Source organism: Lycium barbarum, chromosome 4, assembly GCF_019175385.1.
Source record: "Lycium barbarum isolate Lr01 chromosome 4, ASM1917538v2, whole genome shotgun sequence".
Lineage (NCBI taxonomy): Eukaryota > Viridiplantae > Streptophyta > Magnoliopsida > Solanales > Solanaceae > Lycium > Lycium barbarum.
Genome location: NC_083340.1, coordinates 113,539,229 through 113,611,317, shown reverse-complemented (window position 1 = coordinate 113,611,317; position 72,089 = coordinate 113,539,229). Strand labels below are relative to the sequence as shown.

At 37.0% G+C, this 72,089-nt stretch overlaps 4 protein-coding genes across 5 annotated transcripts; 2 read left to right on the top strand and 2 right to left on the bottom strand.

The window, feature by feature from the left end:
• The first annotated feature begins 33,426 nt into the window (after positions 1 to 33,426).
• Positions 33,427 to 48,781, top strand: LOC132636242 (cytochrome b561 and DOMON domain-containing protein At3g25290-like). Its single transcript, XM_060352992.1, has 4 exons — positions 33,427 to 33,761; positions 34,194 to 34,552; positions 46,324 to 46,578; positions 47,679 to 48,781. The coding sequence occupies exons 1-4, from the start codon at positions 33,440 to 33,442 to the stop codon at positions 47,955 to 47,957; spliced, it is 1,215 nt and encodes a 404-aa protein (XP_060208975.1). The 5' UTR covers positions 33,427 to 33,439; the 3' UTR covers positions 47,958 to 48,781.
• Positions 35,273 to 45,148, bottom strand: LOC132636245 (uncharacterized). Of its 2 annotated transcripts, XM_060352993.1 has the most exons (8): positions 44,954 to 45,148; positions 44,750 to 44,809; positions 38,851 to 39,353; positions 38,513 to 38,754; positions 38,193 to 38,405; positions 37,844 to 38,108; positions 37,033 to 37,386; positions 35,273 to 35,440 (listed from the first exon to the last, which is right to left on the bottom strand). In XM_060352993.1, the coding sequence occupies exons 3-5, from the start codon at positions 39,329 to 39,331 to the stop codon at positions 38,232 to 38,234; spliced, it is 897 nt and encodes a 298-aa protein (XP_060208976.1). In that variant the 5' UTR covers positions 39,332 to 39,353; positions 44,750 to 44,809; positions 44,954 to 45,148; the 3' UTR covers positions 35,273 to 35,440; positions 37,033 to 37,386; positions 37,844 to 38,108; positions 38,193 to 38,231. The 2 variants fall into 2 exon arrangements, with proteins under 2 accessions (XP_060208976.1, XP_060208977.1); XM_060352994.1 differs by lacking the exons at positions 44,750 to 44,809; positions 44,954 to 45,148 and having other exon boundaries at positions 38,851 to 39,562.
• Positions 48,782 to 53,812: 5,031 nt separating the features above from the next.
• LOC132637681 (uncharacterized) lies at positions 53,813 to 54,883 on the top strand. The gene has a single exon (XM_060354735.1). It carries the CDS (start codon positions 53,813 to 53,815, stop codon positions 54,881 to 54,883), a length of 1,071 nt encoding a protein of 356 aa, XP_060210718.1.
• Positions 54,884 to 66,853: 11,970 nt separating this feature from the next.
• LOC132637680 (uncharacterized) lies at positions 66,854 to 68,505 on the bottom strand. The gene is made up of 2 exons (XM_060354734.1): positions 68,107 to 68,505; positions 66,854 to 67,180 (listed from the first exon to the last, which is right to left on the bottom strand). Exons 1-2 carry the CDS (start codon positions 68,503 to 68,505, stop codon positions 66,854 to 66,856), a joined length of 726 nt encoding a protein of 241 aa, XP_060210717.1.
• Between the last annotated feature and the right edge of the window lie 3,584 nt (positions 68,506 to 72,089).

The following is a 72,089-nucleotide window of genomic DNA, read 5'->3' as shown; positions in this document are numbered from 1 at the left end:
ATATAAGCATAGTCCGAACCGGAATCACAGAAATATAACGGACAGAACCATAAATCAGACTGACGGACAGAGTCATGATCCAGACAGACATACAGAATAGTGTTCCATACAAATAAATAGAATTATGGTTCGGACAGACAGACGGAATCATAATACGGACAGACGAGCAGAATCAGAATCCATACGGACATACAGAATCAGAAGCCATACGGACATACAGACATAGTCGTAATTCAGACGGACAGACAGAAGTATGTCGGACAGAATTATGCATGCAGAGTAGTACAGAGTCATACAGAATCATACAGAGACATGTGCTTATATAAATACAGATGGCACACACATACATTCATACAGATCCCGACCCTGTCTGGGGGCGCGGTAACAGAACCCGGCCCTCTTAGTACGGAACGCGGTGGACAGACAGAATCAGATCAGATCATATGCCATCCTGGCCGCCATCCCCATACACAGATCATAATATCATATAGACATACAAATCCCGGCCCGCACGCCGAGGGACGCGGTGAACAATGCAGAGAAATATGCACGATAACAGAACCTGGCCCGGGTCGCAGTGAAAGAATGCATTGAGACAGACACGAACCGATAAATGAGAAACTACTTACATACAGACTCAACATACAGACTCAATCAAACTGAAGGGTGCCAAACGGCGAGCCAAAATCAGAATATCCAGATAGTATGCATAGTACGCGCCTATATCCTAGTTGGGAAGGCACGACAGATTATTATCAGAATTGGATTCTCAGATGTTCAGAAATCATGTTGTATAAATTACACAAAAATAGCCATATCATACACAAAATAATAGTCCAGAAGTTTTTAGAGAAAATCGGACCAAAACGGAAGTATTTAAAATTTTACAGAAGATATCGGGCCTTGTGGGCCCGCCTCGGACCAACTCGAGGCTACATAGGTAAATTATTGCTAATAGACCTTATGAGGTCATCCATAGTCGTTTGGAAGTGTTCCGACTCCGTTTAAGGAAGTTTTGTACAAAAATTCACTTTAAAGACAATTTGTAAGAAAATAGCTTCAATTGAATTGAAGGAATTGGAGCGGTTTTCCGTCTCGAATTCCGGGGAACGGAGTCGTACTTAAGGCTCGCGGCCGAGCCTACCACATCCAGAACATGCCTAGGAACATAGGGGAATGCTTCACATACCTCGATAGCGCCTTACGCTCGCTTGGCGTCAATCCCAATTTCGTCAAAAATCTAGAAATGGTCAAGTTTACCATTTGTTAGTTTCAAACTTTTCAATAATCCAACTTAACACATACTTGCCTACCGAAATTTCGGCATCATTTCCTCTGTATATAAGACATCCCCGAGACTTAGCTTGGCTCATTCATCAACACAACAACCCAGAATGACATCAAAACAACAATAGACATTAAAACATACACTATGGCATCACTAGCCATCTTTCGACATAACGAAACATCTTTCGTTTCAAACTTACATTTCCAAACCAAACTTATCATTTTCATATTCATCAACCATCAAAATCATCACAACATACGTCGGAGGCATATCATACCATTTCCACACAATATACACAGGATATGCAAAACATACCAACTATCCATTAAGCCACTACTTATCCAATTTTTCCTAACTTTCAACATACAAGTTAATTATACATTTCCATCTTCCAAATTCATCAACAATAATCATAATTTGCCTCTTGATACTTTCATTTCCATTTTTACATAAACCATAACAAAGTTGCATACTTTCCTACAACAACTTGATAACCATTTTTCCAAGACAACAAGGATTGTTATCGTTCCATTCACTTCACCATAACACACTTAACATACAAACAAGATCAAATTCATACTCCATCAACACATAACCATACCACACGGCCACCTCCTACATTCTTCAATTTTCACAAATTCATTCCACTTTCATTTCTAATACAATTTCCACCACACTACAACTAAATTACAACATGAATTCAAATCATCCAAGACATGTAATACATGTACATGTATTCGACCAACAAGCATACTTTTAAACACACAAAATTTCCATGTTTTTCATTCATTCACACATACTACAACATACATATACCTTCCATAACATAACAAAAGCATAAAATCCTTACCTTTCTTCAAGTTCTTCACTTTGCACTAAACTTGTCCTCTTGCCAAACTAATTGTACCAAGTTGTAGAGGACTTTGCACTTAGTAGTATTCCCACAAGAATTGAATTTTAAACTCAAGGATTAGGCTCCAAGAATTTTCTTTCTTTTCTTTCTTTTTCTCCTCTCAAACCCGAAATGGTCTTGTTCTCTATTTCTTGATTTTTCTTGCTTTCTTGAACCTTCTATGGATATGTATAACCATATATAATATTACCTAATTAAAATCATGGACTTGGGCCCCTTTTTTTTACATAGCATGGCTGGTTGGGCCTTCCCTTTTGGGCCTTGTTTTATTAATTTTGTTGAGCCCAAATTGGTGGTTACATCTTGTAATTCATAAGGCAAGTTTCCAAAATTCCAATTTTGCCCTTGGCCACCTTTCGTAATTCCACACCATTGAATTCATGACCTACACATTCATACCAAGTAAGGTCCAATTGTGGCCTTATTCATCACAAGTCAATTTATCTTGAATTTTTCGAATAAGCGAAAAATGTCGGATGTAACATCCTCCCCCCCTTTAAAAACATTCGTCCTCGAATGTTAAATCGACCTTATGGGGCGTCATACTACTTCGGGAGGATTCTCTTTATAGTTGTCCTTTGTTGACCTTCCGACATGGCTTCTTCACCAACATTATGGGGTAATTTTTCACATCACTGATTCAAATGCCTTCATAATATATTTTCTCATACCCCACATAATCATCGAACTATAAGCTATATTCTTGTAATAGACGAACGCTTTCCAGACATCATAGTCAATATCATTTCTTGTTACACTGCTGAGTTCCCTACCACATTATCGTAATCCCTCTTCATACCAGACACTTCATACCAGTAGATTCAGAACTAGGACCGGACGCGTAGAAGAATATCAGACAGATTCGTAATCGGAGGCAGACGTACTAAACCATGGCGGACAGATTCGTAGTCGAAGTCAGATGTATAGAAGTATGTCAGACAAATCTGAGATCGGAGTTAGACGTACAGAGAGGTATCAGACAGATTCGAAATCAGAATCAGACGTACAGAAATGTATCATACAGAGTCGTAATTAAAATCAGACAAATGGAGATGTATCAGACAAACGCGTGATCAACATCAGACCTACAGAGGCATATTAGACGGATTCATATCCAGAGTCAGACATACAGAGGTGTGTTAGGCAGATTCGCAATCAGAGTTAATCATACAGAGGTATGTCAACCAGAAACAGATTCAGAATCGGATGTGCAAAGATTTATCAGATGGGAACATAATCGAGTTCAGAAGTACAGAAGCGTAATAGGCGGAGCCTTGTCAGAATCGGAAGTGTAGAAGTATAACAGATAGAATCTGAATTAGAGTCAGATCACTCCTATTAAGGCTCCAGTGATTTATAAAAATTTTCCTTCACTGGAAACTTGTTTGCCAAGTTGTCGTACAAATCGTCTTACGTGTCGCTTATCGACTCTTTCAGAGATTCCGCTTATTCACACTTCTTATCTTTCATCTTTCCTACCATCCATACTCATTTTCTTGTTCAGACATCGTCATACCAGACTAAATTGTAATGTAATCGGGGCTTTTCTACCCCTTGACAACATTCAGGTCGTCGTCCCTGCTTCGCTTCATGTATTCGGCTTAGTAAAACCTTTCGTCTATCACAATTTTAGTTGCCGGGACTCGGCTCGTGATCCATATGGGTACCAGACAAAAATCATACACACACACATACACACATACATATATCTTTACTAATATCTTACTGGCGAACGACTCTGACGGTTACTCGAATCCGCTCAATTTCCCGAGCGGTATTGCACCTTTTCATTTCCGCCCATTTAGTCCGCATCAGTCTGCGCGACTTCTGTAAGGGCACTAATTACTCCACACATTCTCTTTTCCTTTAGATTACCCCAAATTTCCATTTATACTTATCATACTTACACTTGTGAAAAATTTTGTGTCACTTCCCAGGGGGTCACCCATTCCAGAATTGCTCTGGCTTGAGCACGCTTAACTCTGAAACTTTCATGCATTTTGACGCGTTAGGGCTAATATAATTTCGTCAATTGCCCCGCAGGACCTTTGTCACTTAATTTTAGGGCAAATTGGGGTCTTAGCAAATTTTCAGAAAATTCTCGTAGCGGGTCCCACCCCCGGCTAAGTCGTACCATTACCCTGTTGCCTTTCTGAATCTTCAATATTCACTTTCATACACATATACATATGATTACAGACAGCCCACAGATTTAAGTCTTCATCCCACAAATTCCGTCTCCAAATAGTCGGCGAAATTTGATAAAATATTACCGTAAGATGCTCTCCAACCACCAACAGAAGAAAACTAAATTCCGACGAGTATCGCGGAACCTTTTTGTACTCAATCTACATATTTACCTCCATATTCCTGGAAAAATTTGGGCAGAGTTTCCTCTGTATTCCTTACTATCCGAAACCTGTACACCAGAAATACCAACCATGCCGCACAGGGCCAACACATATATACACATACATATCATATCATATCGTATCGCAGCCACACGGGGCTGATAACTTCAAATAAGAATTATTACGTCGTCGACACTTACCACACATGCCCAACTCAAACGGCGTCGGAGGCACTTTCCTGTTCACTTTTCTGTTCGATCTTTACCTTTATATTTCTGCCACACTTCAAACAACTTCTCCGACACACAGCTTTCATATTATTGCTTAGCTGAGTACTGTGCGGCCTCCAATATCATCAGCCATAGTCTTCTGTCGATGCCATCCTTTGGCTGAAATTAAAAGTTAGTCGATAGGAGTTCATTTCCTACAGTTGGCTCTATCGCATGATCTAAGATTCAAAGAAGGGTAACATCCTAAATTCCCTGTAGCCTCCTGTTTATAGATGTGGTGCACAACACATCGATAAACAAGACTCTACTAGACACGGCCTGTAGACATTCCGAGGACTAACCGCTCTGATACCACTTTTGTCACGACCCAACCCCGTGGGCCGCGACTGGCACCCTAGCTGGGTACCCGTACATACCTACCTGATCGAATTTCGTATCGTACAGATTTTTTTTTTTCAAAAGGGTATTACAGAAGTAGGCCGGTACAAATACGGCACGCGCGCGACCATATATATATATACCTGAACATACAGACATTTACAGATAAGCCGATAAGGCTAACATACAGACGAAACCCGTAACCCACACATCTATCTACAGGCCTCTACAGACATACAGAATCATATGACGGGACAGGGCCCCGCCGTACCCAGAATATCCATACATACAGAGTGTACAGAAAACAGAAGATATATACCAAAAATATACGCTCCGGATCAAAGGAGCTCCTCAAAACAGCTGGATCAGAAACCTATACTGGCGGCGTATCACCTGGCGCGTCTATACCTGCGGGCATGTAACGCAGCCCCCGAAGAACGGGGGTCAGTACGAAAAATGTACCGAGTATGTAAAGCAGAAATATAACAGATATAAGCATAGTCCGAATCGGAATCACAGAAATATAACGGACAGAACCATAAATCAGACTGACGGACAGAGTCATGATCCAGACAGACATACAGAATAGTGTTCCATACAAATAAATAGAATTATGGTTCGGACAGACAGACGGAATCATAATACGGACAGACGAGCAGAATCAGAATCCATACGGACATACAGAATCAGAAGCCATACGGACATACAGACATAGTCGTAATTCAGACGGACAGACAGAAGTATGTCGGACAGAATTATGCATGCAGAGTAGTACAGAGTCATACAGAATCATACAGAGGCATGTGCTTATATAAATACAGATGGCACACGCATACATTCATACAGATCCCGACCCTGTCTGGGGCGCGGTAACAGAACCCGGCCCTCTTAGTACGGGACGCGGTGGACAGACAGAATCAGATCAGATCATATGCCATCCTGGCCGCCATCCCCATACACAGATCATAATATCATATAGACATACAGATCCCGGCCCGCACGCCGAGGGACGCGGTGAACAATGCAGAGAAATATGCACGATAACAGAACCTGGCCCGGGTCGCAGTGAAAGAATGCATTGAGACAGACACGAACCGATAAATGAGAAACTACTTACATACAGACTCAACATACAGACTCAATCAAACTGAAGGGTGCCAAACGGCGAGCCAGCCAAAATCAGAATATCCAGATAGTATGCATAGTACGCGCCTATATCCTAGTTGGGAAGGCACGACAGATTATTATCAGAATTGGATTCTCAGATGTTCAGAAATCATGTTGTATAAATTACACAAAAATAGCCATATCATACACAAAATAATAGTCCAGAAGTTTTTAGAGAAAATCGGACCAAAACGGAAGTATTTAAAATTTTACAGAAGATATCGGGCCTTGTGGGCCCGCCTCGGACCAACTCGAGGCTACATAGGTAAATTATTGCTAATAGACCTTATGAGGTCATCCATAGTCGTTTGGAAGTGTTCCGACTCCGTTTAAGGAAGTTTTGTACAAAAATTCACTTTAAAGACAATTTGTAAGAAAATAGCTTCAATTGAATTGAAGGAATTGGAGCGGTTTTCCGTCTCGAATTCCGGGGAACGGAGTCGTACTTAAGGCTCGCGGCCGAGCCTACCACATCCAGAACATGCCTAGGAACATAGGGGAATGCTTCACATACCTCGATAGCGCCTTACGCTCGCTTGGCGTCAATCCCAATTTCGTCAAAAATCTAGAAATGGTCAAGTTTACCATTTGTTAGTTTCAAACTTTTCAATAATCCAACTTAACACATACTTGCCTACCGAAATTTCGGCATCATTTCCTCTGTATATAAGACATCCCCGAGACTTAGCTTGGCTCATTCATCAACACAACAACCCAGAATGACATCAAAACAACAATAGACATTAAAACATACACTATGGCATCACTAGCCATCTTTCGACATAACGAAACATCTTTCGTTTCAAACTTACATTTCCAAACCAAACTTATCATTTTCATATTCATCAACCATCAAAATCATCACAACATACGTCGGAGGCATATCATACCATTTCCACACAATATACACAGGATATGCAAAACATACCAACTATCCATTAAGCCACTACTTATCCAATTTTTCCTAACTTTCAACATACAAGTTAATTATACATTTCCATCTTCCAAATTCATCAACAATAATCATAATTTGCCTCTTGATACTTTCATTTCCATTTTTACATAAACCATAACAAAGTTGCATACTTTCCTACAACAACTTGATAACCATTTTTCCAAGACAACAAGGATTGTTATCGTTCCATTCACTTCACCATAACACACTTAACATACAAACAAGATCAAATTCATACTCCATCAACACATAACCATACCACACGGCCACCTCCTACATTCTTCAATTTTCACAAATTCATTCCACTTTCATTTCTAATACAATTTCCACCACACTACAACTAAATTACAACATGAATTCAAATCATCCAAGACATGTAATACATGTACATGTATTCGACCAACAAGCATACTTTTAAACACACAAAATTTCCATGTTTTTCATTCATTCACACATACTACAACATACATATACCTTCCATAACATAACAAAAGCATAAAATCCTTACCTTTCTTCAAGTTCTTCACTTTGCACTAAACTTGTCCTCTTGCCAAACTAATTGTACCAAGTTGTAGAGGACTTTGCACTTAGTAGTATTCCCACAAGAATTGAATTTTAAACTCAAGGATTAGGCTCCAAGAATTTTCTTTCTTTTCTTTCTTTTTCTCCTCTCAAACCCGAAATGGTCTTGTTCTCTATTTCTTGATTTTTCTTGCTTTCTTGAACCTTCTATGGATATGTATAACCATATATAATATTACCTAATTAAAATCATGGACTTGGGCCCCTTTTTTTTACATAGCATGGCTGGTTGGGCCTTCCCTTTTGGGCCTTGTTTTATTAATTTTGTTGAGCCCAAATTGGTGGTTACATCTTGTAATTCATAAGGCAAGTTTCCAAAATTCCAATTTTGCCCTTGGCCACCTTTCGTAATTCCACACCATTGAATTCATGACCTACACATTCATACCAAGTAAGGTCCAATTGTGGCCTTATTCATCACAAGTCAATTTATCTTGAATTTTTCGAATAAGCGAAAAATGTCGGATGTAACAAATTTATGCCTCAAAATTGTTCCCGAAGAACAATATTGTTAAGAGGGATTATGATGTTAATTTCATAGCCCTTAAAGGCTAAATGAGAGTTTGCAAGAAATATGTGGTCACTAGAAGTGACAATATTTCCTATGCCTTGTTGTGGCTAATATGCCAATAATTACCTGGAGTGGTAATATTTACATAGGCTTGTTGTGATTACAACTGATGATCTATTAGAGGAAAATTCTCTACATCATAGGTATGCCTCGATTTGCTGTTGAAGTAGCAATATCTCAAAAAGAGTTTCTAAGCTATCACGATTTGATATGCTTAAGGCAAGTTTAGATGATTGTGTTCCATACCTGAAGAATGTGAACTTTTGATAAAAGCTTATCAATACAGACGTGCACTTGGTTGTGAAGATATCACGACTTACCTCCCACAGCGGTTGAATATTTGAGAAGAAATATTCTGAATATTTTATGCTTTGCTTCTGAAGCAGTAAGGTTATGAAATTTACTCCTGAAGCAGTAAGGTTGTGAAATTTATTCCTGAAGTACTAAATACTCTGCATTTTACTCCAGAAGTAGTAAAACGATGCAACTTATTCTCTAAGTAAGAAGACTCTGAATTCTACTCCGAAGTAGTAGAACTCTTGAAATCTACTCCTGAAGTAGTAGATACCTAAAATTGAAGTCTTTCGAAGAGGTTACATATGATAACACCGTTCATCCTATATCGTAATTGTTAAGATCGTAATATAAATTGTAGTAAACCTGGAGTTTACTAGTAATACAATGGTTTTCATATTGAGACTACAAATATTGGAAGATTGAATATCTCCAAGTTATTACGGGTAGGAAACACGTGTGTGAAACGTTACCCGAGCATGATAGGATCACATGTTATAATAGTAAACCAGAAGTTTACTAAAACAAATAGTACTCGTCATGGTGAACTTGAAGTTTCATGACCGTTTTGGTCATCTTGATTCAAATCTGATGTGCTAATTGAGTATTAGGAATATATTGAAGAGCTGGAAGATTTTTCAAGATCTCTTTTGTGTTGCTTGTACTCATGATATGTGATTACACCAGCTAATGTTGGGACTGAATTTCCAAAATTCTGGAAAATATAAAAGGTGAATATGGGCCCGTTCACTTGCAATGTGATGTCTTAAATAGATGTATCTATGAGACGGTCACATGTACATTTATTGTCAGCTGACAGTTTGACATTTACGAAGTTGCTTGCTCGAAATAATTGAGTTGGAAGCACAATTTCCTGATTATGTAATCAAGACAATTCATCTTGATAATGCTAGTTTATATCTAAGCTGGTTTGGTATTGGATGCCTCCATAATATAGCTAAACCATTACTTATGAGAACAGAACTTCAGATAATTATGATAAATTCTCCCCTCATAATTGGTTTAGGATCAGGAACTAGAGATTTCCATCTTAAAACTTTTGATGTGCGATGTATGATTAATGGATACACCATGATGCACACAGATGGATTTCCCTAAAGAAGATGGGGATATGTGTTAGTTTTTCTAGCATAACGGGGAGAAAATATGCATATAAGAAATAAATTGTCAATTATCATTAGTATGATCCTCAGATAATTCAAGTCAAATCCTGCGAGCATTTGCTGACCTAACTATTTCATATTTCATCTGCAAAATGCTCCTAATGTCCCTGAAGGACATAGTCTACAACATGCATGGCGCATGGTAGACCAATCGGTGCAAAATGTAATAATCCTTGAAAAGGAGGAGGAGCAAATTATCAAAATGATCATAATAAGGAGGCAATGTTCTCTTGAAGAGCCTACGACATAACACTTCATGAAACTTTATGGGAGGTTCAGGTACCTGAAAATAATAAAGTGATGAGATCTCAGTAAGTTACGTCAAATTGCAAAACGATACAAAATGATATCTTGTCGACGATATGCTTGATCCAATCTGACACGCAATATTGTATAAGATTGTGAGGATTCGAGTTCTAAGTATCTTAAAGGATGCCGACGTAGAAATAATTACCAAGTGATATGATACATCTTGGTAAGCGTAAAGCTTATTGGACATGCAGTCCAGACATCAGAAGACGTCACGCCATTTAACTACTAAATGGATGTTGTCACAGTCTATATGTCTTACTTGATAAAATTCAAAAATTTCTGAATGATTCAAAATGCCTAAAGCACATACAAGTTCTTGGGAGAACTTGTTCATAATTCTTATATGGATTAAATTAGATAAGGTGAATGTGTTTTAATCACCTTATTGAATATTCCTTGACGAAGGGTATAAAGATGACAATGTTTACCCTTGTCTTTTTATGATAATCAGAACCTTTCATATTATTGTGCAAGTTGATGACTTGAATATTTTTGGAGCTCTTGAAGAGTTTTCAAAAGTAGTAGATTATCTGCTAAAAGAAGTTGAAATGAGAAAATTATATTGGTCCTGACGTACTATATATTTGTACAATTGATGCACTTATTTATCTTTCAATGACTATGAGCAAGATATAATTTCTCTCCTTCATAGAGATATTGAAATAAGATCAATTGCATATTGCAAATGAAAGCCCTAACATGAATGTGTTTATCCTAACAAATGTTGTCAAGTGTTTTGGACATACAGGGCATTCATCTGATCGACATAAGAGTTCGATCCAGGTATGTTATCTATTTGCATGAAGGATTACTGCCGTACCATGCTGTTTTACATAACAGTCAAATCATAAAAGGATAACAATAGTTTATGAAGCAATTCAAGAATGTACTTGGCGTGATTGCAATAATATTATATGGTGATGATGTAACTCTATCTAAGGAATGAAGATGCAAATGATCAACCAGTTCGTTAAATGATCATTTGATAGATCTGATCACAAAGGCTCTGCCAACCTCAAGATATGGTAAGTTAGCATACAAGATCGGAGTGTACTGTCTTCAAGAGCTATGTAATGCTCTAATCAGAGGGAGTAAAATACATGCTGTACTCTTTTTCCCTTAGCCAATGTTTTGTCCTGTTTGGGTTTTCCGGGTAAGGTTTTTAATGAGGTAGCTAGAAATGCGTATTACTATATACGTGTACTCTTTTTCCTTCACTAGGATTTTCCCACTGGGTTTTTCCTAGTAAGGTTTTAACGAGGCACAAGTCTATTCATGAACATCCAAGGGAGAGTGTTATAAATACACCATATTATGGATGTCCATTCAAATACACAGTCAACTGGATAAGCTTACAATCAAGCAAGCAACTTGCAAGTAGCTGAAGCAGATAGCTTGCGAGTAGCTCAAGCAGGTTGCTTGCCAGCAACTTCCTGAAAAGCCTTGCAGCAGCGTCCGCGGGCTTGCAATCAAGCAGGCAGCTTGCCAGCAGCTTTTGAAAAGCCTCGCAGTAGCTTCCTGAAAAGCCTCGCAACAGCTTTCTATCACGACCCAATTCGTGAATCGTGATGGCACCTACACTCTCCCTCAGGTAGGCGAACTTTTCACAAATTATTTTAAACATATATAAGAATTATGCGGATATAAACAATGATTTAACTAACAGATTCAAATTATATAAGTGATAAGTGCGGAAGTAAGTATAACCCCAAAATTTGGTCTGGACCAGTACAAGAGAGCCACTATTACATATATACAAGTCTGATAGGAAGTACAAATCTCAAATGTCAATATTGTCTCAAGAGTACAAAGTAGACAGTTAAATACGAGAAGAGTTTCCGAATGCGGATCTAGCTCAAAAGCTCACCCTGGAATCTCTGTCGAGTAGACTCAGATCACCTTCGAGGATGGGAATTGGAACTAGTAACAAATTCTGCATTCAAAGAAGAGTACATCAAGAGTAGCATCAGTACAAACAACAAGTACTGAGTAAGCATCATAGGCGACTAAGATTAGTTCATGCATATAAGCATAAAATCAACAAGATAAGTAGATAGGCACATAATACCCAAACCAAGGTCACAAAATATCCCATAACCGAATCACAACCTAAGATGAAACTTCTAAACCACAATTCTGTCGATTCTCAATAATCTCAAACGATAATCACAAAACCAAGTTCTGAACCTAGGCAGAGTCATTACTCCGCAATCTGACCTAGTTTATAATCCAATCTATGTCACCACAATGATATGAACAGATCATACCAAATCAGACGTGAAGAGCCATATGATGATGCAGAATAAAGTGCAATATTGTGCAATGCAATGCACTGGCCAAATACCTCAAACTTGTACACATATTCTAAAGGCATTGCTTGCTCAATAGTCATGAACCATGGGGGATCCGCGAAGTCCATGTACCCCTCGCTCTGGAATATACCTCGGATCATGAGTCCACTCGCTCCGGAATAGACCTCAGTTCACGAGTTCACAAATAGGCTACATCCTCACCCCCTGTCAAATGTGTCTTATATATATATATATATATCACAAGATAGGCCACATCCTCACCCCCTGTCAGATGTGCCTTATATACATATATTGTATGCAAGACGAGTGTTCAAATATGGTTCAAGTCTAGAACCCCAATATGAAGCACCAACTCAAAAGTAAGCATGATAAATCAATGAAATCAAATGCCAATAAAAGTATGAGTCACAATGACACAAGACATATTAGGACTTAGATAAACCAACTCAACTATGGAATGAATCATACAAACTATCTCAATCAACATAAAGAGTCTATGACACCCTTTACTTCCAAATCTAACAAGTACACCTCACAACTAAGTCTTGTGTCACCAAAGTGCTCCATTTACTCATGTATCATCATCAGTACCAAGTCATCATTCGATATCAATGTACATGTGACATGAGAATGTATTTCATGCATGATATCATCATAATTATACAACACGATTCAGGCCTAATCTCATTATCCTTACTTTCTCCGATGATAAATGACACACCAAGAGAGAAATGAGTGCAACACGTTTTCACAACACAATAATTAAGGCAATAAGCATAATCACAATAACAGGGAAACAAGACACAATCAACCAACCTAATAAAATACCATCCCAAATCACCACAGTACGAATAGAAAGACACCATCACAATGCGTAAATAATGGCGACAAGCCCACATGATCAGAAGTCATACCAATCTACGTAATATCCAACCAGACATCATGTCCGAAGACCTAATCATGATTTCTCCCATCAATTCTACACAATATATACGTTTCGCTAATTAAAGTCTAACTAAGGTAAACTGTAACCTACCTCGAATACAGAACAAGAGCCATGAACTACTCCACATGAGCCTTGTGTTTTCGAAGCTTCTCAGAATGATGGTAGGCTAGCAAATAACATTGCAAGTAAGTAAATGACCACGACAGCCAACTAATCGAATGAGAAATCAATTCGAGAAAGTTTACTTAAAATACTCAAAATACCCCTAATGAATCATGAGGAAAAAGGGAAAGTAAGGATGAAATTACCTTACACATAGTCCCAACAATCATAATCCTTAAATTCATGGGTTTCTAACCACATTAGACCCTTCAATTTCATCAATCAGTCAAAAACCCCAAATTTAGGTGAAACCCTAAGTCTCATTTTTAGATTCTTGGACTATCAAGCAATTCAACCTTTGAATGTGTTAATATACACTTCTAGATGAAATAAACAGTGAATTAAACAATAATAAGCAATTCAAGCTGAGGTTTCATGATTTAGAATTCTAGGTCATCAACCCACTATTTTTAGAACTTGAACTAACATGGAAACTTAAAGGGAAAATGAAAATGAACAAGATAATGGTTTAGAACTTACCTTCAAGGATGATTCCCCTAAGTTCTTCAATAATCACCTCTTTAAGCTCTTATGCTAGGTTTTAGGAGTGTTTTTACTAATGAAGTCGTACTTAGAAGAATAAATGGGATTTTGGTCCCGTCATTCCGCTAAGGAGGTCGCAAGAATCACCATGGCGGTCCCGGCGGGGCAACTAGACCATCCGCCATGGCGGATAATCATTAAGTGCTAGTTTCTCTCCATGGAGGTCCCGCTATGGCGGCACAAAGCCCGCCATGGCGGTCACACCAGAACCAGCAAAAATCTGGTTTCACAAGTCTTTCCCGAAATTTCGACATCAATCCGAGGCCCCTCAAACACAAACCAAATATGCACACACACATAAAAACGCGTTATGAATTCACCTGTCGCTTCGGAAGTTACAATAGATGCCTAATTTACCAAGTCAACTGCAAATGGATTAAAATAAGTTTCCAACCAAGTTCCCAAAACGCAACGAAATGCCTCAACGATTCCACCCCACCAAGTCATAATCGATCCTCCGGACCTCACAGAATTGATGGAATTCCAAAAAAAGTCCTTTTGTCCAAAAGTCAACTATTGGTCAAATTCTTTCACTTAAGGATTCTAAATCCTTCAGTTTTCACTAGACTCGCTTAAAGTCTCGAGAATGTATCAACGGGGGTAAAATGGTCAAAACTCACATATCAACCTAACGGGTCGTTACAGTTTCTTTCGTCTATAAATAAGAAGTCAATTCAGTTCATTTCCAAACATCAATTGAAAGATCAATAAAATCTCTCTCTCTCCCCAAGTTTCTTTGGCTATATTTTTTGTTATCGTATACTTTTAATATTATTTCATAACAAGGATCACCTTTTTCATCTTCCATAAATTATCGAATAACCAATAAGAATAAATCCAAGTACATAGAAAAAAAATGAAATACAATTTAAATTTCATTAAAATGGTCTAAAATATTTGTCCAATTTTTTCTTTTCCATGAGCAAAATTTGTTTTTTCTTCCCTTTTGAAAAGGTGAAATCCAAAAAAATGTGACTTTAACATCTCATAGACACTATATTAAAATGCTCAACACATTGTTAGCCCCTTATGCTTGCCAGGATATACCATTTAGACACTCGAACTAAGCCTTATTCCAATTGAACACCTCAACTCTTAATAAAGTGTTTCTATTAGACACTTTTGGTACAAATTTCATTTTTTTTATGTATGATTTCGTTCGTCTATTAGGTGATTAAGTTAATCACTTAAAATATGTCATCTCCTTTAATCATTCTGAGTGATATTTTGCACAAATATCATGTTTCGTGTCATTTTAATTCCTATTCTTATGACTGTTATCGCTTAATCTATGATGAAATCGTCGTATTTGGGCTTATGTTGTTATATTTCATATGTATAGGCACGATGAAGACAAATGATGGAAAATCGGGCTAAAAGTGGTTGGTTTTGGAGCATATGATGATTACACGACGTCACGAGTCGATGACCACAAGTGATAAACTAAAAGGAAAAAAATTGAACTGAAGGAAACATATGTGCCAGTCCCGTAGCACGGGACCAGCACGTGAAGATCGAGTTGCGGGAAATTGAAGTCCCACACTGCAATGGCTTGGCGGAATTGGCACATTCATCATCTAAAATTCACTGAAGGTTCTGTACTGAGCCCGCGACGCGCGGCCAGCGCCGAATGGGCTCAACCTGTTCGAATTTAATTAGGATCTTGTCTATTCTTGAGTCATTAAATTCCTAGGCTATAAATACTTATTTTAAGGGTTGAGAACGGTATTCTTGGACTGAGATACTTTGAGACACTTGTAAGTCGTCATTAACCCTTTTCTTCCCCTTTTTTACTTTTATCTTCATAAACCCTAAGCTAATCATGAATTCTTTTGTCTATGATCGAATCATTAGTAGTTGATCTATTAATTCTAGGGTTATGGCGTAAGAATTGAAAGTTTGTTTGACGAAAATTTCTATCAATTAAATTTCCGTATTTTGGGTTGCTTATTTATTCTTGTGCTTAATTATTTGATTATCTGGCCAATAGTTAGACACTATATATGGTGTGTGAATTCGACTTGAGAAAGAGAATTCACGTATATAATAAGAATAAATAGAGTTTGTTCGATATTATTGTTTCGCTACTGAGGATAGAGATATACCCTTTAGCCCTACTTAATTGAATACAGAGAATTAAATGCGTTATTGTTATCTCTAACGACCATAGAGATATAGGCGTTATAGTAATATTTACAGGCTTGTGAGTAGTTCGAGAGAATACCATAAAGTTACAATTAACCCATGAACTAGTAACCCAGGAAATAAGATAGGTAGAATTGTCGGAAGATCAATTGGATTGTCGAAAGTCATAACTCTGGAACTCTCCATTATCTGATAAATCTTACAGTTTTGTCAAAATACTCTCAGTCACAAAAACACCTCTCACAAATTATTTATTTTCAGTTTTAGTTAGTTTACACAAAATCATCATTCTTGTTACTGAATAGTTTCGTTCGAATTTGGATTAGCTTAACAGTAAACCCTAAGTCCTTGTGGGATCGATATCTGGACTTAAAAGGTCTATATTACTTATAAGACCATATATACTTGCGTCTGCGTTGGGAGCAACATTGAGTTTTTCAATGGTCAATACCATCAGTAATACGTAAACAGACCCATCAGATATGTTCAGATCAGTACATGGTCATAATTGTTTTGTATTTGATATTCATGCTCTCTTACGATCGTTTATACATATTCATTGATTAGCCCGATATGGTCTGGTTGGACTTAGTTTAGGGTGGAACGATGGTTATTTCAGTCTTAAATGATTAGTTGCCCGATGTGATCTGGTTGGACCTGGTTCTGGGTGGGCATATGGACCTCACGAGTCCCCAACCGGTCACTAATCCCAGACCCCTCCCCCCGTGGTAGCTTGTGTGTATACCGATTGCATATTGCATTGCATTCTTCCTATTTGGCTTTATCTGATTATCTGGTCCTACTTGGTACTTGATTTACCTTCTACTCTGTTAATGGAGCAATAATGGTGTTAAGGTAGTTAATGCTAAAATAAGATTTTTCCTCAATAAGCCTCGTCACTACTTCAGCGTTGTTAGTTTATGATATTTATTGAGTACACGAGCTTTCCATACTCATATTACTCTGGCTGCACTATTTTTGGTGCAGATTTAGATCCGAGTACGAGTAGGGCATGTAGAGCCATCTGAGACCGAGACTATCTTTAGGGAGATCTGAGGGTGAGTTGCCTGGCTGATCTGTAGTGCCAGTTTCCTATCTTTTATACATTTCTGTCTTTCCTTGCTGTTCCAGACAAAATATTTGTTCATTTCTGACCTGTATTAGTACTCTTAGTGGATTTTATACACATGATACCAGTCTTGATTTGGTATTTTGTTTCTTTTTCGCATTTTAGTGAGTAAAAAACCTAGCTTTAGATATTGTTTTGTTATCACTTTACTTTATTGTTTAATTGATTAAATGAATTGGTTCATAATCATTTTTGGCTTACCTATCGGGTTGAGAGTAGGTGCGATCACGACTAGTATTTTTAGATCGTGACAAAATGCATTTGAGGAGCTCAAACAAGCAATGGTTCAAGCTCATGTATTGGCTTTACCAAATTTTACAATGTCTTTTGTTATGGAAATTGATGCGAGTAAGGGGATTGGTGCAGTTCTGGCCTAAGGTGGTAGGCTGATTGCATAAGTTAGCCAATCCTCGAGCCCAAACATTTGGGATTATAAACTTACTAGAAAAACTTGATAACACTACTTTATCCAGTTGAAAAATGATGCCATTATTTACAACTTAGCCATTTTGTGATCAAAACTGATCATTGTAGTCTCAAAGTTATAAAGGATCAATGCATTACTACATCATTACAACCCCAAAGTTATAAAGGATCAATGCATTACTACATCATTCCAATATAAGGAGTGACACAATTGCTGGCCTTAGTTATGAGATCCAATTTCAGAAAGGTGTGGAAAACATAGTAGCTAATGCCTTATCAAGGAAATTTGATAAGGTAGATTGCAATGGTATTACATTTGTGCGACCCAGCTGGGGTTTGGAAGTAAATGAAAGCTATGAGTGACCAGTAGGCCTAAGGCCTCATTATCTAGCTCAACCTAAATCCAACCTTAATACCTGATGTCCAATTACAACAAGTGATATTTAGATATCAGGGACATATTTGGGTAGGAAGTAATGGCCAGGTGAGACAGAAGTTAATCTCAGAACTTTATTCCGCCCTATGGGAGGTCATTTAGGAGTGCTAGCCACTCAACAAAGAACTAGAAACATATTTTATTGTCCTAGCATGTTACAAGATATGAATAAGCAAATCAGAGGATGCGATATATGCCAAAGAAATAAAGACGAAAATATTTCTTACCCAGGCTTATTGCAGTCATTAGCAATCCCAAACAGGAAATAGGAACATCTAGCTACGGATTTTATCAGCGGTCTTCCCAAATCACAAGGTAAAGATTCAATCTTGTTGGTAATTTATGGATTCACCAAGTTTTCTCATTTCTTAGCCTTAACTCACCCTTATACTACTTCACAAATTTCCCAATTATTCCTTGACAAATGTGAAAATTACATGGTTTACCCAGCTCGATAATTATAGATTGTGACCTAGTTTTGTTAGTACATTTTGTAGGGAATAGGTCAAGGGACTATAGGGTCAATTTAAGCCTAGTTCTTTCTACCATCTCCAAACCGATGGCCTATATGAGAGATTGAATCATTGTTTAGAAACTTACCTTTTAAATGTATAACTGGTCATAGCCATCTGATTGGAGCAAATGCTTGGCACAAGCTGAGTTCGGGTACAACTCAAACTTCCACAGGTCATTGGGTATGGCCCCGTTCAAAGATCTTTATGGATATGATCTTCCTTAGCCTACTTTTGAGCTGATTGCTCAGACCAAGTTGGACACGAAAGATCAAGTGCTTCAGGGCTGTCAATTGTTGGATAAAGTGCTTCGGGGCCGACAATTGTTGGATAAAGTGTTGAAAAATAATTTGATCAAAGCACAAAATAGGATGAAACATTTTGATTATAACAGAAGTAGCGAGCGAAAATTCGAAGTGGAGGAGTGGGTATTCTAAAATTACAACCTTACCGTCAAAGTTTTGTAGCTATTTGCTAAAATTTGAAGTTGTCGGCAAGGATTTTTGGTCCCTATGAGGTGGTACAAAGGTCGGGCTTAGTTTCTTAGGAGCTAAAATTACTAGTAGGATTCAAAGTTTACCTAATTTTCCATGTATCGGGACTTAAGAAGAAGATTGAGGATCATATTTTGGCGTCTCAAGACCCATCCTACTGTGCTAATGATGGTCGAATCATAATAGAGCCAACTGTGATGATAGATAAAAGGACAAACAAAAAGAGAAATGTCACGCCCTGAACCTGGGCTTGGACATAACAGGACACTCGGTGCCTGACTGCATGTGACCGAGCGAACCACATGGCTGGCTGAATCGACATAGGACATGTACTGATATATAATGTAATTTATAAACATGTTGAGCTACTGAAAGTCTGACTGAACGTATAAATAAGAAATATTAACATAAATATGAGAATATAAAGGTATAGTCAATATGGCTAACACAATATCAGAAAATAATGACTGACTGCTATTCTAGTCTATGAAGCCTCTGAAGAGTACTGAAATACTGACTGTTTACTGGGACAAGGCCCTAGGCATACCTGATTATCTAACTTAACTGAATAATGAAAGTAAAAGCAACGCCTCAAAAGAGACTAGGGCTCACCAAGCAGCTAATACGTAAGAGGTCCTAATGAACAGATCTGTCGTCTTGTAAATCAGTACCTGTATCGTGAAATGCAGGCCTCGGATAAAATGGACGTAAGTACATTTGAATTGTACTTGTATGTAAAACCAAGTAAAGAAATAAATAGATGCAGGGTGCTCGGGGAAAGGGCATCCCAGATTAATAAATATGAAACATACTGATACTGAATATTAAACATAAGGATAACTAAACTGAACATGAGAATCATAGTCATAAGTACTCTTTCTGAATATGGGAAATCATCTGTTTATATGAATTCATAAACTGTGCCCTCTGGCCCAATTATAAGCGCACAATTCTATAGCCTTGGGCCCAAGTATATTTATACATAAATGGTGGCATCTGGTCCAAATACATGTGTTCATCATTTAACAATTTATATCATGGATCTGAGAGACATATTGTGATTCATAACATGGAATACTAGCATCACTATTCTGAGACATGGAATTATGAGTTGTTCATAGAATTTAGAGTATTAATTGTTCATAAGCATTCTGGGTTTTCTAGACTTAGACTCATGGGATGTCAAACATGAGTATACACTGATTACGTACTGAGTTCATGTTGGTTGAAATAACATACATGAATGCACTACGAAACTATATCGTTTAAAGAATAGAAGTTCCGAAGGTGTTAATGAGACTATAGCATGACTCTATATCTAAAGCAATTCGTAGTAATCATGAATGACCGTGGCGTAGGGAAGATCAATAACATTCCCGCACGTAGAGAGTTAGTCTTACATACCTCGACTATGTCCTTTAAGCTTGGGTCACCCCTTTCGACTTTAATTTATAACAGCATACGTCAAAGCGAACTGCTACGATCCGACTTGGGAACCTATAAAAACAAATAACAAATTTGTGAAATTAAAGATAGGGGAGAAATCAAGAGATGAGAATTGAATAAATGAGGATGAGAATAGAGAATAGAAGCAAAACCCAATTTGAATTGGATTTATGAGCAAACTTGGATATATGAAATCCAAATCCTCCCAATTAAATCAACCTAAGAGAACCCATACTAATTGAAATTCAATCAAGAGTTAATAATGAATCTAGATCTCCGCAAGTGAGCAACTCTATTATGAATATCAAGGGAAAAGGGGTTCAATAGCCAATAATGGAATCCATCAATTGATGAACTATCATTAACACTAATCTCTAGATTAGCACTACACTAGACTACCAAACCAACTATCACTCTATATGAGTATTTCTTTAATCATCCAAAAACTAAGTAGTGAAATGAATAAGGCAAGTATATATAGTATTTTCTTTAAATGCCTAGCCACATTATTTAACTAATAGCCACATTTGGCATCTAACTACCCAAGCTTGCAAATGTAGCCACATATGACACGTTCGGCTTCTTTTAAGAGACAAGCATTGGGACTTGGGCTATTGTACTCTTCTTCCATTCTATATTCCATAGTTTGAAGGCCCTCCAATGTATGTCTTTAAGAGCTTCCATAGCTCCATTCTCCATGAACATGGCTTGTGAAGCTTGAAAGTCCTTGGCTTGACTTCTAGTATAAGTCCTTGAGGAAATATTGAGCACTGGAGTCATTCCGTATCGTATCAGGAACCATTATTAGTTAGGATATTCATGCTTTGGTCATCAAAGAATTTTATCAAATACCTAGTGGGCATGAAACTCCACAACCTTCATCAATGGTATTTCTTCATCTAACAACCTATCTTCTTTCCATTAGATGATATTACAATCTCATATAGTTATAAATACCATCATCCTTCATCACCAGGGAGATCAACAATAACCCTTAACCATCTAATCATATAATCATTCATAATTCTCTATCATATCCCCCAACTATAATTAAAGAATCTATAGTCTCCAAACAACAAATACAAAAGTATATTCGAGTGTAGGATGAAGGTCTTACCTTTTGATGTTCAAATCTTGAATTTTGGATTCTAGGGTTTCTTGTCCAAGATGAAGACCCAAACGATAATCTATGAGTTTTCTAGGTTTAATCTTATTAATAAGAGTATTGGGGAGTTGGAATCAACTTGAAATCATCATTAAAAATTACCTTGGAGGGTTCTTGATGCCTTGGACAAGTTCTATCTCTTTCTAGGACGTTTTTAGTACTTAGGGAAGTTGCGGAAATAAAATTCAACCTTGGATACTTATAAAATACAAAATCTAGTAAATCACAACTCTTACGCCACCCTTGCATCGCAAGGCTTCTGTACAAGAGCAAAAAGATTTCAAAGAAGCTTCGGCTTGTGCCATCCCTGCGATGCAAGGGTGCCATATATGTTTGTACTATTTTCAGTAAAATAAGCATAACGTTTTGAACAGAAATCTGTTTGGCCCGGTCTATATATGGATAGAAAGGTATTTCAAAGGGCTACAACTTTCATTAAGGAAACTTTACAAAATTCCTAATGGTTAAGAGGGTTATGCTCACTTGAAATGAGACCTTGTGAAAGTTGACTTGAAAACATGGTCCGTTCGTAGCTTCCAACTTTAATTTTCCCGAAGACTCTTCTTATACCTTTTATAGGTTTCAAAACACTTCCTACACTTCCTATCTTGGTTCCATTATATCCCCATCTTATGAGCCAAACCATAACCTGAAGGTACAAGGTGTTACAAGAAATCGCAATGCAACACAATGGTTTGTTCAGTGGGCAAACCTGTCACCAGAAGAGGCCACCTTGGAAGATCCGTCCTTTCTCAAATACCAATTTCTTAACTTCGACCCTTGAAAGGGTAGTGGAATGTAAGGATCGGGTCCATTCTTAGCCTATATTAATAAGTGGGTCGTTTGTTATATTGCGATAAGCTTGTTAGCTGAAGCCAGATATTGTCCAGAGTTTGTCTAGCCTAGGTCTGTTTAGCCTAGTTGTCTAAATGACCTGAATAATTCTAGAAAGTATGTTAGAAAAATAGGTTTCAAAAGTGGGGATGAAATAATTTGGCTTTGATTGAGTAGTTTCTGTCCTTAAGGAATTTAAGCCTCCCATTTCGTTGCTGCAGGGATGGTGGAAGAATTCCTCCAGGATTTTACAAAGCCCCCGAAATTCGAATACCAGTAATTAATTCGACTTTGCCACAAGAACACAATGTTGCAATTTGTAGTGAAAGTAATAGAGAGAAGAAGAGAAAGTCTATTATTATCCATTTGTTTTGAAGTAGTACTAGATATTTATAATACTTTAAGAAGTTGTTTGCAATAGACACATCTGTCCAAAGAACCTTTTCATAACAAACACATCTTTTAGAGTGATTTTTTTTTTTCCAGAAAAAAGTGTCTTTCTTTTCTTTGAAAAGAGTGACTTATTTTTTTTCTTGAAAAAAGTAACTTTCTTCTCTCTGAGCTAACCCATCAACACTAACTAATATAAAAATCCCCCACTTACTTAGTGATTGATGTTGTTTATGAGATTTATGCATATATTAGGTCTCTTTCGAGTTGAAACTTCTACTTGTATAAACGATTCAAATCCTTGTCGAATTTGATAGTTAGATTAATTATATTGAACTACAATTCCTTAATGATAAAGACGGAAAAGCTTTATACACACAAATCATACCAACTTCACAACTTGTTCACTCGTGAGTCTTAACAGCCGATTATGGCCTTGTGCTCTCTCCTGAATTCATAAACATTTTACCAAGTTTGTCTCCCAACTTTGGACTAAGCAGCACCACTTCAAGTGTTTATATAGGTGACAGTTTAAACCAAGTCCTTATCTTAGACTTACGAAGTCCTTACCCTGGACTTTACTTAGTTCTTAATCTGAACTCTGGTTTCTTCAATAAGAGTACTTTTGTAGTCACCCTCCATTTTCTAAGTACTAAATTCCAGTACTTGCTAACCGTCACATTGTAACTTGTTGTTACCTTTTGAACCTTTAGTATTGTTGTAGAGCAATAGTAGAGGTAAGGTTCCCATTACCCGTGACAATTTAATTTGCCTTAGACCCACAACACTCATAGTGTTATAATCATACCTCTTGAGAGCATTTTAGACGTCAAGGGGTCGGCATAGTTGTTTAGACATGACATAAACAACTTGTGATAATTCCACCAACATTCAATTGTCTTATTCAAGCAATATGTTTAGATTTTTCATTTTTTTTCTACATACCTTAGACATAATTGCTTCACTATCATAGTACAAAGAGAACAATTGACTTCTGTTGTGGCCACAACTTTATAATAACTTTTCTAGTCATTTGTCTCTCTTTCCGCATCTATAAATCCCAATTTCACGAAGAAATGAGTAACCCTCGTCTGTTTTTTTAGAAGCTTATGAAATTGCTTCTCCATCCAAAATAGGATCTAGCCAGACGCTAACCTATTATCATTTACACTAGCTATCCAACTAGCATCACATTATCCTTCAATATTAAAAAGATATGTTTTAAAATAAGACACAGGTTTTGTCTTTTTAAGATAACCAAGTATCCATGTGATACTTCTCCAATGTTCACTTCTAGGATTATGAGAATATTTCATATTTACGAATATCATAGGCAAAACCTAGTGCAATTAAACTCGGAATCCCATTAAATTACCATTGCACTAGCATGGTCTTATTGACTATAAATCTTTCCCATTTCTCAATCAATTTATAAAAATATCTAATTGAGTATAAAATTCCTAATACCCAAATGATTAAACACCTTGGAAAGAACCTTTTCAATGTAGTAATATTCGCTTAAAATGAAACCCCCACTACTTTTTTAATTTTGATACCTAAGAGATAGTATCAAAACTTCTTAGTTTCATTCATGCCTTGCATATTAGTTCTTATAGCATGTCACCAACATAAAGATATACTATCACCCTGTAATCCTTTGTGAACCTGAAATTCATTCATCCGCTCCGTTGTGTTTAAAATCATTTGGTAAAATTACCTTATCAAATTTTCACATACTTTTTGGAGCTTGTTTAATCCATACAACGACCTTAAGACATTTCTTCTTCTTTCTAGGAAGCACAACCTGAAGCCAGTGCATCACGTCTTTTGATCTTCATCCAGATTCAAGACAATAGTATTTTATTTAATACCTTATCAGTACTTCCTTCAACTAAAACATAATTTCCTTGAGAAGAAATAAAAATAAAAATTTAAATTCTTATTCTCCGTAAGTCTTTCACTCCTCCTAGGTTCAATAGGAGATTCAATCTCTTTTCAAAGAAGAAACAAATTTCATCCTACATATTGTCCAGAGTTAATAAACTCTTATTCACAATTACCACAGTATCATTTTGACTTACTACATTCTCAATTATCGTTGTAGTATTATCTTGGTTTACTTTCCAATTAGAAGTTTCTATATTTATAAATAAATATTTTCCTTCAGTGGATAGTATTTCACTTCCTCGATCACTTCGTAGGATTTTAATTTTCCTTTCCAATGGCTTTCCAACTAATCCTTGGTAACCGTTAAACATCAATAGTTTAACCTTTCATTCTTATCAAACTAAGAGATGTATATTTTCACTGTTCCATAACAATATATCTCTACTATTTCATGATCTCAAAAATAAACATTTCAAGTATTATTGTAAGCAATAATTCATGCATATCTTACTACATTTAAAATAATATTCCACATATATCATGCATGCTACCAAACTGTATACCAACAATTAATTTTATGGCATGCAAATTGAACATACTTTGAGAGCATCAAATCCTAAATATCTACCCTAACATTTATAAAATTGAATTTCATAAATCATAAAGGGTAGAAAATAAAAAGACGAGTGAAGAAAATAAAACCCGAATTTATGTTGTTCCAATATCTTCCAACAGTGGCCAAATCACCAATTACGCCGTGTCATTTGACTTGTATAAAGACAATTGTTCGTAGTTTACACAGCGTAGCGGTAAGTCATTCTTTTCCCTTCTTCATGTCTTCTCATTAATATAATTATCAATTTAATTGATGCCTTTGTTTTTGTAGTTTAAAGACATCACAATGTGACCAAATCATCCCATCAGGATCTTTTCAACCTTCGAGCAAGGGCGTTTGAAGATTCCTTGTGAAAGTGCAAACTGAATTTAAATGATTTCTAGTAATCTAGATCTAGACATCATGGAAATAATTGATGCATCTTGCAATCCTTTCACAACACTAGGACAATATGTCGCCTTAGTCAGATTTAGTTCGTCGTCGAACTCTTCTGTGTCACCAAATAATTTTCGATGCTGCGACACACCAAACCAACATATACAGTTATAGTAATGATGAAGAAATCAGTACCATATCTGCTCCATTGCAGATCATCGCTACTATTCACATTTTTGTTTCTTCATTACTGTATTAAATTCCTTAAGATTGTTCGAAAAACAGGTTTCAAAGGTGGGGAAGAAATAATCTGGTTTTGATAGAGTAGTCTCTGTCCTTAAAGAATTTAAGCCTCCCACTTTGTTGCTGCAGGGATGGTGGCAGAATTCCTCCAGGATTTTACAAAGCCCCCGAAATTCGAATACCAGCAATTAATTCGAATTTGCCACAAGAACACAACGTTGCGATTTGTAGTGAAAGCAATAGAGAGAAGAAGAGCAAGACTATAATTATCCATCTGTTTTGAAGAAGTACCAGATATTTATAATACCTTAGGAATCTATTCGCAACAGACACATCTGTCCAAAGAAACTTTTCATAATAGACACATCTTTTAGAGTAATTTTTTGTTTTGTTGAAAAAAAGAGTCTTTCTTTTCTTTGAAAATAGTGACTTTCTTCTCTCTGAGCTAACCCATCAACACTAACTAATATAACAAATTCACATGTGTCCTGTGTTTAGTGGTTATGTTGTTTCCTTTTTGTCCCCATTGTTTGGGTTTTTTGCCATGATTTTCTTACCAAATTTGAGTTTTACTTTTCTCTTGAAGGAAATTCAAAGTATTATCATAATTGCTTTTACTTTTCCTGAAAGGAAAATATAATTCTCTTCCATATTGGCTATTCCTTGTCTTGGAGGAAAAGTTTTAGACATCTATAAATTGAAGACCTTCTCCCACAACTAGAGCACAATATCATCCACAATGTAGTCATTAAAGAGTCTTGTTTAGGGGAAGATAATTCTCTCAATTGGTTATATGCTTTTTTATATTAATTTTTCATATGTAGGTCAATTGACCAAACCCTATTAGAATATTATGCCTTTTTAGTATACTTTTCTTTGTCATCTTATTTATCGTCGTTCAAGCATTGCAATTGATAGCTTTCGCATGACGCCCTGATTATTTCGATCCCAACAAGAGGTATCGGAGCCAATGGTTCTATCATATGAAGACAGGTTCAAGGTGGTCAGTTCAAATCAAGCTGCAACCGGTTTCGCGTTAATGAAGATTTTGTTTAGAATACTACATGTAGAGATGAATTTTCAACCATGTTTTCAACAATCCTGTTGTTGCATCTTTGAAAATAAAAATAAAATATTTAAAAACCATTTTTAACCCATAGTATTTTTAACCTTATTTTTAACCATGACGAGCAGTAGTGATGAAGATTACGTGAAGAAGGCAGATCAAGTTTTGTCAAGAAAATCTAGGCCAAGAGGGGAGATTTGTTTGGATTTTTTGCCCTGATTTTCTTACCAAATTTGAGTTTTACTTTTCTCTTGAAGGAAATTCAAAGTATTACCATAATTGCTTTTACTTTTCTTGAAAGGAAAATATAATTCTCTTCCATATTAGCTATTCCTTGTCTTGGAGGAAAAGTTTTAGATATCTATAAATTGAAGACCTCCTTCCACAACTAGAACACTATAGCATCCATAATGTAGTCATTAAAGAGTCTTGTTTAGGGGAAAATAATCCTCTCAATAGGTTATATGCTTTTTTATATTAGTTTTTCATATGTAGGTCAAGTGGCCAAACCCTATTAGAATATTATGTCTTTTTAGTATACTTTTCTTTGTCGTCTTATTTATCGTCGTTCAAAGTTTGCAATTGATAGCTTCTGCATGACGCCTTGATTACTTCGATCCCAACACGCATTATCTAAGTGTCATTGTCATCACCAATTTCAATTTTCACATTTGTTCCTTGTTATGTATACTGTTTTTTTGAGCTAGGTTTAGCTGAATTGTACAGGAGGCAATATCAGTTCTTATCTTTATTTTTAGTCTCATTTCATTTCGACCTATGCATGTATCTCATATTCTTAGTTGCTCCATGGCCTAGAAATATTTAGGGTTTATGAGTTCTTAATTTGACCTTGTACTCACTTTCAGTTAATTTTATATGAGAACACACTTATTATTATTTTCTAGTATTGCTTCCACGTAGTTTTTACATTTATAGCCGGTACGCCCTGTGTGCGGTAAATGCTCATTTTGACTCCATGATGTACACATGGCTACAATTTATGTAAGTAATTATGGGAACTTCAATTAAAGTAAAGTTATTTTCAGTTTTGTTAAAATCCTATAGACACAATTTTCATATTAACGAATGATTTATGATTTTCACACATAATTTATGACATATTTAGTAATTTTATATATCTATGCATGCTCATATTTTCTAAGTATCGTTCTCTCCATCCTTATTGGAGGGAGTTTGTGACACATACTGACCTCAGGGGCGGCTCGATACTGTCGGGGGCCTAAAACCAAACTTTAATGAGGGCCTTGACTTTTTTTAATCACAGAAATGAGAATAGAAAAAAAATCAAATTTATTTGTTATTTGAAGTCTACTTTTTTTGGTCTATCGGGGACAACCTCCTTTCTAAGGTAGAGGTAAGGTATGCGTACACTCTACCCTATCCAACCCCACCTGGTGGAATTATACTGGGTATGTTGTTGTTGTTGATTTGAAGTCTGCTTTCTGAGGATTTATGTCAGATATATATCTCACAAACTTCCTCAAGAGCTCCTTTTTGATATTGTATCAAAGATTCAACTCTTCTTTTTTGAGTTTTGAACAATCATATACATATTTTCTAGTTAACATATTTTATATTATAATATATAGTTAAAGAGACAATATATATTACATAGTAAAATATCAAAAAAAAAAAAAGAAGAAGTTGTAGATGAATACAATACTAAGAAATTGAAATAATATAACCTGGTTCAAGAAGTTGATAACTTGATTTGAGAATAATTATTTGGTGCTTCAATATATCTCTTGCAATATTTGGTGCCCGAGAAAAAATAAAAATAGCAAATTCATACAGTGTGGCTCTTGTCTTTCATAACAATATAATCAAATACTCTTTTGAAGAAACAAAGAATAATATAAAAGCGTTGAAGTATACTAAAGTATAGAGAAAGTAGATTGGATATTGTAGGAAAATCAATCAGGGGCCTTCTTTCGTGTCAATATACTAAATATAGATTGAGCATATGTATACTATACGTTACTTATTGATTTAGGGCTCTTCTTTTATGTGAAAAAGTACTCAAAATATTTATAGTTTTCCAACAAAAACCTTTATTGATAAAAAATGGGCCCCCCCAAAATGAGGGGCCTAAAACCTAGGCTTTAGAGGCTTCACCCAAAAGCCGCTCCTGACTGACTTATTGTTACACCTCGGCAATTTCATGTCGTTGCGTCATGAATAGACTAACGTCGGTTAAGTCGGATACGAGACCTTCACGACTACCAGAGGGTGATTGGCAGCCTTAATGTATATACGATAAGATTTTTTTTTCATAGGACCTGGTGAAACTAGGTTCATCAAAGGAAGTGGAGTGTAAGTTATGTTTGGGGAGAATTTCATGGGTGTCGAACTAACGAATATTTAGTAAGGTCTTTAGGACGAGTTATAATGTCCATTAGATCGTTAATGAAGTGTTAAACAAGTGCCAAGAAGCTTCCATAAAGATTCTAGATCAAACGAACGACGAGGACAAACCCGGGGAAATGGTGGATTGTACGGTCATATATACGGACCGTATAATTTATACGGCCCGTATATCTGACCGTAGAACCTTTCCAGAGAGGGGTGACAAATTGGAGGAAATGTACGGTCCATTATATGAACCGTATAAATTATACGGTCCGTATAGTATACCGTATATTTCGGGTCGGGTCCGAATTGTATTTTTATATATGTATGATTTCTCTTTTGTTTTCTCATTTGTCACCTCACCAACACCCCTTAAACCTCTAGAAAACTTTCTTCATATCACACTAACACATAATAAAGAGAGAAACCAAGGATCAAACATCAAAAGTTGGTAGAATCAAGGGTGTGAATGCTTCCTAAGGGTTGATAGAAGTTGAGAATTTCTTTGGTATTGAAGTGGAGTTCTTCTCAAGTGGAGTATTCTCATCTAAATATCATCTCTACATAACCAAAGGTGAGTCTTACGATTATTTCATGTTAATGATGTTGAGGAAGTAATATGTGAATGATGAGCACGATGTTGTATTATAGTTGTGGTTATGGAGGATCTTGAGGGTGAATTTGGAAATTGAATAACATCTAGCCAAGGGAATTTATGTGTTATGATATTATGGGCGTTGCTATGATGTTTGGGAGCTATTTTATTATTTGAGGGAACGTTGTTGAAACAAACGAAATGCTGCCCAATTTTCGTTAGCCTTATTCGCTTTAGTTCAGGCTTAAGTATACCTTCAACAATCTAACCTTCGTGCGAACCCCTTTGTATGTAGAATTGTAAGCCGGAAGGAGAGCTCTTAGTCGACATCGTTAAGAAGATACAAAGGTACGTAAGGTTGTCCCCTTTTCTTCAAAGGCATGACTCTTGTTCCGTAATTTCTTCCTTATACTTCCATGACCTTCTTACATCCTTAAAGATGAAGTTTGAAGAACGTTGAGAACTTCTTACGAGATACGCTCCATAACGATAAAGATGACTTTATGATGCAGATATTTCTATGTTTATGGTTTCATTGATACTATTTTTCCTTGTTGCCTCACCTCAAAATACTAGTTCCTTCAAGGTGAGACGTAACGGTGAGGATGACGCCATAAGGTAATCGGAGGTTCACGACCTTACGTCACTCCGATAAAGTGCACTTTTGTTTGGGCTCTCATGCATGCTACGTATATTATATGTATATATGATATGTATATGTATATAGGGGACATGGGTAATAGGTGAGGCGCTATAGACGCATAGCCACCTGATCAGCTGGTATCTTATGATATCATCCCGGACGCGGGATGCCCGATGGCGGGATATATGGGTAATGGATTGGGCCGTTCGTTCCGCGGCAATATATTGATATATGATGATATATGGATCGGACTGCACGTTCCGCAGCAATATATGATATGGTGATATTTTTACGAGCATGCATGCATGACTCCGCCTTAAGAGGCAAGCAGTCACCGGTTATTTTCTTATCTTTATTTTATCTTCTTGTTCCTTTGTTATTTTATGATGCATGCCTTACATACTCAGTACATTGCTCGTACTGACGTCCCTTTCCTTTTTGGACACTGTGTTCATGCCCACAGGTAAACAGGGGGATTACCCAGCTTCCTAGGAGCCAGACCAGCTTGCACTGGAGCACTTCCATACTCCGGAGGTGCAGTTTTTGATATATTCTTTTGTGTTCATATTGGGATATGGTGGAGTCCTGTCCCGTCTTCATGACTTCAGAGTTTCAGTTAGAAGCTCGCGGATACTCATGTGTGGGTAGTGGATGTTATGTTCCACTTATTGTATATTCTGTATATTATTCTTCTGCCGCCGCGCGAGCTTATATATACATATATTTGTGTACATGTTTTATGGAGTTTATATATGTACAAGTTAAGAAGATAGTAGTATGATGCGTGGTGCTCAGTAGCAGCTCCGGGTGCCCGTCATGGCCCACTAGGCGGGTCGTGACACTTATGGGCAATGTTGTTGTTGGTGTTGTAACAAATTCATGAATTTTCAGAGTCAACGACATGTGTGATGCGTCTTCTCCTTCTAGTTTATTTTGTTATGAGACCCTCCTTGCCATCAGTCGGTGCAGAGTCATTATGATATTCTTTCGTCGAGTCAGGGAATTATCTTTATATTCTTATGTCCGTCCTTAGAGTAAGCCTGTCAAGTGGGCCGGGCCAGCCCGATAAACTTGGCCCACCACCGGCCCGACCTAGACCCACTGAGATGTGCAAAGGGCTGGGCTAGGAGGGATTTATTAGGGGGCTGGGCCGGACAAGGTGGACAGCCCCCTAGCCCGGCCCACCAGTAGCCTGGGTGATGGCCCACAGGGGCACCGACCCGGCCCACTTAAAATTAAAAAAGAAAAGAGATAAGTACTACATTTATTACTAATATTAAATATTTTAAAAACATTGCATCCCAATAAATTAGGAGTCTCTTTTTACGGAGTACTTAAGTTTTCTTTAAAATTGTATTTTAAAGCTAGACAATCATGTTTTCTCAACAAATATACCTTTGATACATTTTTAGTATATAGTATATATTAGATTGTGATAGTTTTATATAAAAAGTAAAATTCCATTAGCATGTCATATATATTGTGGATACGTAGATTATATCAAATATAATACTCCCTCCGTTTCAATTTACGTGAACCTATTTCTTTATTAATCCGTGCTAACTAACTAAAACCCGGCCCGACCCAATTAGCCCGAGGTGTAGCCCCTATCCGAGTAGGGCTGGGCTGGACACCCTTTTCCCTCCCCAAGCCCGGCCCCCAGTATGGCCACTGAACTACGACTCGGCCCGGCCCCCATGTGGCCCACATTTAAATGGCCCGGCCAGGCCCGACCCACTTGACAGGCTTACCTTAGTGGTTTCATGATACAATGTCGAAAGGTCTAGTTATTTACATGAAACATTTATGTCCTGTTATTATGTATGATTACGCACTACTATTATTTTGGAACTTATAGTTTATGATATAAACCATATGTTCTCCTTTCAAAGTTATGAGAATGATTTATGAAATGTTATATGCATATTTATGGTAATTAAAGGCAGATAGATCTATGTGTTTCGCTGGATGAAATTCAAAGATGTAGAATGCTGGTTTATCACTTGCTCCTTTATATTTGGGGCGTCTAGAAGAGACCTATAGGCAACTTTGCATTCTCCAAAATTTGAAGTTCAAACATTTCCAGTCTATTATTTTTAACATCTTCTTTGTATATAAGAAGCAATGCTTGTACCTTGAGACGTACTCCTTCCCTTATATCGTAAAACACATTGCTCCCTTTGAATCATTAACATACAAAAACTAGAGGAAAGGCATCTCACTTTGTTGATGGCGTTGTGAGCAAGAAAGGCCACGAAAAGAAGTAAAAATGGTGAAAAATGGAATAGTAGTACGTAATCAGAACAATGGTCACATAACCTTTCATCCTTTAGGTGAAAAATGACAAAAAGAAAAGAAAATATATCCATTGCTTCCTTTCAACTCCACCTTCTCACACCATGGAAAATTATCTATACTTGTTTCCTTATAATTATATATACTTACAAGTAGGTATACACACAAAAATAAGCTAAACAATATGATAGAAATGTCACCACCATCTTGCTCTTTCATATTTGGAGTTGTTCTCTTGTTTTTATCAGTATTTTCATTTACAAATATTCATGCTCATCATTGCACTGAAGGATTCTTGTCAGAAGCGAACCAGAGAAATCTAACTATAACATTTTGCAAGCGATATAAAGAAAGCAATGCAGTCGAAATAGCGATGGATCTACGCGAAAAGTCTCGAAGACTTGACGTAATGGTGGGAGCTAAGTTAAAGGAAAAAACGGGGTGGCTAGCCTGGGGTTTGAACCCTGGTTCAGAAGCTAGAATGGTTGGGACACAAGCTCTCATAGGTAGGGTTGTCGAATCAGCAGGTTAGGTTAGGCTGAATTTGGGAGGGTTAAAATGGCTGAGTTAATAAATTGGCTGTTATTGACCCGCCCAAAAATTATTTGGGCTGAAATGGGCTATAAAGCGGGTCATAACCCAACCTGCCCAATTCTTACTAATTTTAATTGTTTGGTTTGTTCTTTTATAATTTTTTAATACCTAATTAAACTATTTTGTTTTAACTATTATACTGTATATAACATATCAAATGAAAAAAAAAATCTTTTTGTAAATATTCTAACAAAATTTCTCGTGCTTTGGCTACATATCAACTCAATTTTTGATAGGTTGAAATGAGCCGATCTATTAAATAGGCAGATCAATAACTAACCCAAACTTGAACGAATTGGGCAGGTTATGTTATAATTGGCTAATTTTGCCACATCTGCTCGTAGGTATCAAGAACATGAATGGGGAATTACTTTGGGATAAATACAACATCACAAGGTTTACCAAGATAGGTTGTCAACTCTTGCCTTCTGCCATTGACTTGATCATAAGCAATTCCAGTTTCAATTTCAGTTACATTGAACATCTTCAGTATTATGTCATACAAGCAACTATTGTTCTTCCACTGAAATATGATGTGTCGAGATTAAATCATGTGTGGCAAGTTGGAGTTGATGTGGCAGAAGGAAAGGAACCAAAGATGCATCCTAAAGAACTAAGGAATTATGATAGCACTGAGACAATTAACTTGAGGATTGGCAAAGGTCGAGGCAATAGAGTTCATGCATCTTCTCGAATAAGAAAAGTAAGTCAGGCTTCTACTACTTTTGAATATGGATAAATAATTTATTTTGCTAACTCCATATGCATATATAACAATAGGAAAAATTACATCTCAATGCCTTTTTATGATCTATTTTACAAAATATGACAAAATGTATACATATAGTACACATATAAGATACGTAGTATAATAGACATACCTATACATCTAGTATACATATTCAGTGTATAAATTTTCACTACAAAAAAACGCTTAAATTGCGGGGTTTATTTTTAAGGTTTGCGGCGGTTTAAAGCCCCCGCAATGTGTTGTTGCGGCAGTTGCTAAAACCCCCACAATAATAGCTGTCGCAATCAATTAGCGGCGGTTTTTTGCTGACCGCCAGAACTAATTTGCGGCGGTTATTTTACGACAGTTGACCCCCGTAATTTTAAAATTTAATCTTTTAAAAAATAATTCTCAATTACAGATTGCGGCGGTTTAGAACCTCCGCAATACATATATATATATTTTTTTAAATTAGCTTACATTTAAAGGTCCTGGCAGTCTCATATCCCCCAGAAATTCATTGAATTTTTTAATTTATATATTATCGATCACAAAATCACTAATTAAGCTGGAAATCATAATCAAAGCAAAAAAACGTTAAAACTTTAAGAGATATCGATAACATATCGTAAAATCACAAATGTTATCATAAAGTACCATTAGTTTTTTAAACTAAAAATTTATGTAGCATTATCAGATCACTCAAAAACTAAATTTAAACACAATACATTCACTCCAGCGTTCTAACATCCGTTCCTACCAAACAATACAATGAAATCAACGGTTGTCACTAGGATTACTATCACCGAATGATCTTCTTGCATCCATGGGCGAAAGGGATCCACTAGCCGCATCACTTGGCTGCATAATGAAAAACATAGAAATAGAGTTAGCTACTATCCTGATAACACCACAACTTTTTATTCAAGTTTGATTTGGAAATCCAACTGCTCATACAGTAGAAAATAAAACATAGTAGAGAATAAAGCTACAAACTTTAAAATATTCAAGCATATAGCATAATATACAAGCTCATTCATTCAAGCACAGGTACTAGACAAATAACTTCAAAGATCTCAGCTCCACTAATGTAAGAAGCAGATAGCTAGCAGCAATACAAGAAAGGTTCCATGATAATCATCAACAGCATTCTGATTCTTTTCCAAATGAAACACCTTATGAAGAACCGAAACGAGAGGAGAATCTGGGCTTGAACTAATCCAGTGAAAAACACTTACTAGATCACTGTAAGAGACTAAGTAAAAGAGAACAAGCACATTAATAAGGGGTTAACGAGACATAATGGCCAAGCATATGCACCATCTGAGCATTAATCAATCAGACCACGAGCACAAGCAAAAATGATAGCAGTCAAATTAACACCTTAAACATTCAAATTCCATCATATAATATATTGAAAAATGCAATCGTGTTAAAAGGAGACAAATTAACAACAGATATAGCACATGAAAGCTGCACAAGCCTCTCAAAATTCAAAACTACCATCAGATATACTGAAAATTTTCACACTGTTATCCAATCATAACACCAATATCAAGTATGATGTAACTGGGGTTTATCTAGCTTAATGTAAAAGTTTAAAGCACCAATAACAAACTCACCTGTAATTTCATCCAAGCAAAAAAATCTCTAACTTGTCTCCAACCCCTCTGTTCTTTAAGCACAACACACATTTCTCTAAAACTAAGCTTAGTAACAAAACTCCCGATCACTTCTCTCATAGCATATGACCTTTCAGCTTTACCTTAAAGACTCCTTACTCTCTTAATAGCAGCAACTACATGTTTCCCATACAAATGACCATTTCTATCATCTTCTAAATACTGCACCACTTGCTCAGGTGTTCTTTTAATCCATTTGGGTGTCAAAGCTTGTGAGCCTTGGTTTCGTCTCAAGATGCTTAAGTATTTTGCTTTACAATTAGGGATGGACCTTTATTAAATAAATAATTTGGTATTCGGTAAATACCAAACGGTATTAATATCTCGTACCGAACCCGAAACTGAATACCATATTTCTGAAATTTTACACCTGAATACCGTACCGAATACTAAATTACCGAAATTCTAAAATTTTACTCTCTGTTTGGTTGTTTCTTATGCAGCTTCAATTTATTACACAACAAACCAGACTTCATTGACACAAAGAGAAGTATCCCTTCTTTTTTTTTAATCACTAAAAACTTGATTTCCTTAAGCAGGCATTGAGAAAGGATTGTACACAGTTGAATCATACATCCCAACAGTGGATAGGAAAGGACCATCATATTACAATTGGATCATCTGAATGCCGATACTGTTTTTCCGGACACAAAATAAACAAACATACAGTAACAGCAACAGCAACAGCAGTCTCGTCATTTTTGAAAGAGAAATCAAATCCAAAAAAATTCAGACCAATTAAATGAAAAAGAAATGAAGAACTTTACTTACTGTTGTAGGAGAAACCGCCGAAGAAGAAGCAAAAAACCCCGCAAATTGTTCTGGTATCGTCCCTTCTTTCATTATCATATATGCCTTGAAAGCATTCATCATTTTTTCCTGAGCATTCATCGTTTGCTTATGGTTCTGTTGACATTGGGACGAACATGAACCTTCACTGATTGAAGCACTTATACCACTGAAACGAGGTCTTGCGTGTTTAAAAACTTTACTGGGGACAGGTCCTAATCCCAAGCACCTCACCCTCCCAGAGTGCTCTTCTCCTAGCACCTTGCCGACGGCATCATTTCGCGAAATTTGAGACTCGTCTATGGTGCTTTGGCTTAAAGCTAACTCAATTTTTTCCTACACATACAAAACTCGTTGTCACACATAAACCAATAGGAATGCCTGAAATTAAAGAAGACAGAACTTAAGAGACATGGCTTTTAAATATGAAGGAGAATATGTGAGCTCATTAATTTTTATCCCATAAGATGGAAAAACTTTAACTTGATTACTTGGACTTAGGATACAAAGCAAAGATATGGAATTCTAAGGACAAATTTGAAAAAAATAACTTCAAACAATGAAACAGAGAGCATGGAATCAGATCATATTGCTATATGAATACTACTCCAGTTTATTAATATTCATATCTATAGCTTATGCTTATAGACCTTGAACAAAAAACTTCAATCAGATGACAACCGATCAGTTTTTCAGTACAAAAATCAGTATTAGCTCGCTTCAGTTATCTGCCCTACTTCCTAATCCTCATGATTTGTTTGTTGAGGTAAGCTGAGAATGCACAGAAACTTACGCATATTTCTTTTGCTGCTTCATTAACATATACTCCATCTTGATTTTTATGAGTAGCAAGGTATATTTGTGCTCGTCCAGGCCTTTCTCCAGTCTGAGCCATCTGTAGATAAAAATCAAATAAGAATTATTTACTACATAAAAATAATTACATAGTAAGTTAATTTACTCACCATTTCAGCCCTTCTCGTAGCATTCGCTTTGGAGCCGCCTGTGTGTGGTATAGTCTGTTTCTTTCGATTTTCAGCATTTCTTAAACGCATTGCCTTATAAAAATATACTTGAAACTCAATTATAAAAACAAATAATTATATAATTAGAAAGAGTAGTATAAGTAGTTACATAAGTACCTTTGTTGAATCTTTATATTGGTAATCAACAAAAGAAATCTATTGATCACGTGGAATCCCATCCGGCACACTTTCAATCATCTCAGTTTTACTTTTAAGCAGGTCTTCATGTGTCCTCCACAAGTTATTTTTATTTGCAGCCCACTTCTTTCCAATAGATTTATAGATATGTCCCATTGCAACTGACTCGGTTGTCCTAAAGAAGAACTTGGGCTTCAAGAATAAAACATTGGTTAGCTTATACCTTTATAATTTGATATAGTTGTGCTTCTCACCAAAAAAGAAACAGTGATATAGTTGTAATAATATAGAGCTTATACCTTTATAATTTGATCGAAGACGCGGTTGAAGTATGAAATAGGTAAACTTAACCATTTCTCAAAGTTGATTGGAAATAAAGAGCAGTCACACGCCAAAATTCCACAAAAGCGTGAAAGAAGGCCGCGCCCATCTCCAAATGGTTCATCCAAGTAATCAAAATCAACCACAATACGTTCTTCACACGTTAAATTGATCACTTCATTAACTTTCACTCTAAGTTTCCTGATATTTTCTTCTGAATCTATAATAAGAACACAGATCAGTTGAAGCCATGAAAGAGATGAACAACAACTTAGAAGGGACTGTTGAATATGTATTGATAGTCAAAAGTATTTACCTATTGCGTCTACAATCCAATGCGACCTAGAACGTTTTTTGGATGCGGCCTGAACTGTTGGAGCTGGCTGTGGTGAGTCCTGATCTGTCGAAGCCAAATGTGATGTCGAGTGAACTGACAGAGCTGGTTGTGGTGAGTCCTGATCTGTCGAAGCCAAATTTGATGTCGAGTGAACTGATTGAGATGGCTGTGATGCTGGGTGAACTGCTGAAGCCGGCTGTGGTGCTGCCTGATCCATCGGAGCGGGATGGGATATTGAGTGAACTGATCGAGACGGTTGTGATACCGACTGAGGTGTTGGAGTCGCCTGCGATGTAGGCTGAAATGATGGGGCCAGATGTGTTGTTGCCCGAACTGACATGGTCCGATGCGTTGGCAAGCATGACGTTGATTGAAGAAAAGAAGGTCCTGATTCAGCAACTGGTTGAGATACTGACTGAACTGAATTTTGCTTCTTCTGCAAACGCTTGAACCTTGGCATATCTACAATTCAATAAGGAATCCTACAGCAGGAAGCAATGAAGTTAGTAAGCAAATCCACAGCAAAACGTCAAGATTGAATATAGCTCCCGAAAATAGTAATAAATGAGAAAGATCAAGAATTATATCAAAAAGGTGCACCATAGCAATTGAGCTAGATCAAAATAAGAAACCAATATGGTTAAAAAGTGAACTTTCAAAGAAATGTTTGAACATAGTAAGATCCACAATATAACAGCTGGTCAAACACTTTCTAAATCCTGTGCAGAACCCAAGTAACAAGCAACTCAAAAATTCCATAAAGAATAAAGATAACTTTATTAACCAAAAGATAGTATGTTCTAGAAAAAACACTAACGAAACTTTCCTAATCAAGCGGGAAAAAAAGGTGACGAAGGGAACTAAAAAAGTAATGATATATCTATTCAGTCATATGCTCCTCTATTGCAATTTGGATATTCTCGTAATCAACATCAAAAAATTGTCCAAATTCTTGTTGTCGATATGGTTCATTCTCGTATATTTCCTCTTCATCAACCTCTCCCATGTCAAACAAATCTCTTGGCTTTAGATGTACTGCCACACTCCATCCTTTATCAGTTTCATCATCAACATAATAAACCATATTTGCTTGTGATGCTTCAATATATGGATCGTCATCCTCACGATCACCAGTGTGAATCAATTTAGAGAAGTTGACACAATTAAACTTCCAAACATCTGATTTGAACCCTCTGTTTCGAGTAGTGTCAGCCCACTGACATTTGAAGAGAACAACCCTGAATCGGCCATAGTAATTAAGCTCAATAATATCTTCCAACCTCCCGTAATATGGCAGGTCTGCTTGTCTTGCATACCTATCTGCACTAGATGCAACACAAGAAGTGTCAGAGACAAGAAAGACTTCGCTATTTTGAGTTTTTAATCCTTGTTCTCTAGACAAAGTCCGAAATTTGAATCCATTAATGTTATAAGCACTGAATCTTCTTGCATCTTGTGCCGGACCTTGTGCTAAGAACTTCATATCATCGGAGATAGTGTCTGCTATATCCGGATTCATTATCTAAATAGACAACACATTTTTGTTAGAAATATAAATTGATACAAGAAAGCTTATGAAACCAATCAGGAAACATTCTAATAATATTCACTTACTCTCTTAGGAAACCAATCAGGGAACTCTTTACTAACTCTCCTCTCTACCTCTGTTGGTGAAAGTTTTCGGCCTCTACTTCTTCTGATGTGATGTCTAAATTCACTACAAAGGTGTTATATGAATCAATTTAAATCCAATTATTCTAAATGTTTCTTATAAATCTAATCAATTTAAATTTCTTACTCAACAAATGGCTTCACTGTTGCGCAATTAAGTAACACATATCGATGAGCTTGTGTTTTCTCCAAAAGAGTCAATGGTTCTGTTGTGGAGCCTCCAACAGGTTTACCTTGTTGGGGGAACATAGATGACTTTTCAGAAGCCTCATTACAATTTGGTTCATCATTTACACGTTTAGGTCGATTTAACCTTGACTCAATTCCCTCAAAATAACGAGAACAAAAAGTTAGAGCTTCTTCAACTATGTAGCCTTCAGCTATGGAACCTTCTGGTTGTGATCTGTTCCCTACAAGGGACTTTAAATGACCTAACAATATATAACCAAAATAATAAGGTGTTAGAAGAAGCATTTACATTGAAATACTATTACAAGGTCGATTAAAATATTTTGAATAAGAAATATTTTACCTTTCAACAAAATACATCCATCGATAATGCACCGAGCCACCTTGTATTACTTCATCCACTAGATGAATAGTTAGATGAACCATTACAGTAAAAATGATGGAGGGAACAACATCTCTAGATGGCACAAAGTTTCCACAATTCGATTTTGCAGCTTTTCAAGGTCTGCGAGGGTTAAGATTTTCAAACAAAGATGCCTAAAAAAGGAGGAAAGCTCTACCAAAGTGGCAACAACCTGGTTTGGAAGCACATTGCGAATTGCTATAGGTAACAATTGTTCCATAAGGATGTGACAATCATGACTTTTTAGTCCAAAGATCCTTTTCTGATCCAAATAAACACAACGAGATATATTACTTGAATAACCATCTGGCACAGAGATATTCTTTAAAGTCTTGAGGAAGGTCACTTTCTTTTCCTTTGGAATTATAAATGCACCAAGCCTACATTCATCATTCTCATCCGGCCAAAGATCATGCCTTATACCCATATCTTGTAGATCTCTTCGAGCCTTAACATGATCCTTTGATTTTTCTTTATCATTTAGCAAAGAGTATATAATATTGTCAAACACATTTTTTTCAATATGCATAACATCTAAATTATGGCGCAACGAGTTAAACTCCCAATATGGAAGATCGAAGAATATGCTTTTTTTTCTCCATTGTTGAGTTGCACCTTCTCCAACACTCCCTTTCCCATTTCGTTTCCTTTTACCACTCAATTCTGCTTGTCTTCCAATTGTGACACTGATATCTTTCACTTGTTGCAAGATGTCTGACCCTGATAGCTTCTTCGGAGGGGTCCTCTCTTCGACATTCCCATCAAAACGATGCCTCATCAGTCTAAATTTATGATTTCTTCCCAAAAACCGACGATGGCCAATAAAACACCACTTTCTACTATGACGAAGTCGACAAGGTTCTGCGTCAAAATTACAAGAGGGGCACGCAAGACCAGTATGTGTGTTCCAACCAGATAAGATATCAAGTCCAAGAAAATCACTGACTGTCCACATAAGAGCTGCTCGCATTCTAAACATTTCATCCTTTGATGAATCAAAAGTGTCTACATCTTCCCTCCATAACTCATTCAACTCCTTAATAAGGGGTTGTAGGTATACATCTATGTTATTCCCTGCCGTACGTGGACTTGGAATGATCATTGAGAGGATGAAATTTGGTTGTTTCATACACAACCAAGGAGGAAGGTTATATGGAACCAAAACCACAGGCCAAATGCTATAATTAGTACTCATTGTCCCAAAAGGATTGAAACCATCACTAGCTAGACCTAATCGAACATTTCGAGGATCAGAAGCAAATTCAGGAAAAGTTGTATTAAACCTCTTCCATGCCTCACCATCTCTAGGATGTCTTATGGTTCCATCTTTGTTACTATCCTCCGCATGCCAGCTCATATGCTTAGCAATCTTAGAGCACATGAATAATCTTTGTAATCTTGGTTTTAATGGAAAGTAGCGCAAAATTTTTGCAGGCTTTTTTCTTTTCTTCTTTTGTTTCTTACTTGTAGTAGGTGCATGATCTTTATTGCTCTCATTCTCGGGCTTCCATCTAGAAGTGTGACAATACTTGCATGTTTCTGCATTAACATCATCTTCCCAGTACAACATGCAATCATTTGGACAAGCATCTATCTTGATATAATCAAGACACAACTTCTTGATGGTTTTCTTGGCCTCAAAAAAAGAATTAGGAATCTTTGCAAATTTAAATGCATCTTTGAGTAGATCTAGTATCATAGTCATTCCCTTGTCACTTAACCCAGACAAACACTTTATGTGATAAAGCTTTAATAAAAATTCCAACTTTGAGTACTTAGACCCTTCATACAATTCTTGACGTCCATCTCCAAGCAACTCAAACAAATCTTTGTTATTTGAAGCAGGCATATCATGTAACATTTCTTCTTCTCCCACCACTTGTGACGGACCTACATCAATACCCTCATGCCTTAAGCCCCCAAATGCTTCATTAATCAATAATTCTACAGGATTTTCAGTGGGTGGTACATCTTGAGTGACCTCTCTATTTCTGGAATTATGCAATACATTCATTTCCCCGTGCATAAACCAATTGACATAGTTTTTTGGGAACGGCTTGTCAATCAAATGATTAAACACTATTTTTCTGGTCTGCCACTTCCTAGAACCACATTTAGGACATGGACATTTTATTTTATCTCCTATAGCTGCATTGTTAAATGCAAAATTCAGAAATTGATTCAAACCAATCACATACTCTGGTGTGTTCCTTGGCATTCCAATCCAAGATTTATCCATTAAAAATATTAGATTAGTGTGCAACAATATCACCTATAAGAATTCATGAGAAAGAAAATGAGTTGCCTATTAGCATAAGTGAACATAATAGAAAATGAAAAAATAGTGAATTCTAACAGAGAACATACATAACCAAACACCTTAAGAAAAAATTACTGAGGTTTTCACGAAGTACTGACAGATTTGAGACAAATCAGCAAATTAAATAAATACTTGCAATTATTCTACCTATTTTAATCTATCTTATTCTCCTAATGTGTAAATGCTAACCAACATCATCAAACCGCTAAACACAATATTCGACTTACAACTAAAACTATTTCAACAAACGACTAACATCATCAAACCGCTTTTAGTTTTGTTAGATGAAAGCAAGAGAGTATAGAATTTAATGTATATATCTTTATCCAAATGGTATCTTCTAGCTTCCTTATAAATTTTTTATGAACTCCGCTTCAGGAAATGGCAGTGATGTGTATGCTCATAGTTGAGCCAAACTCAAATTTGTGACTAACATTTCATACGACAAATGATTGCAAAAACATGGTGTAACCGCTGTTAATAATAATTGTGCACCAAGCTTCAGAATGTAACCGCTGAATACATGGTAAAAACATCAAACATAAAAGCAAATCTGGATTGTTTCTTATTATGGTAGAACTTTCAATCATTTTATGAAGATTACCAACTAACATTGCAAAGTCATCACACTAATCCTGTACTAGAGATTTCATTCATTGATACAAACAATCAAACACATTCAAGGTGACACACGTTTCTGCAATCTCAGCGAAGTCCTTGCCATACTCGGTGTCACGTTTCTTCACACCTCTGTAGTTTTCAACCTCTGTATTTCTCCCACTCCTCTTAGCAACTCTATCAAAACCATCATCCTATTTCCTAATCGTCACTAATTTCATCATCATATTCATTAACCCTAATTTCATCATCATATTCATTAACTAATCGCATTTTCATATGGATTAATTGCAGTTTAAAAACTAAATTTACTTTTTGAATTACACTAAAGAGCAAGAAATATATACTGAAAAAGATATCAAGAAGGACGAACCACAACCATTTACCAAAAGTCATTCAGACATGAAGCAAAAACAACTTACATTTCAAAATCATCACACTAATAAAATTTTAACTCATTCTAACATAAATAACCCAAAAAACTGGTTTTTTTCTTGAAATAATTAAACTTACATTTCAAAATCAACACATTAATACTGTAGTATGAAAATTCAACTCATTGACACAAATAATCAAACACGTTCAAGGGGACCCATTTGTAAAAATAATTGCAGATTACATAAACCCAAAAATGGGAAAGATGAAAGACCCATTTGTAGAAATAATTGAAGAGATACCTGTTGATTGAGGAAGAAATTCTTTCCTTGCTAAAGAACTGGGCTCTTCAAGGAAAAGATCTACAAATTATGTGGAAAAGAAGTGAGGGACTCATTAGAAAAATTCACACAAAAAAATCAATTTTGAGAAATTTGAGCTAAAAGTTGCGTGCCCTTTTGTTTGTAGAATGTTGAGAATATTGATAATTTTGAGCAAAAATTTACCTTTGAGATCAAAAACTTCAGCTTATGCTCATGATGAATCACAACTTAATTCTGCACTTTCAACCTTCTATTTAATCAGCACACTTTTAAACCTTCACTTGTCAAATTTTTATAAGAAGAAACGAGGAAAGAGGAGTATTCTGAGAGAGCAATGCCTTCAATCCCTGTGGAATAAAAAGTAGTGAGAGAGGGAGGTTTGAGACACATAGGGTTTTGAGAAAAGAAGTGAGGGTTTTTTTTTACTTTTGTTTAAGAGAAAAAAGAGCCAAGCCAAAAAAAAAGTGAGGGAAAAGTTCGCGCTATTTTTTTCCCAGATGGTGGAGGTTCCAAACCCCCGCTAGTTTCTTTTATTTGTGACGGACATGTAAACCCCCGCTATTTAATGAAATTTGCGGGGGTTGTAGCTGACCCCCACTATTAGACCGCCGCAATTTAAGCATTTTTTTGTAGTGTTTATAAGTTTCAACTATATTGATAAATAAGTTTGGTTGAACTGTACATATAAGTTTCCCAATATAATTAGCCGCGGTATATGTAGAATGCGCACCCACTATTTTATTTATCTTTATCAAAAAATTCTTCAAACTACACTAAGCGAAAAGTCTGTTTTGTGTGTTTTTTTGTGGGTTTGAAAACAATTTTGTTATATTGGTCAACGAAGTATTTGCACGAAGAAGAAAAAAGAACAAAAATAAAAAGGTTCTCGTAGAATCTGATTATGTAACCCTCTTTCTTTTTAATCAATTCCAGCAAAACAATACTATCTTTTTATTCTTAGAAACAATTTAACTTTAGACCTCATTTACCGTCATGATTTTATAAACTGAGAAATGTCATAGCTTGTTTAAAATCCTCAAATTCAAAAGCCTTTTAAAAAAAAAAAAAACTCTGTGTCTAGTCAAATAAGTTTATATAAAATGAAATAAAGGAAGTAAAATTTAGAAATTCCAACTATTAAAATACGCATAAAATGAGATAAATGGATAAAAGTAAATCAGAATTTTCGTTCGTTTTAAAGTAAAAAAGGTGAATAATAGAACAAGCATCTAATATTTCATATACCACCAAAGGATGTGGTGCAGCGGATGGGGCTGGTCTTTTCTTAGCCAGGGGTACGTTCGACGATATGGAAAAATCCTTGGTAGGGAGTGCTTTTCCTAGAAATGGGCCTTACGCAGCGCCATATAGTCGGGTTCTAATGAGGGTACCAGATGAAAAAAATAGAATAAAAAAAACTAATACTCTATTTCTTATTATTGGTATAAACGGCACGTGTTTCTGTACAGACAAATATACTAACATCAACATAAAGAACCCGCATGTTGTGGTATTTTTGTTGCATAATGATGAATTGAGAATATTATGTGCAGGTTCATGGGATATTAAATATTATTGGGTGGGGTACATTGCTACCTATTGGTGTGATCATAGCAAGGAATTTCAAAGAGTTTCCATTACGTTGTCCGAGTTGGGAAAAATATCATATTATATGCCAAAGTGTTGGATACATTGTGGGTTCAACTGGCTGGGCTGTTGGAATATGGCTTGGTAGAACATCCAAATATTACTCCTTTTCCACACATGGAACTTTTGGCATCTTCATTTTCACTTTTGCAACCCTACAAGTAAGAGTCTCTCTATTGAGATCCCTCAATTATTGGTAACGTGTAACTTCGGTCCTTCTCATACTTAGCATGTACTCCCTCCATTCACTTTTACTTGTCCACTATAGTAAAAATATATTTTCATTTTTACTTGTCCACATTCGCATATGAAGAGAAAGACAAACTTTTTTGTTTCTTGTTTTACCCTTACATTAATTACTCATTAATCTTCAAATCATTTTTCAAATCTATTGAGACACCAATTAATATGGGTATTATGATAAAATATATACTTCATTTATTAATTATAAAGAGTCATGCAAAATTAAAAGTGAACAAATAAAAATGAACGGAGGGAGCGTATATTACGCTTGAAACAACCAATTAGATGAGTGTTTTTGGTCCGTCTGGTACTTCACAAGCATATTTACTCTTTAACACAACACAACATTATCTATCAATTGGTTTCACAACATTTTATGCTCTCAAAAGTATACTAACATATATTTGTGTGGATATTTAAACAATACTCTCACGGTTCACTTTCGGTTGTCAACTATACCAAAATCAGATTTTCAGTTTTATTTATCCACTTTAGCATATCAAGACAAAAACAATTATTTTTCTGCTTACCCTTAACATTAGAACTACTAAATTCTCCAAATCATTTTCCAAGATTTTTTTGACATGCTAATAGTCATGGGTATAATTATAATAAAATATGCACTTCATTTATCATTTTCTTAAAAGAAGTGTAAAGTCCATTGTGGACAAACAAAAGTGAAGGAAGGGAGTATATATTAATAGTGTGGAAAATTATGTATTGTTAGTGTATTTTAACCGGTCATAACAGATGATCTATGATTTTGTAAGTTGTCAAATTAGAATTATGTATTGCTGCTGGCCACTATTAACCTGAAGGTGTAAAAATTTATACATTGTGATTGCAGAAACCCTCTAAATCTGCACAAAAATTATTAATGTCAACTTGAACCAATAAAAAGAGTTGCAAGTAGTAGAATAAATTATCTACTGATGATCCTAACGAGTTAAATTATTGATATCTTTTTAGCTCATATTGACAAATAAAGGTCTCTGATCATTTGGTTTGCCACACACAGATGCTGGTTTTCATATCATTTAAACCGGGCGTTCGTGCCGAATTTCGTACGTATAGGAACATGTTCCATCATGTTGTTGGATATTCATTACTCGTTGTGAGTAGTATCAACATATATAAAGGGATAAGCATAATGCAGCCGGATGATCCGCACTTGCTACCTATTTATTTCGGAATAGCTGGTTGCCTGGCTTTCATCTTTCTAGTCTTTGAAATTGTATCTTGGTACAGATTTTTGCGTGTAAAGTTTGATCTTGGGATTCTATGTGAAAAGAACTAACCAAACACGGAAGCAAATTCAAGAAAATCTTCAAGAGAAGATGGCAAAGTTCAGCCTAGCGATACACCTAAAAACAACTAAGAGACACCAATACAGAAGCAACAAGGCAGTTGCTGCCGTTTATGGTATAGTACGTGTTTGCAGGGTCGGAGGTAGAGGGGTGCAAGGGCGTTCAATTGAACACCCTTCGTTGGAATATTATACTACTATATAAATAGGTTAAAAATAATATTTTTTCCATTTATAAAAGTTGTTGAATCCTTTTAATGTAAGAATACTTTTTTTGAATCCCTTTGTTTAATTCTTGGCTCCGCCACTGTGTGTTGGACCATTTACTCGTTTCCTTCTGTTTTGGCTCGATTCTATTCTGTTTTGTCCTATTGTAAGTTTCTGTTTGGAGCCTTTTTTTTTTTTTTTTTACATCTTTTGGTGTGGTAGAATGCATATTTTCTTGGCAAAGTCTTCTATCTATATATTCTGCAGGTGATGTAATTATTTTTTGGACTAAAAGCTTATCCAAAAAATAATTATCTGAAGAGTAGTGTCATAATCCAAAATCTCCCAAAATGACTCTCATCGTAGCTTTAGATTGGTATAGGGGATACCAACCAAAAAAAAAAAAAAAAACCAATAATTAGGACGCTCTCTTCTCTCTCCTCTCCCATGCAAACCCTAACCCTAACGTAGTCACATGGTGGCACCACCTACTGGCCAGCCGTCAACGGCGGTTGGCCAGCCTTTGGATATCGCATTATCATCAAACTTCCCACCTCTACCATCAATGACACTCCCCGCTAACAACCCTACTCACCCACTTCCTACTATCCCTACCACTTCATATGCTAATACTTTGATAGATCCAGATGTTGTTTCCATGCATGAGTGTGATCCCATTCCCTTGAAGATGATTACATACGTAGATGGGATTCCTTACGTAAAATGGACATCAAGTGAAGTTGCTAGAATGGAAGTGATAGAGAATCTACAATATGCAATAGTTGGAAAATTCTCATACGGTTGGCCTGAGTTGGAAGAGTTGAAGAACATCATTCCAACTCAATGTGGTGTTAAAGGAAAGTGTTAGGTTGGTTTTTTCAAAAACAGGCACGTTTTAATACGATGTACTAGGATGGAAGACTTCATTACTATTTCATCCAAAAGTGCTTTTTGGCTCAAGTCGAAGGATGGATTTTCCTATCAGATGAGACCTTTAATATATGATTCAAACTTTAAGATTGATGAGGAAACCACGACTGCTATGGCACGGATCTCGTTCCCTGATATTCTTCCAACTTTTTTTGTGAAAGAATCATTATTCTCTCTAGCTTCTGCTGTTGGAAAGCCATTACAATTGGATCTTGCCACTGTTAACAAAACTAGACCAAACTGTGCTAGGGTTAAAGTGCAAGTGGATTTATTGGCAGATTTTCCTAAGTTTGTGATGATGGATATAGAAGATGAAGATGCTAAGGAGATTCGTAGTCTTAGAGTGAAGATTCGATATGATCATCTCTCTAAGTACTGTACTGAATGTATGTTACAAGGTCACTCTAATGATGACTGCCGAGTCCTTCATCCAGATATAGATGATAAGACTGTTGATCAAGGGAATAAAGTTGCTGATCACGTTCAGGTTCAAGGTGATGATAAGGAGAGGGTGGAAGAGCCTAGAAAAGAACAAAGAAATAGAAAGAACGAGAATAGAAGAGGTTATAGAGGATGGCAAAAACCTATTCAACAGTATCTTCCCAAGGTGTTATCTAGTGGCAAGGTGGTGACTTATCCTGGATCAAAGAATTATGTAGATTCAACTAGAAAGGAAAACAAGGCTGAGGATAGTAATCATAATAGTGATGAGGGTACCATGACAAAAAATCAAGATATAGTGATCAACACTAACAAGTTTGATGTCCTATCAACAATTAATGAGGAGGAAGAATCCAGCAAAGTGAATAATGCAACAGAAGTGTTTAATGCCAATGTGGAAAATGATATTCAGAAAAGTGGTGTGGATCAGGTAGTACAAACTCCTAAGTTAAGCACTAGGGATTGGGCGGAAAAGGACTTTAATCAGGTGGTAAGCATCTCTGAAAGATCACCAACTGGTAATGTTGAACAGAAGAAAAGTAGATGGGCTAATGAAAGCTCTTAAATTGATATAATTGCAGTGGTAGAGGAGGAGGCAACTAAAATTCTCTCAGGGGAAAGTGAGGAGGAGATTGGAAAGGATCTTCAAGAAGTTGAAGATATTGCTCATTTGGGGTGTCAGGATGATGAGGTTGAGATCACAAAGGAAGCAGGTGACAGTATTAGTCAACTGCTAATACCAAAAGAAGTATCAGATGACATGCTACTAATTTTCTAGGAGGATCAGGTGCCAACATATGATGTTATGGAACCTTCAGGACTAGATCTAGTCCTATATCAAGAGAAAGAGAGTGAAGAAATGGGTAATGAGCTAGTGGTAATTGATGAATGCAATACAGAAGTGCATGTTGTCAATGAAGGAAAGGATATCATAGGACTGGAAAATATTACTCCTGAAGATCATATTGTAGACTATGCCAGAGATGAAGAAATAGCTTATGCAAAGAAGAAGAGCATTGATAATATACATGATGCAGCAGAGAAATATCAGGGAAGCCAAATTGAGAAAGCCTTTTCTCAAGGTAGTTACCCACCTGACACAGAAGGAAAAGTTTTGAAGGAGGTTACTGAAACGCTGGTGATGAAGGAAAATATTCAAATGATGCATGTGACTAAAAAAGTATTTCCCACTAAAGAATTGCATGCTTTAGTGTCTCATGATCTTAGTAGTATGGATAAAATTAATGAAAAAAAGCTATTGAAAAATCAATCAGGCAAGAATACAAACCTCAACAAGATGGAAGAAGAGGATATATTGCAGCACAAGAATGAAATATCTAAAGTTGCTGATTTGATTCATAAAGACGTCAACAAGTCTAAGAAGAGCAAGAAGACCAAGATGGTGGTGAAATTGGATCTGCTAAGATCCAAGGTAAAAAGACTCAAACAGGATCCAAAGGTGATGGGGAGGTGCAATTAACTAGGATTCGTCCAAAGAGAAATGTTAGTAACAAATCTAATTTCCAATGATAAAGTCCTTCTTTTGGAATATTAGATCAGTTAATACTCAGAAGGCTTTTCATAGAGTTCAAATGCTGCACAAACATCATAAGTTTGTCCTCATAGCTTTATTGGAGCCTTTTCAACAATCAAGGGAAATTGATAGATATAAGAGGAGATTGGGTATGCAATATGCTAAACATAATTGTAATAACAAGATTTGGTATTTTGTTGTCGATGGAATTGATGTGGAAGCATTAATGGACACTGAACAACAAGTGACTATTAAGCTTCTATTTCAGGAAAGTGGTAAGCAACTAATCTCCACAATGGTTTATGCAAAGTGTGATTCTGATGCTAGATTAGAGTTGTGGGGATAGTATATGCTCCTTAGCAAGCTCTATGAATTTACCATGGATGATTGGTGGGGATTTTAATGTTATTTTGAATGAAGAAGAAAAAAATAGGTGGTTAACCTGTTTATCCATCAGAATATGAAGACTTTGCTTTTTGTGTAAACTCTTGTGAATTAATTGAAGTAGAGTTTAGAGGGATCCTTTTACTTGGTGGAATGGAAAAACTGGTCCAGATTGCATATTCAAAAGATTGGATAGGATTATAGTTAATCAGCAGTATCAGGACTGGTTTACTAACTTGAGTATGGAGCATTTGTCAAGAACAGGTTCAGACCATGCTCCACTCTTGCTGTCAGCAGGAGAGCAGGCTCAGCAGTTTCAGAAGCATTTTAGATTTTTGAAGTTCTAGTTGGATCATGAGTCTTTCATGGATGCAGTGGATCAGCATTGGAGAACTGAGTTTATAGGAGATCTATTCATTACATTTAAGTAAAAAATTAAGAGTTTAAAGGCTGCTTTGTTTAGGTGGAGTAAAGAAACATTTGGAGACTTGTTCAAACAACTGACAATCAGAGAAGATATTGTGAAGATCAAGGAGCAACTATTTGAGGAAGAACCATCAGAAGAGAATAGAATGCTGTTGCAAAGGGCACAGGCTGAATTCAAAAGGTATCTGCATTTTGAGGAAGAGTTTTGGAGACAAAAAGTAGGCATCCAATGGAACTCAGATGGAGACAGGAATACTAGATATTTTCATAGTCTTGTAAAAGGAAGAAGAAAGAGGTTGTTGCTTACAAGAATACAAAATGTAGATGGTGAATGGGTGGACAATTTGGATGATATTGCTACTGAAGCTATTTCATTTTATCAAAATCAATTTTCTCAGGAAAGTGGTGGAGTTGATTCAAATTTATTGGATCACATTCCTGAGAGAATCTCAGAGGAACAAAACAACTTCTTGTGTGCTAAACCAACTCTTGAAGAGGTGAAAAATGTTGTTTTTGCATTATCACCTGATAGTGCTTGTGGACCAGATGGCTGTTCTGGAGTTTTTCTTTTTTTATCAAAGGTGTTGGAATATAGTTGGTGCTGATGTGTATAATGTGAGCAGTAGCTTTTATGAGGGACAAGCTCTACCAAAGTCAGTAACTCATGCGAATCTGGTCCTCTAGCCTAAGAAAGAATTATCAACAGTTTCTCAGACCTGAAGCCAATCAGCCTCAGCAATTTCATAAACAAGATTATTTCTAGACTATTACATGATAAGCTAGAGATGATTCTGCCATCTCTAATATCTCCAAATCAGTCTGGATTTGTGAAGGGTAGAAATATCATTGAAAATGTGTTGCTTACTCAAGAAGTGGTGGTTGATATCAGAAAGAGAGCGAAACCTGCTAATGTCATCATTAAGCTAGATATGGCAAAGGCTTACGATAGACTTTCTTGGAGGTTCCTTGTTCAAGTTCTCAGAAATATGGGATTTGCAGAAGAGTATGTAGACATGGTATGGAGATTGATTGATAATAACTGGTATTGCATTCTCATTAATGGACAATCTTTTAGTTTTTTCCATTCTACAAGAGGGGTCAAATAGGAAGATCTTCTATCTCCTGCTCTTTTTATTCTAGCTGCTGAGGTATTGTCTATGGCTCTTAATTCATTATTTGAAATAGACAGTTTTAGAGGACATGATATGCCAAAGTGGAGTGCAAAGTTGAATCATCTGTCTTATGCAGATGATACTATCATATTTGCATCTGCTGATAAAACATCCTTGGAGATGATTATGTCCATTTTGCATGATTATGAAAAAGAATCTGGACAAAAAATTAATGCAGACAAGAGCTTTTTTTATATGCATAAGAAGGTGGCTAATGAGCTGAATCAGGAGGTACAACAAATAACAGGCTTCAACAAAAGTGACTTCCCATTTACTTATTTGGGATGTCCTATCTTTCATGCTAGAAGGCAGAAGTTGTTCTATAAAGATATGATGAAGAAAGTGAAGGACAAGTTGCAGGCTTGGAGAGGTAAAGTACTGTCATTTGGAGGGAAAGCTGTTTTGATATCAAGTGTTTTACAAAGCATCCCCATTTATCTAATGTCTGCTATGGTGCCTCCAAAATGTGTCATTAAGGATCTGCACAAGTTATTTAATAGATTCTTTTGGCAAACTAAGGAAAAAGGAAGAAGTAAGCACCGGTCAGCATGGGAAAATGTATGTTATCCTAAGAATGAGGGAGGATTAGGCTTCAGATCTTTACATGATATATCTAAAGCTTTGTTTGCTAAACGTTGGTGGAGATTCAGAACAAGCAGTACACTGTGGTCCAATTTCATGTGGAACAAATATTGTAAAAGGTTTAGGCCAACTGTGGTTCAGTGGAAAGGGGGATCTCAGACTTGGAAGTGATGCTGCAAGCTAGAGATGAAATGGAACATGGTATTTGGTGGGAACCCAAGAATGAATCTTCTTCAATTTGGTTTGATAATTGGTCTAAGATAGGTGCTTTGCATGATCTGATACCTAATCATTATCAGAATGAAGGTTTAGGAGATGAGCTTGAAGAGTTGATGAGTGAAAATCAATGGAACTATGCAAAGCTACAAGAGGTGTTACCAGTAGATATTGTTAATCATGTTAGAATGGAACTGGCACATTTTATGAGAACAAATGAGATAGATAAGACATGGTGGATGTTCACAAGTTCTGGTAAGTTTACAGTTAAAAGTGCATGGGAGGAGTTGAGAAATAGAAAGCAGATATCAACTGTTTGTGACAAATTATGGATTAAAGGCTTGCCATACAAAATCTCATTTTTCCTATGGAGAGTTTGGTATTGGAATTTACCTATAGATGAAGTGTTGATGAGAATGAGAATCAGCATAGTCTCAAGGTGTTGGTGTTCTCAGAATCAGCAGGAAACCATGGATCATATTTTCATTACAGGTCCTTTTGCAACTATAATATGGCATTATTTCTCAATTGGAGCAGGTGTCTTGGGCCCTTTCCTACAGGTTAAGCAGACAATCTTGTGTTGGTGGAACTTTCAAACTACTGCAAGATTGAAGCCTCTATATCAAGCAATTCCTGCATTGGTTTTATGGCAAATTTGGAAGAGCAGGAACACTAGAAGGCATGGAGGGGCTGTTTCTCAGAACAAGGTCATACATGAGGTCAACAGGAACATATATATGCTAGCAAAGAAGAGATATCCTTGGCTGCAGAACATGCCTAAATGGTGGCCTAGGATAGTTGAATTACTAGAGAACTACAGGCTGCCATTAATATATAAACAGGTTAAGTGGACATTTCCAGATAGAGGATGCTTCAAATGCAACACTAATGGTGCTTCTAAAGGGAATCCAGGACCAAGTTCAGCAGCCTTTTGTATTAGAGATAGTTCAGCAGAGTTTATATATGCTATGGCAAGGATATTAACTGAGACAACTAATCTAGTTGCTGAAGCTGTGGCCATTTAGAGGGAATCAAGTATTGTCTTCTACATGAGTTATTGCCTGTTATAGTGGAAAATGATTCCCCTACAATGTAAAAGGTACTGGATGGTATTTGGGAGGTTCCATGGACCATTGCTTTGCCAGTGAGGAGTATACAAAGATGGAGGAAGGACAAAGAGGTTTCAGTGGTGCATGTGTTCAGAGAAGGAAACAGTGTGGCAGATTATTTTATTAACCTGGTTTTTGATTTTGCAGGTACAATTCAATATAATTAGTTTCAAGATATTCCAACTCATGGAATCAGATGCAGTAAGTAATAAGTAGGAGGTTCATCAGCAACTTCTGTGACTAAGTTCAAAATCTATGCTAGTTAAGATCATGCATCTATAAGATTGGAGCTGAACTCTACTTCATCCAGGATGACTTGAAGATAAATTCAAGAGATTTGATTCATTCCACTTGTGATACTTGAGAGTGTGAAAGATGGATACAAATCAAGGTCCCTGGTTTGCTTTAGTATGATGAAGGTTCTAGTAGTGTTAATGTGGTGATCATAGCTAGTTTTCAGCTTTCTAGATAGTTTGTTTTCTTTTCAATTTTCTATAACTTGCTTTTCTTCTGTAAATATTTGCTGCAATAAATTCCCACCATTTTAGGTGGTTTTATCAAAAAAAAAAAAAAAACAAAAGAAGTCATAATCCAAAATCTGGATTAGACTCTAACCGGCACTTAGCGAGCATTTATTCACTTAGCGAACTTTTCCCATACAAGTAGTAGAAATATATGACAAGTACAGTCAAATCTCTCTATAAAAACATCGTTGGGTTCGAAATCTTTTGGCTGTTATAGACCTATAACAATATTTGACATTTAAATAATAGTAGGCAGTATTAGGCAAAAAAGATAAATAAAATTTGATTTATTTATTTATTTTTAATGTTATAAAATAACAAAAGCATTTAAATTTTAAATCTTAAAGATATGCATACTTCACTAACTAAACATTAAAGAAAGTTAATACAATTTCAGTAAATTCATAACCAAATGTATGAAATTTTAATCTCTAAGGCACACATTTTAAATCTACCTGAAATTTAAAATTTTCAAGCTTGATAGAAGAAATTTATAATTGTGGCTTGTTTCTCTAGTCTCTTAGTAGTGTATAATATAACACTTAAATTTACGAAGATTTGCGTCCAAACTTTTAGCAAACGGGTATCCAATTATTTTCCCTCGAAGGGAATCTGAGAGTTGAACCGTTGAATATTCTATCCTAGTCCAAGTAACAATAGATATTCAATTTTTATAGATGATTTTTTTTTCCAGAAATAAACATATTATTTATTACAAAGAGGAATATTTGTAGCTCAAAATGAAGCAAATATTTTTCACCACCAATTGGACATGGCCCCATTCGAGTGCCCATACCATCATCTACCCTCAAAACTTCTAATCTAGTATCCAATACCTAGCACCATACTTTGGGGGATAGAAATTCAAATGTGAAACATAGCTTGCAAGTTTAGGGACAAGACTAAGTCTGAATAACACCTCTTGAATAATCAGTTTAATGATAACATACATATGGGGATCTTCTTGTCTTCTGAAATACCACAACATTCCTCTCCATCCACAAGTGATATACAATAGCAGCCAGGACAATTCTATACACAGCAGCTCCTTTACTATGTCTACCACCAATTAATAGCCCAAGAAGCTTTATCTTTCCAGAACAAACAATTATTGTTCAGGTCTTGCCATAGCAACAGTTTCTTCCATATTGCACCAGATACAGTGCATTGAAAGAGCAAATGTGTTACACCTCAAAAATTTTCGCGTCATTTGCGTCGTAAGTAAACTAATGTAAGCTCGGAGAGGTCATGGGTCACACCTCGACGAGAAGCATGACGGGCACCGATCTATTGGTCGGATGCCACCCGGCGTAATAGTTACCATGATTTTCATACAACTATTATTCAGTATAATATGACTCTAACATGATTGAAAGGACACCTGCATGCAGAAAAGGCCTAAATATAGAAATATGCAATGATCCGACACACACACACACACACATATATTTATATATATATACATACATACATACATACATAAGAGAGCCTATAAGGCCGCAAAAATATCATAAGTATCATAAAGCCGGCAAGGCTATCAGTAGAATATCAAAACCCAAATCAAGGCCGACAAGGCCAGACATAATATCTACATACCCCACTATGTCTATGAGCCTCTAAGAGTGTGCATGCAAAAGTGTAAAGGTCGGGAAAGGGCCCCGACATACCCATAGTATATAAACATATATCATAATAATATAAATATACCAAAAGATAGCAACCCTGGAGTAAGGGTACTTGCTAACGCAGCTGATACCGGAAGTCCTACTGTGGTGGAGATCCTCCGCTACGGCTACCAGGACCTGCAACACGAAATGCAGGGTCTCGTGCAATGGGATGTTAGTACGGATAAAAGCATTGAGTATGTAAAGCGGAATCAATAACATAAGTAACACAGAAATATAAAAAGGATAGAAGTAACCTGAGCCATCTGAGAGCGTACAATATGCAATGCATGAGTTTAAAAATCTTATGCAAGTATGTACGTATAGTAGTATCATCATCGTGTCATCGTCATATCATCATCATCCCGTGTCCGGCATCATAACATGCCCACTGCAGTGGTGTGCACATCTAGTGCCTGCCCAACCGACTAGTATTAAGGATCCGTACTAGATGGTTGACCTTCAAATTCTAATGTATGAGTATGTGCATAAACTGCTTATTTAGTGTTTTATTCTATATATATATAGGTTCCTTTTTCAGTTCATGCACGATCATACACGGTCTCGGGTTAATTCGTTTAGTGCATTTAGAAGGTCCTTACTTAGACTTTGTATCTATACGGATGACTCTGTACGGGTTTTAAGAATTCATAAGTTTTAAAGCTCATACATTTTTGTTATTAGGCGTGTATGAAATAAAATTGGTTTACTATCGTTGAATTGGGCTTAAAAACCCGATGAAAATCCTCTTTCTATTTCAAGCTTTGGGATCAGCCCGAAAAATTGTGAATTTATACCTCTTTTCTGAATAAGGTCAATAAATCAAATATCTATATACTCCATTTTTAACTGAAACTCAAAATCCTATTTTCATATTGTTGGGCTTGGCCCAAAAACGTGACTTGGTGCTTTTAAGAAAAACTTAAAAGAGTCCAGCTTCAATTTGCCAAAATGAAACGTGTTTTCTTAATACCAAAAATGGGTTCCGTTCAATTTGTATTTTTCTGGAAAATATATCAACAACATCATAAGTATTTGCCTTTGTCTATATTTTTTACTTGTTTGGAAAAAAAATTGTCCGTTTTAGTTTAGTCATTTTTAGAGAAAAATCATTTGTATCGAGTTTGGATTTTGAAAATCATTTGGGGACCTAAAGTCAAACTAAACGGCATATGTACCGTTGTCCTAAGACAGCTAGTTCAAAACATAAAGATTCCAATATAATTTATGAGTTTTATACATTTTTACACAAATAATACAATCAAAATCAACTTCAAATTAATTAAATAAATAGAAAAGATGGGAAGACTAGGGGAGTACCAAGCCCCTGTTTAGCCATTTTCACCTATGGCTGGGCCTTCTACGTGTATAACATATATATTAGCTTCCCTTTCATACTCGATTCGCCCCAAATGTGAAGAAATGCCTGTTGGGCCTCAGCCCAATAGGTTGGTTTTATAACGGCCCAAGTGGCCATGCAGTGAAGAAGAAAAGAAACAAAGACCCCGGTTAGTTTATATTTTACTGACCATATAACATACATATATATATCATCACATCTATTCACAAGTCATGTAGTATGCATATGCACCTCCATGCCCTTAGACTTTATTGGGGAAGACTTGGGTAGTGAGAAGGGAAAGTCATCACCATCTGCATTCCTAATGTCGCACAAGTTCCAAGAGGTTTAGTGAACATCCAGCATGGATGGACTCAGGGGAAGGTTTAGACCAGGCCCCCAAACTACTTTGTTCTCCTAACCAATACAGCCATGGAAGACACAGACTTACATATCCATATACAACCTTGGAACATATATAACAAGTCTAATGCACATAGTTATAGGATAGCAACAAATTAATAGGAACAGGTAAAGAGTATGAGGAGCAAAAATGAATACACAATAGGCAGGTGTAATATTCCCGTAAACCAAAACCAAGACAGCTGAATATGACTTAAACAAGGATGAAATAGCATACATGGATACAATGTAATCAAAGCTAGATTGAACCAAACAATCACAACATTAGCAGGTACATAGTGGTAGCATAGTTCAAAGCAGTATTGAACTAAGTAGGCATTGTGTAAACAAAATAAGCAAAGGCACATAGACATAGAGAGATCAAGAGTAAACTGTAGCATCCAGTAGGGAAGCAAATAAGATGTAGAAGTCAACTCCAAGTTAATCACTCCAAGACATAGTAATCTTATAGGAAGCAATTGATGATCAAACAAGCATGGACATTGCAAACAGGTTTCCCTTGATCCATTTGGCTGTAGGCAAAACTAAACAGGAACATGAATTCAGATTTGATGCGTTAACTTAAATCCCTTCATAGACCTTAAGAATGGAATAATCACATATGTGGATAGAGGCCAATGTCATTCAGGAAATGAAAGGAGAAAACAGGCAGACATCAGACATACAAAATCTAGTCTTAGCTTCCAACACTAATCTCTCAAAACATTCATACTGGACAAGTTACCAGGGTTCTTAACACAGTTAGGTTCTCAGAAGCAAAGCATTATCCTTAAACAAGTCCTGAGAGATACCACATAAGTGCACAGGGTAAAGGAAAGCAAGGTGTGTTCATGTTTTTAAGAAAAACTACACAACAACCATTCAGATTTCCACTTTTAAGCCTAATGACTCAGCCCCTTTTAAAGTAACCTGGACAATACTCAGCTTTGTCATTTAGGCAAAACAGTTCATACCAATAAACAGTTTACCTAGAAAAGTCACACAAGTCTAAACAACCTCATTTCTTCCTTCCCCTCTCTTATTTTATCTTGAACATTGAAAAGATCAACCACACAAAATAAATGATCCTCCTGATCCTTTGTAAACAATCAATGACTCATCATTAACCCTCATCTGTCATTTTAATAGTCTCTTAATTAGTTCAGACCCCTCTCAGGTTCATTTTATTACAGCGTCTGACCTTGGTTAATGACTAATATAGATTCCCTAGTGACCTGTTTACTCCAGTAGACATGAATGCACCCATGATTCACTAATCTAGATTCAAGTTATCAACCAAAGAACCATATGTTGGTGTTTTAAAGTGTTTAAGAGTCTCCACTGCACTTAAAGTTTAATCAAGATCTCAAATTCATCTTAGTATCTAACTTGTTATTTTACTAGTCTATTATTTAATTGTTACAAGCATTTCATACCATTATGCCAAAACACACCCCACTGATAACTAGTTACACATCATATTAAGCAACAATTAGAGATTTCTATACTATTACTTCAATAAAACACTACGTTAATGACTGGCCAAGCACCATATTTGACATAAACTAAATATTTTTACATTATTAATCCAACAAATACCACACTTATGATCAACTAAACATTTATACCAAACATATATTGAGCACAGTAATAGAACACTGATAAATGGAAAGAAAAATATAAAGGTTTACATTTTTAATGCGCAATAGAGTCAAGAATGAATTTGAAAGCCGTAGTTCTTCCATTCCTCCACTCAACCACACATAAAACAAATAAGAGATCAAATATTTGAACTAGAAAACCTTGACTTTGAAGTTAAGAACAATTTTTTTACTGAACACGGCTTTAAATTCGAATAAGACTCAAATATTAAGCTCTGTGCTTTTGCTTGAGAGTTCAAGACTTGTCTCAATTGTGATCCCAAAACTATTGAAAATTTTCAAGAAACCGATGTGGGACAACAAGTTTTTTCAGAAAGTAACCTTACACAAACAAATCTATGGCTAAAATCGATTCAAACAACAATGGATGGTCAGATTTGAGCCTGGTTTTGCTCGATCCGACACATTTGCTCTCAACCAATGAAGTTCGAGTAGAAAATGGCAGTACATCAAATCAAACAGAAAAGGATCAACTTTTGACCGCCACTATTGAATTGTAGAACGAAAATGGTTCGCTTCTAGTTTCCGGGAGAGCCAGTTTTAGAATGGAAAGTAAATACTGCGTCTCCAAAAGGTAGGTTTATTTCCTATCTACGGGCAAGGAAAATGATCACAAAAGGTTGTATTTACTATCTAGTTCGGGTTCAAGATGTAGAAGCTGAACCGCCAACTCTTCAGTCTGTCCCCGTAGTGAATGAGTTTCCGGATGTATTCCCGGAAGAGATTCCAGGCCTCCCTCCAGAGTGGGAGATTGACTTCGCTATTGATGTGCTACCGGATACCAAGCCCATATCTATTCCTCCTTATAGGATGGCCCTTGTAGAGTTGAAACAGTTTAAGGAGCAATTGAAGGACTTGCTTGAAAAAGACTTGATTAGGCCTAGTTCTTCCCCGTGGGGAGCACTCGTGTTGTTTGTCCGAAAGAAATATGGCTCCTTCCAAATGTGCATTGACTATCGGCAGATAATCAAGAACAAATATCTGCTTCCAAGGATTGATGGCTTATTTGACCAATTACAAGGCTCCAAATGGTTTTCGAAGATAGATTTGAGGTCCGAGTATCATCAAGTGCGAGTTAAGCAGAAAGATATTCCCAAGACAACCTTCAGAACTAGATACGACCATTTCGAGTTCTGGGTAATGTCGTTTGGGCTAACTAATGCACCGACAATATTTATGGATTTGATGAACAATATGTTCAGGCCCTTCTTACATTTATTTGTGGTTGTGTTTATCGATGATATCCTGGTATATTCTAGGCCCAAGGCAGAACATGTGGATCACTTGCGTGCTGTTCTTAGAGTTCTTCAAACTCGAGAGTTATTTGCCAAATTTTTTAAGTGTGAATTTTGGTTGAACTCAGTGACCTTTTTAGGGCATATTATTTCAGCCGATGGAATACGGGTAGATGCCCAAAATATTGGGGCCGTGAAGATTTGCTGAGGCCTACAACACCTACGGAAGTTCATAGTTTTCTGGGCTTAGCAGGTTATTACAGGAGGTTCATAGAAGGCTCTTCTTCTATTTTCGCACCACTCACGAAGCTGACCCAGAAATCAGCTAAGTTTCAATGGACAGATGCTTGTGAACGTGGTTTCCAAGAGCAAAGGGATAGATTAACTTCTGCCCAGTCCTGACATTTCTAGAGGGATCGGAAGGTTATGTTGTCTATTGTGATGTTTCAGGCGTTGGGCTAGGCTGTGTGTTGATGCAACATGGTAAGGTGATCGCGTATACTTCAAGGCAGTTGCAGAAACATGGGAAAAATTACTCGACCCATGATCTTGAATTGGATGCAGTGATTCATGCATTGAAGATGTGGAGACATTATTTGTATGGCATCCACGTTGATATTTATACAGATCATAAGAGCCTTCAGTATATCTTCAAGAAGAAAGAATTAAATTTACGACAACGGCGATGGTTGGAGTTGTTGAAGGACTACGATGTTGACATCCTGTATCATCCCGGGAAAGCAAATGTTGTGGTTGATGCTCTTAGCCATAGATCCATGGAAAGTTTATGCGATGTTCGGCCAGAGAAAAGAGAGATAGCTCGTGAGCTCCAGCAGTTAGCTAGCCTAGGAGTTCGAGTAGTGGACACAGGCAGTATGGGAGCTATCATTCAATATTCAGTGGTCTCGTCGCTAGTAGTTGAAGTAAAAGAGCGTCAATACGAAGATCCCATGCTAATTCATTACAGAAATACACTCCCTCGGAAGGAGGAGCCATCATTTGAGATTTTTGGAGATGGAGTCCTCCGATGTCGAGGCAGTTATGTGTTCCTGATGTTGCAGGATTACGCCACGAAATATTGAGAGAAGCCCATTGTTCCCGTTATTCCGTTCACCCCGGAGCAACGAAGATGTATCATGATCTTAAATTTATATATTGGTGGAATGGGATGAAGAAAGATATAGTGAAATTCGTAGCTCAATGTCCTAACTATCAGCAAGTGAAAATTGAGCATCAAAAGCCGGGAGGATTGTTGCAAGCTATAGAAATTCCAACTTAGAAATGGGATGTAACTAACATGGACTTCATTACAGGCTTACCCCGTTCTCTACGTAAGTATGATTCGATATGGGTGATTGTGGATAGACGCACGAAGTCAGCTCATTTCTTACCGGTCAGAACTACGTATGTAGCAGAAGATTATGCAAAGCTTTATCCAATAAAGGGACTCAGTTTGCAGCCAATTTTTGGAAATCTTTTCAAGAAGGTTTGGGGACTCAGGTGAGTCTTAGCACGACATTTCACCCACAGACAGATGGGCAAGCTGAACGTACCATTCAGACTCTTGAGGATACGCTACGGGCATGCATATTGGACTTTGGAGGTAATTGGGATGATCATTTACCGCTTATTGAATTTTCTTATAACAATAGTCATCATTCTAGCATCTAGATGGCCCCGTATAAGGCTTTATATGGGCGAAAGTGTATATCTTCAATAGGGTGGTTCGAAGTAGGAGAGACCAAATTGATAGGGCCAGACTTGGTCCAGCAAGCTATAGAGAAAGTCAAGCTTATACAAGATCTATTATTAACAGCTCAGAGTCGTCAGAAATCCTATGCAGATAATCGTCGAAGAGACTTAGAGTTCCAAGTGAAAGATTGGGTATTTTTGAAGGTGTCGCCAATGAGAGGCATCATGAGATTTGGCAAGAAGGGCAAGCTTGACCCCCGTTACATTGGACCTTATGAGATTGTACGCAAGATAGGCCAGGGGGCTTATGAGTTAGACCTACCTCCCGATTTGGAGTTAGTTCACCTAATTTTCCATATATCGATGCTCCGTAAGCGCATCGGAGATCCTTTTAGAATTGTACCAATAGGTGATGTCCAAGTTACCAAACAATTGTCTTATGAAGAAGTCCCCATTGCATTTTAGATAGGGAAGTACGGAAGCTCAGAACCAAAGAAGTAGCTTCAGTAAAAGTTTTATGGAGAAATAATAATAGAGAGGAAATGACTTGGGAAGCCGAAGAAGACATGAAGCTTAGGTACCCGCATTTATTTTCACCCCCAGAGGAGACCCAGGTAGAGACGCCATTATCCTCAGGTATGTAGTGTTTTCCTGGTCGTGTGTGGCCACAGTTATTGATGTTGTTGTTGTAGCCCTGTGAGGCGATGTATTTTGGGTTGCTGTACAGGGTGGTATTGCCATATTATTGGGGAAACTCTGGCAAATTTTTTATAGAATCCCCAAGAACATAACATTCGAGGACGAATGTTCCTAAGGGGGGAAGAATGTTACACCTCGAAAATTTCTGATTTGTTGCCTTGTGGATAGGCTAATGTGAGCTTAAGGTGATTATAGAATTCTTATGCGATTAAGGGAAGTATTAGATAACTTACGGTGCATACCATAAGATTTTGAAGTCATACGAATATGTGAAAATCAGTTTGTTGAAGGAAGTGAAATATAAGTCGTGATTTGGAAAGGTTTTCGCTATAATTGAGCTAATATTTATTTGATGATATCTTGAGGGCTAATAAAGTATTATGTAAGTACCAAGAAGGTTCCACGAGGATTGGAAGTCGAACGAATCAACGAGAGAAAGTTTCGTACAACTGGGAGTTCTACGACCACTTATACGGTCCGTATAACTTTATACGGTCCGTATAAGGAGGGTCCTTATAACATAACCTGCACAGAAAGGGTCATTTTCTTGGTGGTGTTATACGACCACTTATACGGTCCGTATAACTTTATAAGGTCGGTATAAGGGGGTCCGTATAACTTGACCTATATCAGAAAGGGGTTTTCCCATGTGGTGTTATACGGTCCACTTATACGGGCTGTATAATATTATAAGTCCATCGGGCTGAGTTTTAAGTTTTTGTATAAATAGATGGCCTTTGCTTATTTATTTAATTTTTCATCTTCCATAAGTCTTGAGAGCTCAAAACCCTTCTCCAAGCATATTCCACTCCAATCTAAGAGAAAACATAGATCAAGAGGCAAGAATCAAGGTACCCATATGTTAGGAGTCTTGCTAGGGTTAATAGACTTCAAGAACAACTTGAGTGTAGAAGCTAGGGTTGTCACCCAAGGTGATATCTTGCTCCAAATCTCATTCCTATGAGATAAAAGGTTAGTTTTAATGTTTATTTCATGTTATCATGGATGCTTGGTTGTTGAAGAACTTGGGTAGAAGAAGAAAGTAGAAAATGAGGGCTAAGTGTAACTTTTATGATATTTTTGAGTAGTGAGGTAACTTGAGTCATGATTCTTAGTATAATAAGGGTATAATCTTGTTATGGACGGTAGTAATAGTGATAAGGAAGCATTGTATGAAAATGTGTTAAAATGGGTGTGAGGTTGTTGGTATAAGTTGAACGTAAGGACGAATTTTGAAGGCTTAATGGAATGTGATTACTTGATTATGATATTGTGGATGTTGTTGTGGTTGTTGAGAGTTGTTTTGGAATATGGTGGAGGTTGAAGAAATAGAGGAAATGCTGCCCAATTTTCATTAGATCATGAATTATTCTAGTTTGAATTTAAGAGTATCATTAAGGCTTAACCATGGTATGAATCCTTCTAATGTAGGTTGTTCAAGATTCGACAGTGAACGTTAAGTAGTTAAGAAGATTAAGAGGTATGTAAGGCTAACCCTTCTTTCATTAAGGCATGGTTCCTTTGATATATATTCTTTCATGAATCCCATAATGTCTTCCAAGTGACTCTATCTCTAAGATTACTAAAGCTCATGATCCTCGATACTTTCGCGATCCTATTGCTTTCCTTATATAATAGTTGATCCTCTAAGGATAGATGTAATGAAAACGATGATAGTAATGATATTAATGATACTTATGGACTCTTATGTATACGCGTCTAAGTATGTATGACTATTATGTAACACCGAGCTTACATGGCCGGGTATGATACCTATTGCGCGCACACCACTGCAGTTGGGTACGGATCACAATGAGCCTTGGTAGGGCCAGGTATGTATAATCACCAAGCCTTGTGATGGTCGGGTATGTGAACCACTGAACCTTTATGGTCGGGTCTGATATGGATTCGAATACGGGTATAATACGAATACGAATATGTATATGTATGTATATGTGCATGAGTAAGCGTTGAAAATTGAAGGTCCCTATGAAAGATAAGTAAGTAAATATGATGAAGGCCACTAGAGGTACAAATGACTCTATTACCTTCTAATTCTCCCATCTTATGCTATATCTTACGCTATATCTTATGCTATTTCTTGTGCTGTCTCTTATGCTTCTACTATGATGTTGATTATGCTTTAAATACTCAGTACATTATTTGTACTGACGTCCTTTTGTTTGTGGACGCTGCGTTATGCCCGTATGTGGACAGGGAGACAGGCTTGATCTATAGATTTCTTTTCAGGGACTACATAGAGGAGCTCCATTTCATCCGGAGCTACAGCTTTTGGGTATTATTCTTTTGTGTAAATATATACGGGCATGGAAGGGTCCTGTCCCCCTATATGTTGTTACCTAGTTTTCTTAGAGGCTCGTAGACAGTTGTGTACGGTTAGATGTCTTGCAGCCTTGTCAGCTCGTATTTTGTATATCATTTTGATAGCCTCGTCGGCTTGTGCTTATGGATATGGGCGTTGTTATTGATGATGATGTAAATGTGTTGTTGCCCAACGAGATTAGCACTATTGATGTATGTAAATTATGAGTAAGCCACGTGGCTCACCTAGATGTGAATATGAGAGTACGATAAGAGGTGCCCGGGTGGGTTAGCTCGGGGTGCACGTCATGGCCCTCGGGTTGGGTCGGGACACGCCACCATTCTCTTTTAATCTATTGTGGATAGTTGTTCGTAGCGATTTCTGACCCATTCTGCATCATTTAGCTCTGCCTCTTGGATGATCCTAAGTGAAGGGTTCTCCAATTCTGCGGGTATGACTGCTTCAGTACCGTAGATAAAGAGATATGGGGTTGCCTCGGTGGAAGTTCGGGTTGTGGTTCTGTACCTCAACAAGGCATAAGGCAACTGCTCGTGGTAATTCTTGTAATTGTCAATCATTTTTCTCAGGATCCTTTTGATATTCTTGTTGGCTGCCTCTATAGCTCCGTTCATCTGTGGTAGATCGGCAGTGGAGTTTCTGTGAGTTATCTTGAACTGGTCACAGATGACTTTAATCAAATGGCTGTTTAGGTTAGCACCGTTATCCGTGATGATGGATTCAGGTACGCCAAAGAGACATATCAAATTGTTCTTGATAAAGTCGGCCACGACTTTCTTGGTTACCAATTTGTGAGAAGTTGCTTCCACCCATTTGGTAAACTAGTCGATGGCGTCTAAGATGAAACGATGTCCGTTGGAAGCCGGTGGCTCAATGGGTCCTATGACGTCTATTCCCTATGCCACGAATGGCCAAGGCGAGCTCATCACATGTAACTCTGTGGGGGGGGGGAACTTGATTAGATCTCCGTGTTTGATACTGATGGCACTTTTGCACGAATATAGAGGAGTCTTGCTCTACGATAATCCAATAGTATCCTGTCCTCAAGATTTTTTTTGGTAAGGATGAATCCATTCATATGGGGTCTGCATGCCCCTGTGTGCATTTCTTTTAATAATTTTGTGGACTCTTTGGCGTCCACACATATGAGTAACCCTATGTCGGTTGTCCCCTTGTACAACACTTTCTTGTTTAGGAAGAATGCATTGGCCAACCTTCTGATGGTCTTCTTTTGATTTGCTGAAATTTCTGGTGGGTATTCTCCCTTCTCCAGGTACACCTTAATGTCGGCATACCATGGTTGACCGTGTTTGGCCTCGACATGGGCGCAGTGAGCCTATTCTTCTTTAATTGTGATCTGCAGTGGATGGATGTGTGTACTCTCGTGGTTCAGAATCATGGAGGCTACCGTAGCCAATGCGTCTGCAAACTCATTTTGAGCTTTCGAAGTATGCCTGAAGTCGATATTCTTGAATCTCCTGCACAATCTCTCTACTAGATTCACATATGGGAGTATCTTATCATTTTTGGATGCCCAATTTCCTTTCACTTAATTTATTAGCAAATTGGAGTCCCAGATTACCAACAATTCTTGTATGTTCATGTCCCATGCCATCCTGAGGCCAAGGATACCCGCTTGATATTCTGCCATGTTGTTAGTACATCTGAAGTTGAGCTTTGTGGCCATTAGATAGTGTTGTCCTGTTTCTGATTTTAACACTGCTCTGATGCCCGATCCTTTGTAATCGACTGCTCCATCGAAGAACAGTCTCCAACCTGAGTATGGTTCTGCCACCTCTTCTTCGATAAACATCATTTCCTCATCTGGGAAGAAAGTCTGTAATGGTTCAAGTTTTTCATCGACAGGGATTTTCGCCAGCAAGTCAGCTTGGGCTTGGCCTTTGATTGCCTTTTGTGCTACGTACACGATGTCGAATTCGCTTAGTAGCTTCTGCCATTTAGCATATTTTCCTATGGGCATCGGTTACCGAAAAATGTGTCTCAATGGATCCATTCTGGATATGAGGTTAGTAGTGAACACTGACAGGTAGTGCCTCAGCTTTTGAGCAATCAGATCAGAGCACAACAGGTTTTCTCTACGAGCGTATACCGTGCCTTGCAGGATGTGAACTTGCTCAAATAGTAGATGATATGTTCCTTTTTTCCCTCTTCATCATGCTGGGCGAGCATACACCCGAAAGCATTTTCTAATACTGACAAGTATAGTAATAGAGGACTCCCTTGCTTGGGTGGCGCTAGGACGGGAGGATTGGAAAGATATCTTTTGTGCTTTGTCAAATGTCTCTTGGCATTTTTCCATCCAATTTGTGGGAGCGTCTTTCTTGAGCAATTTAAGGATTGGCTCCACAATCATAGTTGACTGGGCTATGAACCGCGCAATATAGTTCAGCCTTCCCAAGAAGCTCATGACATTCTTTTTGGTCTTGGGAAGTGGCAGCTCTTGGATTGCCTTGATCTTGGTAGGTCCAATTCTATGCTCCTACGGCTAACCATGAATCCTAGTAACTTACCTACTGGGACTCCAAACACACATTTTGCCCGGTTTAGCTTTAGATTGAACTTACGAAGTCTGTAAAAAAAAACTTGCACAAGTGTGTGGTATGCTCTGAACTTTCTTTCAACTTTATGATGACATCGTCCACATAGATTTCGATCTCTCGATGCATCCTATCATGGAATAGGGTAGTCATAGCTCTCATGTATGTAGCGCCAGCATTCTTGAGGCCGAACGGCATTACCCTATAATGGTAGACTCCCCAAGGGGTGATGAAAGACATTTTTTCTGCATCTTCTTCTCTCATGAGTATTTGATGGTGCCCGGCGAAACAGTCCACAAATGACTGCAACTCATGCTTGGCGCGGTTGCCTATTAGAATGTGGATGTTTGGGAGAGGAAAGTTTTCTTTTAGACTGGCCCGATTGAGATCTCGGTAGTCCACGTAGATTTGGATCTTTCCATCCTTCTTAGATACTGGCACTATGTTAGCCACCCAGGTGGGGTAGGATGTTACCTCCGCTATCCCGGACTTGATTTGTTTTTCTACCTCGTCCTTTATCCTGATACTCATATCTGGTTTGAATGTTTGGGTCTTTTATTTGATCGGGACAAAACCCTCCTTGATGGGTAATATGTGGGCCACTATTTCAGCGCTCAACCCTAGCATATCTATGTATGAGCAGGCGAAAACTGTCACGACCCCACTAGAGGCCATGACGGGTACACAGCACTAGCTTACCGAGCACCTCTGGTATAACATTCCATTTTTCACGACTAAGTGGGCCATATGAACAATTCATACATATTTTACTCAACATAGTCATCGATAGCATATCTGTAAGCGTATGTCAAAAAGCTTTACCAAAATATTATGTAACAATAGGGATGAACAAAATTATGAAACATCTATCCACATACTTCTGTCTACGAGCATCTAAATAAGATACATACAACCACAAGGAGGGGACGGTTTTCACCGTGCCCGAATATGTACACAAGAGTAGTACCAATAAGCTGAAGCTCCGGAATAACTGGAGCGCTTTCAATGTGCCGCTGGTAGAGCTCCTAGGAATCAGACGTGTCTACCTGTTTACCTGCGGACATGAACGCAGTGTCCACGAAAAGGGGCGTCAGTACGAGGGATATACTGAGTATGTAAGGCATGAATAATAACAAAATGAAAGATATAGAGCATGAATAATAACAGGATGGAAATATAGAGCATATCGTGAGATAAGAGAGTAACTTGTGCATCTGAGTGCCTTTAAGGCGGATACCATGCATGCTTAGTTTTTTATAAAATCATTTTTATACATATGTATCATGATAGTGCTGCGAAACGTGCAACCCGATCCTTATACACACACACACACACACACATATATATATATATATATACATATATACATAGTAGTGCCGAGGAACGAACGACCCGATCCATTTAACCATATATCCCGCGTTCGGGACGATAACATAATATACCAACTGATCAGGTGGCTATGCGCCTATAGCGCTTCGCCCTTTTTCCCATATTCCCCATATACATATACATATATCATATACACATATAATATAAGTAGCATGCATGAGAACCCAAAGAAAGTTATAACCCTATCGGAGTGACGTAAGGTTGGTAACCTCCGATTATATTTTGGAATAGTCATCATCACTCTATCTCACCTTGAAGGAATAATTAGTATAAGGTGAGGCCAATAACAATGGATAAAAGTTGAGAAAGTCAAGAAAATAGCTCAATAATCTCATAAAAGCATCGATCTCATAACTTGAGGTGTTTAACTATAAAAACATCATCACCGTAATCATTATAGAAAATATTTTCATTGTTAACATCATCATTATCATCGTAAAGACATGTTCATCGCTATTATCACAAGAGCTCACATAATCATAAACCTTTAGTTTGGAAAATACGGGCATTTTGGAAAACATTTATGGGTCATCGGAAAAGGAATCATACCTTGGAGTCATAAACATCTCACTTTCAGAAACAACAAAGTTATGGAAACATTTATGAAATCGTACCATAGGAATCATGCCTTTGAAAGAAAGGGACAAGCCTTAACATACCTGCTTGACCTCCTACTAGCTACGTTTATCCACCCGAGCTCGTAAATCTACATTCGAGAGGATTCACACTAATGTTAGACTCATTATCACACACTTGTCCTAAGTTTTCAAATTAAAATATTTTATATCCTGTCGAAAATCGGGCAGTATCTCTCCTGTTTATATGCCTAGCCCGAAATCCCAATTCAGCAACCAACAACAACAATAACAATACCAACATCAACCATAACATTCTCAACACCCAAAATACTTTATAAACATCATATATGGTGTTTATCCCATATTTCCAGCAACCGAATCATTTTATAACTATTTAACAGCTCTATCTCCGTAAAGGAACCAAGATTAATATTAATAATAAAAGATTCATACCTTTCTCCCATTAATAATGTTGTATCTTCACTTCTCCACCTTAAGTTTAGGCCATAACACGCCGTTATACGATTTTGCAATCACAACTATAGGCTATCCGGACCGGAATTTGGGAATTATACCTGGTTTTGTCTTAAAAGTGGGTGTGGGAGGTTTGGGGAATTTTCCAGAGAAGTTGAGAGATTTTGGGGTGTTTTCGGCTGAGAAATGGGGGGTGACCCCCTTTTTATAACGGTCCAAGTTCTGCCTGGACCGACTTAAAATTTACTCGGCGCGTTCGTGCTGAGTTGCAGGGTCTTGCCCTGCTCATTCGCGCCACCTTCTGGCGCGTTCGCGCAGGGTTAATTCCCTTCCCTGACAGTCGATCTTAAAACGCGCATAACATGTGATCCCGATATCGTATGAGGGCCCACGGCCTATGGTTGGAAAGCTGTTTCAATTATCTTCATGTTAGGCGTATTTCCTAACTCCAAACTTATAATGGCGTTTTGGCCTCCTCAAGTCGGATCGTCCGAAAACATCTCCTTACATTATCCTTTTGGAGGGTTTACGCCTATGTTTGACCTAAGGGTCCTTCTCAAGACTTA

Excerpts from the sequence above, each read along its gene's own strand:
- LOC132636245 (XM_060352993.1), bottom strand. The coding sequence starts at position 39,331 with ATGCCAAGGTTCAAGCGTTTGCAGAAGAAGCAAAATTCAGTTCAGTCA. Across the intron at positions 38,755-38,850 it reads TTGGATTGTAGACGCAATAG|ATTCAGAAGAAAATATCAGG; the intron begins GTAAATACTTTT and ends TTCTTATTATAG. Across the intron at positions 38,406-38,512 it reads TCTTCGATCAAATTATAAAG|CCCAAGTTCTTCTTTAGGAC; the intron begins GTATAAGCTCTA and ends TTATTCTTGAAG.
- LOC132637681 (XM_060354735.1), top strand. The coding sequence starts at position 53,813 with ATGCTGCAAGCTAGAGATGAAATGGAACATGGTATTTGGTGGGAACCC.
- LOC132636242 (XM_060352992.1), top strand. The coding sequence starts at position 33,440 with ATGATAGAAATGTCACCACCATCTTGCTCTTTCATATTTGGAGTTGTT. Across the intron at positions 33,762-34,193 it reads TGGGACACAAGCTCTCATAG|GTATCAAGAACATGAATGGG; the intron begins GTAGGGTTGTCG and ends ATCTGCTCGTAG. Across the intron at positions 34,553-46,323 it reads CATCTTCTCGAATAAGAAAA|GTTCATGGGATATTAAATAT; the intron begins GTAAGTCAGGCT and ends TATTATGTGCAG.
- LOC132637680 (XM_060354734.1), bottom strand. The coding sequence starts at position 68,505 with ATGCCCATAGGAAAATATGCTAAATGGCAGAAGCTACTAAGCGAATTC. Across the intron at positions 67,181-68,106 it reads TGAACATACAAGAATTGTTG|TTCAAGATAACTCACAGAAA; the intron begins GTAATCTGGGAC and ends ATCTGTGACCAG.